The 72,089-nt window shown below is 39.4% G+C and overlaps 2 protein-coding genes across 2 annotated transcripts; one reads left to right on the top strand and one right to left on the bottom strand.

Annotated features, from left to right (window-relative positions):
* Positions 1–28,556: 28,556 nt before the first annotated feature.
* Positions 28,557–51,560, bottom strand: TMEM182 (transmembrane protein 182). Its single transcript, XM_009666455.2, has 5 exons — positions 51,122–51,560; positions 50,650–50,749; positions 49,124–49,222; positions 41,119–41,256; positions 28,557–29,764 (listed from the first exon to the last, which is right to left on the bottom strand). Exons 1-5 carry the CDS (start codon positions 51,260–51,262, stop codon positions 29,541–29,543), a joined length of 702 nt encoding a protein of 233 aa, XP_009664750.2. The 5' UTR covers positions 51,263–51,560; the 3' UTR covers positions 28,557–29,540.
* A 9,047-nt stretch (positions 51,561–60,607) lies between these two features.
* MFSD9 (major facilitator superfamily domain containing 9) lies at positions 60,608–71,675 on the top strand. The gene is made up of 6 exons (XM_068925176.1): positions 60,608–60,805; positions 63,672–63,759; positions 65,057–65,100; positions 66,397–66,526; positions 67,849–68,058; positions 68,602–71,675. The coding sequence occupies exons 1-6, from the start codon at positions 60,623–60,625 to the stop codon at positions 69,393–69,395; spliced, it is 1,449 nt and encodes a 482-aa protein (XP_068781277.1). The 5' UTR covers positions 60,608–60,622; the 3' UTR covers positions 69,396–71,675.
* Positions 71,676–72,089: the final 414 nt, after the last annotated feature.

The raw sequence follows: 72,089 nt of genomic DNA, 5'->3' as shown, positions 1-72,089 counted from the left end.
AAATCCACGACTGGCCAATAGGAAGAAGGATATGGAAATTTTCAAGGAGATTCTCAGAATTATGTCTTGCAAAATGATATTCATGACAGCAGGAAAAAAAAAAAAGAGGTAGTGGGATATGTCCTCAAGGGATATATCTACAACTCCAGATTTAGGAGAAAGGAAGAAAATCAAGTACACAAAAATGACTTAAAGGACACTGTGATTTTCATTGTATTTCAGTGTAAAAAAACCGAAATCCTAGAGCAGCTTTTTAACACTTGTTTCATTCCAGACCAAGAAAAATCAAAAGGAGATGCCTAACTTCTAACCAAGGACATATATATTGCACACATCCACTATAGCCTATTTTGGTGCAAGAAAGTAAAAAGATTGTGACACTTTATGGTGGGAGCATATGCTACATTTAGCATTAGTGTTTCAGGGCCCTCTTCACAGACAGGTAAGAATGAGGTGGCAGTAGCACAAGTGAGACTCAAACTCTACCTGTCCGAATAAATCTCTTGCACTAACCGATTGAATTACAGGAGATGATCTTGTTAGCATATGTGCGTTTTGCTGCCTTTAAACATATGGTTTTATTGCTAAGCAAAATATTTCTAGATTCCTATTTTTTTCATTCTCAAGCTGGCAGAAATGTCAGCATTTTGAAATTTTTCCCACACTAAAAAATCAGGGGGAGAAAATTGCCTAAAGTCAATTAAAATATTCCCTTTACGTTTCAGCCTTTTAAAAAATTTTATTGTATAATTAGTCTAGTTTATAATGCAATGAGTTAATTTGAGCTGGAAATAGGAATTTTTACAGAGAGAAGGTCAGAACAGAACATTTCAGAATATTTTATCAGGGTTTTGAGAAATTAAGTTTAAATGAATCAGCATTTTTAAGAAATACTATTTAAGTTGAATTTTTATCCAGTTGTCTCCAAATAAACATAATGAACACCTCGTCATTTCTATTTTAATGTGTGAATTTTCCTATGCGTAGGGATTCATATATACATCTTTCCCAAGTTCATAACCTGAAGGAGGAATACTGAGTGAGATGATGGGAAATAAGTGACTTAGGGAAATATGAAAGTGAGAAAGGCAAGAAAGACAGACAGAAGTCGGCTTGGTAGAGGATTAGCACAAGACGTTTCAAATCATCTATAAAACGGGACACAGGAAGAAGTGAAGTAAACATGAACAAAGAAATGGGAAATGACAAAGCACAAAAGACAAGAAATAATGAGTAAAGAGTCTGCAGAGCTTTTGTAAGAACTCTTACCTGGGGCAAAAAGAGGAAACAGTAAGTCTTCGCTTTGTCATTGACCTAGGTATGATTTAAAAAATCACTACACTAATTTTGGACTTGAGTCAAGATGAAACTTTATGGTTGTGACAGAACACTAGGCTACTTTGTCATAACGGTCCCTCCTTTCCTTTAAATCTGTGGAGATGAAGATGTGGAAGATTGAAAGTCCCTCATGAATGCTGTGGAAATGCGATTACAGCTAAAGAAGCCGTATGTATGTGATGCATGCTAATGATGCCACGTGTACAACGTGAGCGCCAAGTCATTAAAGAAAGCATTTAAAACAAAAACAGAACCCCAAAAGGTATTGTGAGCAGTTTGATAATATTAGTGTGCGATAGTAATGTCAGCTCACAACACTATCTAGGAGTCACAGCTCCACTTATTTAAGGGCCAGTGGGTGACAGTCAATGGCAGTCAACAGTGATCACAGCTGAGGTAGACACAAATCCTCAGGAAGTCTCCCGGACAGAGGTCACTACAGTAAGCTCCTTGGCAGAACAATGATCTGTGGAGCCTATGTTAGTAGGTAAAGCAGATCTGTAACACAAAGCACACTGACATCCACAACATACACAGTATATACATATCAGAGGGGTTGCTTCAGGCTTGCTCTTGCCTGGGCCTGTGGTCTGAGCACCCATTAGAGTATGTTAGGGGCAGTCCTGGAGTATACCTTCTGGTTTAGTTTCATCAGAAAGAACCAGTTCACACTCCATGTTGTAAACCAAACTGTGGTAAGCGCAGCCAAGTGGCAGATTTGCTTAAAAGTACACTCTTGAGCTGAACAAAACTGTCAGTGTGCCGCATCCTAGACTGGCCGTGAACAGCAAGACAGAGTCAGTCAGAGCATCCTCTCTTTGAAATGGTTTCTAACTGGAGGGTGAAACGGTGGGGAACTATATGGATGAATCACAGCCTTGTTTTCACATTTTCCCATGAGTGGTCAGATCACACTACAAGAAAAAAATACAGGTGATCCTTCATCATTCTGTTGGTCAGTCACGAAAGAAAAATCGGGACCACTGATAACCTTGAGGGGGGAAGGAAAACAGTGGGGAAATGATCTGCACGACACAGCAAGGCAGAAATGCTGGTCCTCTGTCACTTTTGGGAGTGGGATACAGAAGGCAGTTCTGCCCTTCTGTGTGCATGTTAATGCACATTTAATGTGTATTTTCCCTGATATTTTAAAGATCATCTATCCTTTACTTTTTAAGACCGAAAGCCAGTTCATGCTATGTCATACTATGGCATGAACTGATGCCATAGTAAGTGGCCAAGCCTGCAAAGTATCTCTTCTTTGTGAGATGACTTAGGCTCTTTGCCCTTTTCTTGTTATTTTTCTGCCCATCTCCCTCCAGTAAGGTGCAGGCACTATAACCTTTAAGTTTGGATTGTATTTGTACCTAGTATCTGAGCAGGTTCAAAATGGAACAAAAGTAGTCTTTTCCATTTGTAGTTACTAGGAATCAGGGGAGCCCGCCACTCCTTAGACTGTCAGCACTGAAGAAGATGTCCATGATCATTTATCTTTAAATTAAAGAACAGCTTCTCTATAGCTTCTGCTAGATCTAAGTTTTAGCCAGTTTATCCATGAAGCTGCCCTCACAGAAAGCTACTGAGATTTACATCTGATAAAGATCAGGGCTACTAGTTCTGTCAGTATGCTTATGGGAAGAGAAATATTAGATAAGTCCTTCATGGCAAGCTGGAATCAATACCTTTTTCTGCCTAGCGTGGTAGGAAATGTGCTCAGGAAACACCTTTGAAAGACCTTTGTCCTCCAAAACCAAAAGGTAAGAATTTAGGGGAAAATTTGGAAGACACTTATGGGAGGTAGGTGCTCTTGTAATTTGGCCGTTGGTACCTGTGATGGATTTTAAAGCATAGCTATCTCTAGTGATGCTCTGGTGTTTCAGTCAGTCACCACTTGCAGTGGCGATGTTCACTAAATGGACATCTGTTCTGTACTCCCAAACCAGCTATTTGTCTCACATAGGCCATTAGCTCACTGGAGACCTACACCATGATTCACTAAAGCCGGAGGCTCTCACAGCGCATCACCTCAGCTCAGTGAGAAGTGAGAAGATGGTGAAATATAAACAAAGGGGATTAGGCAAGATCTTTACCCTAGGGCTATAAGATCCCAGCTCCCATGGATATGGGGGTTTATGAGGCAGTGCACTGTCATTTCCAAATCAGAGTTTACAGTGACTGGACAAAAAGCCTTAATATTAGATTTTTTTTTCCCCAGAAAATTGTTTTCTCCTGTGGAGGGGGACTAAAGCCCTTTTCTGACCTTGCCTGGACAAGAATACTGCTGAATGGTGACAACCAGAACATTAACATGATCACAGCTGATGCCAGTGAATATACTAAAGTATGCTATGTTTCATACATACATACCACCACTTCCTTCATGAATATAGAGGTATGACTTCACTTATGGTTCTGTGTAAAGACAGTGACTCATTATCCAAGTTTTTGTTTATTGTAGGTGACGAAGATTAAGAATCACATCTCATCCTTTACTATAATGTGTACAGATTTAGTTATCTAAGATCAAAATAACAGGCCAGTAACAACCAGCTGGTTAGGAGATTGGAGTGAGTGATAAATCTATCCGATAAAGTTAGCTTCCTTTTTCACAAATCTACCCATTATTAAAAAGCCTTTTAAACCCTATTAATTGATTTGAAGCAAAGCGCTGAGGATATCTGATAGCTGATAAACTCTCTCCAGGGGAATCTGGAGACTGCAACATATTATGAAAGAGCAATGTACTTGGTACCCCTTTGCATATTGACAAAATATGCTGTCCTCAAGGACTGCATCTCAGTAAGAAAAAAGGTTGAGAGCCGCTGTTCCGGTCTGAGATGGTAAATCTGACTGTCTGATCCAGTCATCTTTTGGTAGGGATGGGTTCTGCTTCTAGCCAAATTTTGCAGGCTAATGTGAAAATCAATGTTTTATTTTTTATATATATGTTTCAATATTTCAAATTCATTTTCCATTAAAATTTAAACGTGCAATGTCAGAGAAAAGAGACACCTCAGACTGCAAGAAATGAATTTCTTGAAATGTAATCATGTCTGTATGCAGGAAGTGATTTTGGCATGCTTGCTTTTGCTTTTTGTTTTGTTCAACCTGTTATATTTTGGATTGTAATATTTATCCATCTCTGATTTAAAAAATAATAATTTTTAATAGGTTACCCAGCCAAACACACTGGCCTATACAGAATTTGCCAAGAAACAATCAGAAGGGATTGATAGCCACAAAATATTTTTCTGACCCTGCAATACCATGAAATAAATAGCAGTCCTCTTCTTGTTCAGGCAGCCAAAGCACTGCACTAAAGCTAAAATCTTACTTGAGGTTCGGTTTTCAGAAAGGAGAAAATTTTGATTCTCTAAGTCAGGAGTAAATGAATGCACATCATAGCAACATTATGACCATTTAATCGTTTTTCCATAAGAAAAGATTAAAATGCCTTAGTTATGCTAGATTAAATGCTCATTCGATAATTGCAATGGACAGTATGCTTTCAGAGTAGGAGAATTAAATTAAAAGAAAGACAACTACAGAAAATGTACTAGTGGTAGAATTAGACAATGTTTCATCAGTCCCCGATGTCTCTACAGTAATGAACCTGTCAAAAGATAATAATATTTTAGTGAAAGGTGTGATTGGATAAGTCACGTTATTTATTAACTGTTACCCTAAAATATCACTTTTGTCTTATTATTAAAGAATGGTTAGAGGGCAGCAGGGATGCCTGACATAAAGCATTAAAATATGGATTATGGCTATAACAGGCCCTGGAGTGTATATGCTATGTTGTAAACTCTGTAGCATAACTTGCTAATACCCAATGACTAGGAGCATTCAAGAAACCATAAACCAGCAGAGACTTTATGCAAGTTCCTTGGATTGATACGGTAATTCAGTAGTGTATTTAGATAGCTCCCTGGAGCTATGTTTGTCAAAGCATCTTAACCATCTACTGTCTACATCCTTAGTTTCTAAGCTTGACTTTCAAAGCATTGCAATTAAATCCTTTCTTTTTTTTTTAATGGTGGTGGTAATGGTGGTAGGCAGGGGTGTATTATGGAAAAGGGAACTATACAGTGTCAAATGTAGATGAAACATTGGTCACGTATGACAACAAGCTCTCTGGTACTCTCATAGCATGTGTTTTTTATTGTGAGTCCAGACTGGGTCAGCTAGATGTATGATAAAGAATGGATCAATTGTCCAATATACAATAAAGAAGAGGGAGGAAATAAGCCTATAATGAGGAGACTATACCAATACCATAGATAATATGTATACTGAAATGGCCATTCAAAACATTATTTCCTTTGTTTTTGAAAAAACAGCAGAAATGAAAAATCATGAATCCAGACTTTTCAATCACTGCCTGACATTTTTACAAAATAAAGCAAGGCACTTTTTTTTTTTAATCAGTATTTCCTCAGCCCAAGGCTGGCACTTACTAGTAGGGTTTTGCCATCTCATACTGCCCTGTAGCAATTACTGGTTACTCAGGATATTTTGTCTTTCCTGTGGTTCACATCACTGACAAAATGCAAGATATGGAACTATATTTATAGAAGCTTTTAAACAGCAAACTGTACCAGCTCTAGCTAACCTTATGAGTTTACCTAAAACTATTCCTCGGCTTCTTTCTCAAATGAAATTCAGCTTTCATTTCCATAAATTGTTTTGATTAAGAGAAGATGAAAAGTTACCAGTTATACGAAGAAAAAGCTAACCTTGTGGAAGGAGGAATAGCTATTTAAAGTGACCCCATCCACTGGTAAAAACACAAATACTCATGTTAGCTGAAACTTGATCTGAAGCGCTAAGTATGGGTCATAGTCTCTCGTATTTCTTGTAATACAAGACCTCCAGTAAGTCAGGGCACCTGCAAGTTGCTGCCTTTCTCCATCCTTGCCAGGAGAACTTCTGTTAAACACATAATTTCAGGGAATAGCAGTGTAACACTGGAGAACATCCACTGTCAAAGCACCAGAAATAGACCCAAACTTTTAAGGCTGCTATGAGAGACTGCTCACAGGCAAATCAAGCATCCTATAGTAGGATACATACAGGATACACAACACCGATAGTGGGAGTGCACGCATCACCTCAGCTTCATCAGTGCATTGCATCCTCAGCCCACATTCTTATAGACCAGCAGATCAGATGTTTAAGGTTGCTTATGATACACACAGCACTTGTGCATGCACATGCACATCCATGTGGAAAAACAAAAGCATATAATATCATATATATAATTCTAGTGCTTTACGCTTAATATTGAGAGTCACATTCCATTATTGTTTTCTACATGAACTGACGTTATCAAAAACAAAGCAGACACTGAGTGTGTGAGAAAACCTGTCCCTAAAGATGAGGCTACATTCATGTTTAGTCAAGTATACAGATTTCTTTCATTTTTCCTTTCTGTGAGAAACCCGAAAACCTGCAAAGCTTCCTAACTTAGACTGCGATTATAAAATAACAGCTTAATTTCTGCACCAGATTTCTGCCATAATCAGATATTCACAAAGACTTCTTTTCATGGCAAATCAAGGGTCATCTCCACTGTAGAAATGCTGGCCAATATTTTTTACTGTTTGATTATTTTAAGGATAATTAATGTCAACTTAATATGTGGGTGGAAACATCAGAAATATGCAGATTAGACAGATTTAAGCCTTATCACAGGGCTATATGAGAGCCCCTATCATCACAGCTTTTGCCACTGACATGACAATAGTGTGATAATGCGAGTGCAGTAACCAAGGACAATGCACCTGCCATGATACACAGCTTCCTAGGAAGGGAGAACGGGCCACAGTCAAAGCACATTTGTGATTTAATGCAACCTTTGAACCTTTGCCTTGAGCGTGCACACAAAAAATTACATGCCTTCCTAATGTGGATATCTGCAAAATACAGTGCACACCACCCAAAACCTGAACTGAAGACGAGGTTTCTGAGGCAGGTTGTAGAAGTGATTTTAAGCTGGATAGCTGCATGTTCTTGGCTAGCAGTTCAAAACTGGAAATGACACATACTTGCACACATTGTTCTACACACTTACAGACATATCCTTGCCCTGAGGAAGTTTCGGACAATGCAGCACCAGTTGGAAGCAACCACCTTAATGGACAGAATACAAACAGCTCGGATGTCTAGAAAAGAGTCCACCCTAAAAAAATGACAGAGGACAGATTTGTTTTCAGCTCCATATTAGATGGATACTATTTGCACAGCGGCAAATAAAGAGTTAATCTAATTCCCTAAAGCTTCTTATAACATGACAGCTCTTAACAGGGCTGTACCTATAGTCATAGCTAGCTATGCAAGATACAAGGAATTGGAGAATCAGGCCCATCTGACTCTAATCCTACTGAGTAAAATATATATTTGTACATTAATCGCAGTATGCACTGAAATACCTGCATAACAATACGTAAGGAGAAGAATGGATTAAAGCACAGAACACTCCAGATATTGAAAAAGATTTTGCATCCTTATTTTTTGCAAGACTATCTTTCACAGGAGAGAGGGAAACTGACTCCACAAAGACATTTGCATTTCAGGTCAGCGGCACTTAGTGAGTATTTCTGTTCTCAGCCGGCTTCCAGAGTATATTTATAAGCTGCAAAAGAAAAAAGAAAAAAGAAAAAAGAAAAAGAAAAGAGAAAAAAGAAAAAAGGACCTGTGAGTACAGAAGTACTCACTGTATTTGAATCTGGACATGTGATTAAAAGGAGGTACTTGTGTAACGGTCACTAACCAGGCTCACGTACCAATACATGTCTAAACAATTTCAGTGCCGAAAGGCCAGAACACTCTTGGCACCTGAAGCACTAAGAGAAGAGCCACAGAAAACCAAAGGATGAACACATACATCAGCACCAAGAATCAGATGCAAGTTATTGCCAGTCTCTATTATTTACTCCTGAAATTCTTAGCACAAGCAACAACAATGTACAATGATCTGATAAACAGTACCTTATTTTTTTTCTTTCAAGGTCAGTTCCAAGAAACCCTTGCTAGAATCAGCTAATTAATTTTTGGCCTCTTTAACTATGGGGTATTTGAAGCCACATGTTATGAATCATTTGCAGTTGAGATATTAAAATCAGATTACAAGAGAAAAGCCTTGTAAATATTTGCCTTCAAATGAGGCTAGGAATAAATATATATTCAGTAATTCATCCATATTTAGCAGATATTAAAGAGACAAAGCATAGCTTTAAATTCACTTATCATTTTATACAAAGAAGGGAAATATGAAACTTGGCTTGATTAGCTTGTTTCTTCCTATGCTTTGTAATGCCTTATTAAAATTTGAACTTTGAAATTGATATTATCAGTCAAATAATGTCAGCAGAAATATTTAATCTGTGGTTAGAGCTTTATTAATAGAACTTTTATTTGAAGTATTTTATGTCCAAAGAGAAAAAATAATAAAAATGAAAGCCTGAAATGGACTTAGAAGGTTGATTTTTCTTCATTGATTCCATTTTAAAACTCTATACAACTTACTGCTAAAGAAATCTCCTTGAATCTAGCTTCTCCATATACACACTTTAGATTTATAAGACTATTGTGCTTTCATTTAGGAAACTGCTCCTTTTTGGCTGGGAGATATTCAGGTCTTAATGTGCTGCAAGGTTCAAATGCCCTACTGCATTAAGCAACCAAAGACTAGACTATTGTTTTCACAGGGAGAGACTCACATAAAAAGTTTCGTCTTTTCCTGCTACTGATAACTTTTTAACAATTAAAGAATACCTGTATGGTATAGCAGTGAAACAGGAAAATCACTGATTCTTACCTGTTTTTTGACAAATTAGTGGTGTTCATTGATGAAATGACAAGTATTTGGTCTCTGAGAGACCAAATTCAAAAATTGAACATATTTATTTTTAAGAAAATGAGCATGACATTACAGAGCCTCCAAGAGGACATTAAAAATGAAAATCACTTCAGAATTTTGGCTGTAGAGGAGCTGCATTTATGGAAACCTGAGTGACTGTCACTCATCATACTCTATTTTGTGCTATAGGAATGTCATTTGAAATAGATTTCAGTTTCTCTGCGAAGTATCTTTTCATCTCCACTGACACATGCACCAAATACTGCAGAGTGCACCTTATAAAGAGATACATATGAGAGAGAGAATCATGAAGTCTTGCTGTGCATTGTTGTTTTTCCAGTAAATATTCCAGTTATCAGTTCTGTCAGTTATGAATTTGCAAGGTTAGGTTTTCTCTTGAAAAGAAGGGAAAAAAAAGAGAGAGAAAAATGAGAAAGAAAAGAGAGAAAGCAAGAAAGAGAGAGAGAAAGAAAGAGCTAGATAGTGAGAAAGAGTGAGAGTAAAAAAGAGAAAAAGAAAGGAAGGAAGGAAAAAAGTAAAGAGAAGAAAAAGAAAGGGAAAGAAAGAAAGAGTAAGAAAGCAAGCAAGAGAGAAAGTAAGGAAAGAAAAAAGGAAAAAAAAGAAATCAAGAAAGAGAGAAAGCAAGCAAGCGTGGAAGCTGTAGGAGAAATATATCCTACTGGGCAAATTTTAATGAGAACCTCGGTTTCTCAGTGTGAGTCTGTGAAGGAAGAAAGATATGAATGCTGATTTCACAGAGAATCTGATTTCAAAAGTGTTCAATAATTTTTAACTCTTTAAAAAAAATAACCTTACTGCTTTACTGCCAAAGTATTCCTGATGTGAGAACAAAACAGAAGAATGCTGCATATACCAGACTTTCCTCTCTTTTTTCCACACACATTGGTCTTGCGTATTTGATTCATAAAAAGCTACAGGTCACAACTGGAGACGAAGAGGGAAAAGATAATGCCTGCCACTTCTGCATGATTTTAGTCAAATTTTCAAGAATGAAACAATGATGTGATTCACCATGCTACTATACAGTGATTTCTAATACATTTCAAAAATTCCATTCTGAAAGAAAATGTCAAGTAGAGATTTCAAAGTCCTCTTTTTAGTGGCTATCTTTGTGAAGCTGCTCGCACTGGATAATGCTTTAATGTCTATCTGCAACACGGAGCGTGGCCAAAGCCAGTCATTTACAAATCAGGAGTGAGGAATAGATCTAAACTGTTTTTTTTTTGTTTTGTTTTTGGTTTTAAATAAGAATGGTTAGATCTTTGCAGCTCTCTCCTGTTTTTTAGGCTCTAAGAGCCACAGATCAAGCTTCCAGAGCGTATAAAAGGGGCTTTAAAAGCATGAAATATTACAAGATGTGTGATAAAATCACCCAAGGTTGCAAGAGGGAAGGCTTTACGCTGCTGCCGTTTCACAGCTGGTTCGTTTGCAGGAATGGAAAACGTCTGAGCGCGGTGCTCTGCTCTGGTACTGCTCCTTTCGCAAATCCCCACAGCCACGTCTCCAGGTGCCTGCTGGGTGCCGGCCAAGGTGGGAGGACCCACATGCCCGCTGTGGCACACCTCCCTCGGGAGCCTGGAGAATATCCTCACAGAAGTGCACTTGCATTTTTATTTCAAGCAGCATTAACTCTCATTCCCCTTCCTAACCTTTCCAGTTAATGACAAAGTCTTTATTCAGCTCTGGACAAAAAATAATAATAATAATAACAGCCAAAACCAAGGAGAATACAGTTTCTGCCAACCGAACACTATTCAGGGGAAGAAGCTTTGGATACATTTGTCCTTGCATTTACAGAGATAGCTTTTTATGCCAAGCAAGAAAAAATTTTTGCTGCTCCAGCCACAGTTTTATTTCCTTTTGTTTCTTGTTTAGTTGTAACACATGCATTGCTGTGTGCATACAGGACTATCTGTAGCACCCAGCCTGCAGGGCAGTGGAGTTTACTTTGCTGTGACAATATTAACACTTGCACTTTCTTAGTGGCTTTAAGCATGTGATGTTATCGGTGTACTAAAGCAGGCTTTTAAATTTTAGTACGTTTATAAATAAGGTAGAGGAAGGCTAGCAACTGTGCAGGTTGGTTAAAACAATGAAGAAAAGGGCAGACAGCTGTGACATTAAATCAACTTTTTTAAAAGCATCCATTACTAATGAACGTACTCCAAATATTTAGACACTCTTTAGTTTAATTCATTTCCAAATGCCAAACCAATTCCAAATGCCAAAGAGTGACTACAAAAGGCATTTCTATTTACCTTAATAGACACAATTTCATCTTTATTGCCGGCAAATTTAAAAACAACAGTGACATTAAGTGGGAGAGTGCCAGAAGGAACCACGGGGTCAGGAGCACAAGTCTCACTGCTGTGCATAGGGAGCGCTGCCCCAGAAGGGCAGCAGGAGCTCTGCAGAATCCCGCCTCAAACCAGCAGTGATTTTGAGGCAACCAGGGCATGATTACAACAGCACTTTTCCTGTTTCCTTCCCAGCACTACCGTATCCTGCGTTAATCAATCTCTTCCTTGGAAGAGAGGCATAAAAGAACATGACGAGACGCAAAATAACACTGTCTTCTTGTTAATAGAAGAGCTTATTTGTGGTATGTGATGTTTCTATAGCACTGTAGTCTCCTCAAGAACCAGAGGGCACAGCTAGTTTACCAGGTTTTGTATATGAAGAGTTCTCTAGTATGCCTCCTTTTGGGCAAGTCCACTGGACATAGCAACTGATTGGGATTTTCAAACTAAAGTATGCATAGGTATATTCAGACACCTGAAAATTAGCCGAGCCAGAATACCCCTGGTTTGTCGGGCACACAGGGGAAAATCACATCCTGCTGGCGGAGGAAAAGTAGCCTGACTGCGAAGGAGGAAAGACCTGACCTGAAAGTTACTTTCCTTCCCGCAGGAGCAGGCCCCTAGAGGATGCGCCAGGAGCTGGAGATTTGGAAAGGTGTGAGGAGGAATCGGGGGGAACTGAGGTATAATGGGGAGAGGAGGTTGTTCAGGAGGGAGGGCGAAAGGCATCGGCTCACCGGGCTGAGCCTTCTGCGTTTCCGAGGGGGAGCAGAGGCGGCCACGTGGTTATTCTTCCAGTAGGTGTACCAAGCGCATGATTGCTGCTGATGGCCAAAATAGTTTCAGCGAACAAGCACACTCTTTCTAATGCAAAAGAGATTCTTCATTAACAACGAGTTGAGGAGCATTACTCAGGCTCTGCAGATGCATGAAACGGAAAGGGGGCATCCTGACCTGTATGGCGTAATCCAGCTGTCAAGGCACCACAGCTGCAGAGGCCAGAAAGCTGGTTTTCTGAAAACAGCACACAGAATCAGCTTCTAGGCTTTTAAATTTAAAACCTTGAATTCAAGTGTGTGGCAACTCCCCGAAGGAAAATATCCTGCAGTTGCTCAATGTGCAAACACAGCAACAAACTGAGCGCTTAAAAGAACATCTGAAATATTTTTAAAGCAGGAAAGGAGCAAAGCCACTCACCTTAGTGTACAGCTTAGACAAAAAGTACAGACTAGCCGGTATCTTTTTGGCTTACAATAACCACCTAGACAGGTACAGTGTGACTCTTGTTCCAACAAAACTCTGCAATGCTTGGGTTGCAAACGTCGATCTTTTTTTCTAAGTTAAAAAAAATGTATCCGATATCAATTCTACAGTTTTTCCTTTAATGCATGAGGCCAAAGTGTGGAGCCTAATATTTCTGCCAGTCTCCCTACTATAGAAAAACGATATTGGCTTGTGTTTCTCACTGCCTCCCCCAGTCACCCAACGGGTGAATTTTGTAGCCTGCCTTGTTAGTGGCACAGCAGGAAGCAAAAATGAAACTGAGTTGTTTGTATAAAAGATGAGATGTTGGGCTGCCAACTGTTATAAATCTTGTGCTACTTACAGCTTCAGCTTTTCCTCAAGACTACTCCACCCCCTACTGTGGTTTCAACTGTTGGAGCGGCACTAGGAGACACAACTGAAAGCAGTTAATATTGGCATTTGGAGGTGGGGGAGAAAAAGGGATAATGTGAGGCAGTGGCTAGATACAAATGTTTTACTGAAAGAACTGTATGTTCAAGTCCCGTAGCTACAGAGTCAGTCACACAGCGCTGTGACTGCAGAAACGGGATTCATCCCCTGCAATATTTACCTGTAGCCCTACCGATTACTACCAGCTTATTTTGTAAGTGCAACTGCTTGTAACCTCACAGGAGCATTCCCACTGTCATATCATATTAAATGAGCTATAATTGTAGCCTGATAGAGTGCAATAACCTAAAAGTGATAGTGCATGACAGCACCTGTCAACACGTCACAAAGGATTGTATGGAATGCTGAATTCTATCCATTTTATACCACATTAATGAGGCAGCTCGTTCTTAGCCAGTCATAAACAAACAGGTTTCAATTTCTGTATACACCATGAGAAGCATTGTTTTGCACAGAGACCCACTGAAGTCAGGATAAGGTAATCTCTCATCTGAATAAGAGCATCATAGTGGGGCCATTAATGACAATGATGATGTTGTTTATTTCGTTATTAAATGTTCAGTGAATATTTCTTGGTGTTACTCCTTCTTTCCATTTTCTGGAGAAGAAAATAGAGAAAAACATAAAGAAAAACAAGACTGGTTGTCCCTAACAAAGTTTTAATATAAAATAGATCTATTGTCTGATTGCTTCTGCGGCACCCAAAGGATGGACAGATATGAGCAAAAACCTACTTTCCTGAAGCTCAGTGGCTGTGCTGGGGCCTGGCCTTCCTCAATAAATTCTGTAAGTCAGACTTGAAATTTGCATGGAAAGAGACAAAAAGCAAAATGACAGCAGGGAGAGGAAAGAGAGAGAGAGAGAGACTTTCGGCCACATCCAAAGAAAAGCAAAGGTATCAAAGTACATGTATAGTGCCCATTGTTTTCCATAACCTAGCTGGATCAAGGTGCCTTCATTTGGAATGGCTGCTCAGGCCTCAGGAAAGAGAGCCATAAATAACTGTCTGTCCTCCTGTGCTGGGTCCACGTGAGGAGAGGTTGATACAGCCCTCCGCAAGCATCGATCTGTGAGCCCCAACCCAGACAGAGGCCAAGTATACCAAGTATCCCCTCTTGTCTTATGCAGGGTCCAGGCATGACCCTACTCAACAGCATTACTTCTTCTTAGTTTAAGGTGAGAGATGGATGTGGGAACAGCAGTCATGCTAGACAGTTTCATTCTTTCCCTTACTCTTACTGTAAATTACTCAGATAACTTGAGAAGAAGTAACTCGTTCAGTAACTTGTAAGTACACGCCAAGTCTGACATGCAAAAATAAAATATGTTTCTTGAGGGAGAGAGGGACTAATGAAGAGTGTACTGTATTTAGAAGAAAGAAAATATTTTTGCTATAAGGTAAATAAAGGGGTTAAGAGGAAGGAAGCTGATACAGACCAAACCAATCCTGAACTAAGTCTATTCACTTAAGTCACCTCCCACAGGGTCTACGAAATGGGTATCCTTTGGGATCCTGGGAAAATATCCTGTGTTCCTTCTTTCCATTCTTACAGAAGGAAGAGAGAGCTTGAAACCAGAGCCTACAAAAGATGCAGCAGCTCTTCCCTAATGATTAAAAATCAGTGATTTAGCCTTTGTATCTACCTGCTCCATGTAAACACCTGAGCAGCTGGGGAAATCAGACACTTGATTTTGGTTTTGTTCAGCTCCACAAACTAGCCAGGAGTCACCCGTTGCAGCAAAGTTCATTACCAGTTTGCTGCAGACATGATGTCTTTATAATTCCAGTGCAAATCCATGACACTTACCTGAATACTGACACCATACACTATCTTATTACATTTGGCTTCTCAGGATTGGTAATTTATCAGTAGTGTTTTGATGGACTGCTTAAGAATAACTACTTCTTTTTTTGTCAAGCGTTTTTTACAGGTTATTACTTATTTATATATTACCCTGTAAAACTACAGAATAACTTCACTTGAATATTCTCTCCATTCTTTTAACTTTGTAACAGAGGAATGGGTTTACAATTATGTCCTTCATCTCAAATAGAAGTGAGTTAAAAATCCTCATTTAAAAATTATACCGTCATTTTCCTTATAAGTTATTTTAAATCATTCTTCCAAGAATGAACTATGTCATGAAAGCGAAGATGAAGGATAGATGGAATTAGTGTCCTTATTTACTAGATAAACAGAACAGATCAAAATTGTTCATGACTTTGGTTTCATTTGGCTAACAGTTTTGACTGAAAAAAAGGTTATTTCACAATATGGAAACAAATTATTTTCACATTTTCAACATATTTCAACCTTTCTCTTCAAATGTTATTATTTTTAAACTTCTCAAAATTAAAAATGCACTTAATGAGCATTTAAACTCCCCCAACCAAAGGAAACATTCATTTTCTTCGAGCCCAAATCATTTTTTCCCTTTTTTTTTCATTTTGCCAAGAAATCCAATAAAATTTTATGTTTTAGATAGACCCAAAATGAAGGGGTTTTTTTCTTCAATTTGTCCAGTGAAGTGAAAAATCAATTATTCACACAGCTCTACTTTAAAATGACTTGGAACTATCTAATTGTGCATGTAGGCAGTCACTTACTGTGTGATCTTATTACTACTTTCCTAACTCTTGCTCTGTCCCCTCCTAATTGTTGTTATGTTTTGTTCTCGGTCAAACTGTAAACTGTTATGGGCAGAAACTTTGTCTCCCAGTATGTCTGAAATGCAAGTGTACAATTATCCCTACAGCAGTGGTAGAGAAGTGGAACAGGGCCATGCCCACTGCATGTCCATCAGCCATCCCGAACCCGTAGACACCTTCCTTGTCACTACAAGTGACGTTCCCAGCCTTTAGGATTCATGGCCCTCGATTTTCTCTGAAAGTAATAATTCAATGTTCCAGACTAATCATTTAACCTTTTGTGTTAGGTCCATCTACTGCATGTGAATTGGAAGCCAACTCAAGTAAGGAAATATAACAGAAACCTGTAACATCTCCATAGAAGAGGGAGAGCTAAATGTTTGATCTCAAAACTGGAAAGCAGATGAAAGAAGTGGCAAATGACAGAGAAGGTTGGAAGAGTCTAGTTTCTGCCTGCTCGCCAGTGTTGGCAAAGGAAGAATAGACAGACGAATGAATGGCTCTTGGTGTACATATAATTACCAGATCATTCAAATACATCTTTATCTTTCACTGTCTCTTCCAGCTTTTTTGTTGTTTGGTTTGTTTGTTTTTTTCTTTTTAAAAGAAACATGTGGTACCATTTTCTGGTCTCTGCTCAGACTGGTGCGAGTTTATTTCAGTGGACTTACATCTCGTTTACAGTGCAGTAACAGAGACATCTTTGCATCCAAAGAATTACACTTTAAATAATTGAGGATTCGCTGTAAAAATGTTTTATTCCCCCTCCTGCGTTGTTCTGGGTTTTGATGTCCTATAAAGTTTTACTGCACCCCTCTTCATCCTATAACAAACAACACAGTTGTCACAAATCTACCTTCAAACAGCATGATACACAGTCTAAAAAGCATGATTTTTCTCTATGAACGGGGAGTCATTGGCAGCTGCTAAAACAAATCCCTTTCCATATGTAAAGCCTTTCCCATACATCCTCTGTACACTTAACTCATAGTTCTCTGCCTCTGTGCGTGACCAAAGCTGAGGCAGAATCTCTGCATTAGGCTACTGCGCAATGTTTCAGGGCACTGAATGACCACTGGTTGGGTAGAGCATGAATAATTGCCATGAACTTCCATGGAAGTCCACATACCAGCCTAGAAAACTGAAATTCCTACCTTGTCCTCCACCACTGTATATCTTCTTTGGGATCCTTATTAAGAAGGTAAGCGTTGGCAAAAATACCCCACAAAAGATCGTATAAAGCTCAGACCCAGAGACTAGCAAGACACTAGCCCAAAAGACAATTTAACGTTTTTGGTGCCAGTCATGACATCCACTAGCCCCTGACCCAGGCCAAGGTCCTGCACACAGCATTTGGGAAGGAATGGCACCTCAGACCAGGGCCGTGAGCAGCAACCCTCAGAGCAGCGTCCCACATCACCGGCAGAAAACTACATGCCATTTTGTATGTAGGGAACATACTATGGAATTAATTGTAGCTACTTAATTAACTGTACTTTGCAGTTCTATATTATTAGCTGCTGAGGGCAACTGGCTGCTTGGCACTGTAGGTAGTGTCGATTACATACACAGCCTGAACTTGCTAATTGAGTAAGAGCAAGTGTACGCAGCTCGGCTGGCTGATGTCCCAGACCCTCCTGCACCCACAGCATAAGTGTCTCAGGTTTTTCTGCTGGACATGGGGTGCAATTATGTAAATTAAAGTAGAATCACCTCTCCAACCTACATATCGGGAACAACTTGTGGACCGTTTGCTCACCCCATGATACCAAATTCAGGCCCTAATTTGAAAGGGCTGTTCTGGGAATGGAAGGAGGCTTTCTTCTCCTCAGCTGAATCTCTAAAGGAATCTTTCTCTGAAGCCCAAGTACCACCCACATTCACCAGCTGACACCCTGCGTCAGACTGTGCTCCTGGTTTTGTAAATTCCATGAAGACCCCAGGAAGAGCTGAAGTGCAACAGTAAACAGATATTGGGTATCTTTTTTTTTTTTTTTTTGCAATTCCTTTTGTATGCCAGTGGAATTCAGAAAGATCAGTGGAAATGATACAGACTTGTGTAGTGCTTGACATCGATTTCAGCAACATCTGAGCTCTCTACAAAAGAACTTTGCAGTTTAATTAGAATGGCTTATATCCAGCAACTGTGTTCAGAATAAACAAAAATTAGAGCACAGGGATGATTTTTTTTTTTCCAAATAGTAGATCAAATAGGAAGAGGGGAGAATTTAATTGCACTCATACATTCACAGTTTGATTTAGAAGCACTCTGCCAGGGCAGTCGCTCTGGACTGGAGGCTATGAGGAGGCCCAACAGGCTAAGTCAGCATGCATTCTGTCCAGTGCGTTAGTGGATGCAGGGAGGGACCGATATCTGCCCAGGACCTTCTTTTTGTCATTCCAGCTCTGCAAAAAGTATGGGAAATGATATGTGAAGCCTGATTTTCTTCATATATGATTTCTTATTTTTGAACTCTTCGTCTTGCTGAAAGTAACGTGGACAAAATATAGCAGGTTAGCTTTGATCTGAGCCTTTCCCAGCACCCTACAAAACACAACTTTGTGCATCAGCACACGAACAACATCAGTAAAAGGGGTGCACTTAAGGGCAGGATTTTATGGATCCATCTGCCAAGCATTTCTTTGCAAGAGGAGAACACGTCACAAGTCTAAGCAGATGCCGGGACTCACCAAATCATTTATTGCCAGCAAAACATCAAGCCAATTTGGTGCTCTCTGCAAGTTGTTTCCAGAAGAATTGTGTTGCCCTTGACACATTTTTTGTTCCTACTTTGTGAACAATGGGTAAGGATATTTGAGTTCTCCTAGTGGATGCATCCTATTGTATTCATGCTTCAGCTGTATGACTAGGTGGGACACGGTGAGCTGGGCATTATAGCTTCCCTGTAATTGCCCAAACTGGTTTCTACACTTCAGAGCAAAGTTTGAAATTACTGAGGCACTGACTCTGAGGGAGCTCTTCTGGGAAAGGAGCATGGCAGCAAATGATGTCAAGGGCGCTAAAACACTCTCCCTGTTCCTCCTTGACCAAGTAGGTTCCTAATTTGTAGAATTATCCGAGTTCCTCCCAGGCTGAGGGAGAGGATTCAGAGGACTCTAGATTCATAATCAGTTAAGGAGATGTCACATTCAGCCTTCCTACGTGGAGGTCCTGAGCTTTGAGAATGGCAGAGGGGAAGAGCAGGCATTGTCACTGCATTAAACTGGTCAATGATATGCAGAAAATAGAAGTGCACTCACTGCTCAAGGACATGCGTAAGTAAATGGGACACTACCGCCGTAGCGCATAGCCATGGAATTACAGAATAATTTTGGTTGGAAGGGATGTTTGGAGGTCATCTGGTCCCACTACCTGCTCAATCTGAGCTAGCTTTGAAGTTTTGAATCAGACCTACCATAGCAAAGTGGTTAAATTAGTCCTGAAGGAGAACATGATTTTTAGAGCCCCGGCAACACCTTTTGACTCCCTCAGTCCCCTGGAATAGCCAGAAGCTGCCTGAGTCCCTGACGAAAAATTGGGGAGGGACAAGCAGCACAGGCAGAGGACAAACTGCCAAGTAGCACTCAGGAAGCCTTAGGCTGGGGCAAATATCTTAGGAAAGGACTTTCTCCAGTTTTCCCAGCAAGCAAGGCAATCCAAGCCAGGGCCAGTGTTTCTGTTGCTGATCTGTCCAGAGCATGCCTAACAGGAGTTTGCTACAAGGTGCTAAATTCCCTTCTGCCTCTTCCATGTAGGCTGTGCTTACTGTCACAGATGATGTTGTACAAGAGCACTCTGGGGCCAGAACACATGTGGAAAGCCTCCAGATGACTGTCCTTCCCATTCTTTCGTATTCCCAGTTTTCCTCTCTTTGCCCTTTCCTCACGGCTCTTGCTGAAGTGGAGACACCACAGTACTGCTTAGGAGAGGCAACTGCTCAACCTCCTCTCCCTCAGCCTTCAAATACCTTCCCAGCTGCAAACACAAGGGCAGAGGCGAGCGCTCACCCAGAAGGGCCCACTCCCCGGGAGAGATGCACTATTTGCCCAGACCAAAGCGCCTCCTGCACACCTAGGTGCCAACAAAACCTGACCACCCAAATGTTTGTGCAAAGGGAATAAAAGGAGCAGAAACGTGATCAGATGGAATCGCTAGCCAGCTTTAGCAAACACGGGCTCTAATTAATTTTTTCCTCCCATTGTTTACCCAGCTTTGTATGTAACTGAGAGCTGCACTGGGCTTATCAGTAATTACCAACAGTTCTGGAAACTGTACGCGTCATTGTGCTGCGTTGTGCTGCGTTACTACACAAGGTAGTGATCCATGAAGCAGGGTGTCTCTAATTCATTTCTAAGAAATATTTCAAAAAACCATAAAACCCCTCACATCCGTTACTAGTGTTGCTGTGGCGGGGGAAAGAAAAAAAGGCGGGGGGAAGGGCGGGGGGGGAAAGCAGAGAGCGGACTCGCATCTGTTTCAGATCTAATTATGAAAGTTTCCTGGACGGAGGGGCGTGCTACCTTCCCAGCTCTGGCAGCGGATGCTCTCCCTGCAGTCAGGCTCCCGCGCGGGGCTCCGGCAGCTGCTTTCCCAGCCCGCAGATTGCATTTCCCCATTCCATAGTGACACCTGCTGGGAGCAACTGAGCCGATCAAGCGGAGACTCCCCCGCTGCTCCGCTTGGCAAGGGGCTGTGGAGTGCAAAATGAAGGGTCTCCGGCAATCAGGCAGATTGATTCTCCTCCTTTCCTTCCAGATTTAGCCGGTCTCTTATCAGAGGGAAAGCGGATCTCTGTAGCGTGATTAACGCTCAGAAAGGGCTTCGTGCAGCTCCGCAGCCTGCTGCGGAGCAGCGCTGGCATATCAGCCGGAGGCCTGCGGGAGAAGAGGAGCTAAAGGGATGGGAGGGTCGTTCGGATGCAGAGGGCCAAATTCAGCCCATGTGGCAAGGAGGTGGGAGCAGGGATGAATTTGTCCCCTCTGCAGAAGCTGAAAGGTTGCTCCAGAGAGAGAGTCATGTTACACTTGCTCTTTTCTTATAGTCTTTCTGTAACTATACCTGCCACTGTAGGAAGACAAGATGTGGGGCTAGTATCTTTGGTCTGACCCGCTGTGGCTGTTCCTGTGGAAGCCTGAACTGTGCCTTTTCTGTGTTTTCCATTCTCCTTTCCTCATGAGGACTTCACTGCTCCTATTCAGCATTTAGATCCCATCATGCCTGGCATGTGGGCTGTGATCCTGCAACATGTGCGTGCAATAACCAGGGAAACTGAAAAATCTTGCCCTAAGCCTGCACTTTGCCTTCCGCCTTCCCCCCACACCAAGCTGAAGGGAAAAGACAACCTGGCAGGAAAAGTGCCAAAATGTTTTAGAAATAAATGACAGACACCAAAGTCATCACACATTTTCCGAGGCAGGATAGTAATTTCTGTGATGTATTTTTAACAGTGAGGAGCGATGGGAGGGAAGCCACTTAAATCTAATGCAAACGGAGGATTTGTCAGTTACGCAGTTTGTATAATGTCATACCTAGAAAATGTTATAAAAATTGAGGGATTATGGAGAGGAGAGACATTTCTAAAATTGGAGACCTCCTTTTAAAGCTTTAACCCCCCACTCCTCTTCCAAAATCACTGGGAATGCTCTTCTTCAAGGAAGGGCAGGAGCCTACCTCAAAAATGTTGACAGATCTTTAAGCTGCATGTTAAGAAACTCTCCTCTCCCTCTCACTGCTACCTCTTCCAGTTTTTGCCAGCTGCTGCATCTCTTCATTTCAGCTCTTCAGTGATCCCAAAACATTTTAATCACAACAGGGCAGTTTCCAAATGCTTCCAGGCTACTTTCTTCCTCTCTTCCAGGCAGCGGCAGCTTCTGTGACCAGCAACCTTATCTAAAATGGAGGCTTCCTGCTGTTTTGTTTTTGGTTCTGGCCCTAGCTTAAAGGTGTTAGCAGTGGGACCATTTGACCAGCTGATGCACAGTGAAGGCAGATACGAACACATCTGGAAATTCTTCGCAGCAGTGGTTTGAGAGGGTTAATTGTGCTGACCTCATTTAAAAAAACACTTTGAGCTCTATGGATGCATGTAACTGTATAAAAACATTTATTAATATTATTAATGTGTATATTATGTGTTAATATTTATATTATTCTCAGGGCTAATTATTTAAGGAAGAAATTGTTGGAGCACTCATTTATAGCAAAGAGCAGAGCAGAACCCCAGAAGCAGGAGTCTGGTAGGCTGTAAAGAGGTTCTAGCACAACATTTGGGGCTGTCTTGCCCCAGAAACGGCCTTCATTGTTATTAAGGTAACTTAAGACTTGTATTAGGGGTAAATTGTGTTTAGGCATATTAGCCTTAGCTGATACAATCTAAGCTCTGAAAAGAAATACGGAGGACCAGATATGTTTAAATGGATGATATCTGAGCTAAAAGCAAATGCTCCATGAAGGCAAGAGAAAAGCTATGCTATTACTAACAACAATAAAACCCACAGCCGTCTTCTCTTTGTAAGCAGCTCCGGCTGAGCTTCACCACAGCCCTATGCGTGCTTCCAGTTCCCCTTGGAGAGGTGCGATGAAGCCCTCCTGTGGCCGGCAGCACCCATGTTTTCTCCTTGCTGCTCCCTTTGGCCCTCACTCCCCATGCGCCTGCAATGAACACAGAGCTTTTGCTGTCCGCTCATTCCCAGGAAGCCTTGCCGTGCAAATACCCAGCTCTGAACCTTCCCCTCTCCAACACATTGCCAGCTTTCTTCTTCCCCCCTCCTCTGGTCTGCTTTTATGAGTCACTGAGTGAGAATAAATAGTGCTGGGCTGACAGATACAGGCATCAGCTGACAGGATTTCCATCCTGCTTACAATATACAGGCTATGGCTTACATGGGACGACGCGGATATTACCTGTCTCTCCTTTTATGCTAAGCAGTAAACACAAATCTCTATAAATGTGATTGATACATGTTGCAGTTCCTTTTTCACAGAGAAAGCAGTTGGCAGGCATCTCTGTCCCACAAGGTTCAGTTTAGCTAGCCTTTTGCAAAGTCTTACATTGGAAGAATGGGTAGTTCAGAATTTCGCGCAGTAAAAGTGTCTTTTTTCCACTTAAAACTATATCTTTGGCACTCTTCTCCAGCAAAATACGAGTATGTTGAAAAGCTGGCATGGGCCAAACCCTTTTTGTTAAATTGTTCCCTCACAGCTCCATCTTTTTCCACCACTGAGCTTTTTTAGATACTCTTGTGAACAGACATTTAGGTGATAACCAAATGGGCAGTTCTATCAGAAATCTTCCAGTGAAGTATGAGACTCTGCATGGCTTCTACATGTTATTATATAAAGCTAATTGAAGAGTTGCAACCTACACATACCAAGTTATATTCTAAACCCCACCAGGCTCATATCCTCAAAACCAGGGACCCCCAAATTGTGTATTTTGCAAGTTTAAAAACAAAACAATCATTTCCTACAGGCAAAGGCCGAGCTGCAGCAGTGGGCATATAATATTGACACAGCTGGCCTTCTCTCTGCAGCTGAGGCAGAGAGCGTAATCCAAGCTACAGTTCTCTCTCTTGCCAGCTCTTTTGTTGCCCGCTACAGTATGGTCACTATCAGCTCATAGAGTCCAGTACCTGAGCTAACTTTTTAGAGCTAAATATTTGTCTAAGCTACATCACAATGTGGACACCTCCAGAGAGTCAATGCAGAGTGTATAGCCCACGTGTTAAGCTATGTCCATATCTTCCTGAGTCCGGACCGCTCAGTGGGTCCTGAAGTAGCTCACAGAGTTCTGTGGACTTGTCTTGACAACTAACCCGGGGCTGTTGTGTGTGTGGCAGACGCACACCCGTGCTCTGAGGCACAGAGGCTCTCAGAGGGAAACTTAACACTTCTTTCCATGAAGTCTGCTCTTCGGAGAAGGCTGAAAGTGATGCTCTTTGCATTGGATTATGTGATATACGTGCCAAAGAAACAAGCTATGGTATAACCTTAGCACTAGTCCCAGGAACATACTGGAAAACAGAAGTTGCTATTCAAAGTTCAGGGCAAAGCTTTAAAGCCTGAAAAAAAAGGTTTTGACTTAACTGCTGGGAAAAGAAAAAAGAAAAAAGGAATGGAAGAAGGATTACATCCAAAATTTCACTTTCCTAATCAATGCCTGCTGTTCCACTGGTGCTTCTGGGTACAGCACTGTCCCACATTTCCTGAGAGAAGTCAAATGCAATCTGATCACCCCAGCTCTTCAGTTCAATACGTCTATCAGAGTTAACAATGACCTGGCTTTGAGATCAGTCACGTCACTTCAGATGGAAAATTCTCCTATTCTCCATCAATAAAATAATTAAATTCCCTGCAGTGTAAAGCATTTATTGGTTAATTCTTCTTGAGAGTTGCTTGTGCTTGACTTTGTTCAATGTTTTGCAAAATTCAAAATCAGACTTACTCTACTAAGAGTAGGATTCAAATCTGTTTCCCATCTCAGAATTGCTACCTCTCCTGCTACAAAATCGAGACCTGAGCTTAATTTGGGAAGACAAAATTAGTCCTTTTCAAGAAGTGATCATCAAAGATCAATGACCATCAGAGCACTTTACTTGAGGGAAAAAAGAAAGAGGCCAAATTTCAAGATAGCACAGAGAGTCTGTGAGACTAGAGTGCTTGAAGCTAGTAGAATTTTTTAAAGTCATTCACAAACACTATATCTACCCTTGACAGGTCATTTCATTCTATTTAGCACTTTTTATTCTCTGTGGTTTATAAGCTCTTAAGCAAATGTAAGAGGGAGGAAAAGCTAACGCGTCTGATAATACACTATATCAGGCTGACAACCTAACTGAATTTCCCCTGTGGTGCTAGCAAAACACTGTTCCAAAAAGTAATAATGCACAGGGAAAAAAAAAAGGGAGAAGAAAAGGGGGGAAAAGGGATCATAGAGATCATGCCGTCACATTTAATTTCAGAGAACAAAACCTGAAGCTGATTTCTCTTTAGATCAGTTGTATACCAGTTGGAACATGGGTGCCTAGCACTGCGACAGTGTAATATGATCTGAGCTTTAAATAGCTGCCAAATAACCATGTGGTGGCTGGCAGCATTAAACGTGTTGCAATGAGAGTGATCTGTTTCAAAGTAAAGCCACATAAGAGAGGATAAGTCAATCTGATGTGGGATAGAAGTGTAGGGGGGGAACTTTTTTCATTATCTTTTGTTTTGTTTTGTTTTGTTTTAAATGCGTCCATTTTGTTTAAATGTGTCCACTTAAATCTTAAAGAGGAATTAATTTAAGGCCTTTTTCTAAACCAGTTTAATACTTGAATCATATGCAGGTCATTTCAGAGAACGTCTCCTTGGGGACCCAGAGCACAGGGTAGGGAGGAATGATGTGCCAAATGTGGAGCACTATGGCTGAGACCATCCCCTTCCTACAAGCCAGGTCAAAGTGGCTGCCTCCCAATGTGATGGGCACCTTCTGTATGTACAGGCTCTCCCAGGTTTGTACAAAAGGCATCCTTGACAATTTTTAGGAACAGATAAGCTACAGATAGGCTCCAGAGTTTCACCTACAGCAAATAACCTGGGGTGGCTTTCCTACAGTGCCATTGCTCTGCTCTAGGCACCCCTTATCCTCACAGAGAAATGTGAAGCCTGGTGGCACTCTGTGAGACACATTTGGGCTCTTTCTTACAGATGTAGAGAAAAATCAGACGCAGAATTTGAAGGTGTTTAACACAGGAGATCCTACCAGCCCTCCATTTCTTCCTACCTTCATGTCAAATGGCTCTGCTGATCACTATTGTCAACATGTCTCCCGGGAGGAACAGCAATATTTTGGATTGGCTAGACAGACCAGTTGAAACTGGGAACATGAGTAAGATATAAGAAGGAAAAAGTGGTACTGTAAATACTTGTGATTCTTCATCCCTTCTGACATTTCTGATTACGAAAGACTGACTTCTGTTTTCAATTTCAGGATCGCCACTGTCTACAACAATGTCAATCCAGGTTTACTCTAAGTTAACACAGCAAAATTTCATGTGAACACATTTTATCTAGTCTTCACTGCTTGGAAACCACACTGCCTCAAGTACAAATAGGAACAGGAGAGCCAGAGGAAAACCCAGCTGCTCTATCAGAAGGTAAATAGCTCCTGTAAGAGGTTCATATAACTTCTTAAAGACAATAAATGCAAGGTACTTTGCAGCCAGTTAGGATTTTGCAAGAATGTGGACAGCAGTACAGATATTACTTACTATTCTCCTATTAGCAGTTTACTAGCACACTATAGAGTATAGATTCAGTCACAGCTGCACCCTGCAGAGAAATAGAGCAGGCTTTATTTTGCATTTCCTCAAAGGAGAACATTGCTTTACCTTACTTATGTAAATGTTAATAAGCAACCACATTTTTCATGAAGATCAAACCCAGTGAGAGTGCCAGTAGACGTCCCAATGAGTACCGAGGATTAACTAGGGGCAAATCCTTTTCTGCCTGTTTTTGCCTGCAGCTGCCTTTGCCACGTTGTGTCAGTGTATCCCCCTGGAATCCACAACAGCTGCACAAAGGGGAACGCTCGCCCTCCTTTCTTTTCCCACCACCTATTTTTCTCACTGCCTCCTTCATAGGCAGTCACAGTCCTCACCGTATCTGCAATGGACAAGCTCGTCATTGTGCAGGTGGTGGAACTGGTCAGAAAATGTTTGTTACCTATTCACTCCTTTCACTGTCACTTTTCCAGACATGTTCCTCAAAACAATCTCTTTTCTTCTGATTTGACCACAGGCTTTTGAGCCAACTGGCCAATTAAAAAATAAAACCAAAAACCCTATGTTTCTGGGGAACACAGTTCTATGACTGATTTCACATAATATTTTGATTACAGTATTTAATCCCCTTTACTGTCTTTTACTCAGCTCTAATCATGAAAATACCTGCATCACTACCAAGGCTTTTCTCGACAAAAGCATATGTGGAAGAAAGCCACAGAGAGAGTCTCTTTAGCTGGTCTGTCTTCCTGGAGATCTTACAAAGCCGTTCCTTTGTTTTTAAACGATGTCAGAGGACCAAGAGTCAGACTATGCTTTTAGTTAATAATTATATGGAAATGCTTCCTCACCACCATCAACCCAATATCCTGGTCTGCAACAGCTACATCATTTGCTTGACTATATATGTGCATTGGAGTGTGCAAGCAACCTGTCCACCCTCCTTTCGGAAGGAACCTGACTCTTAGCTCTGCTGTTAGGAGAAGAAGGTGGTGTCCAATTAAAGTAAATTGATAGAGCTACAGAATATTGCCAAAAGTGTGAATCTGAGTGAAAACTTTACGAGTACTTAAGCAATTTCTACTGACGCCAGAAAGGCTTCCTGAAGTTTCTAAGGAAACCCTCAGAAACACCTTGGATCATCAATGGCCATTATGCCTGCCGCCTGACCAAACGGTTCCCTAAGAAAGAGAGTGCATTGCACATAAGAGTGTAGCTAATTTAGCTGCATAATGGAAAGAGCTCTGAAGATGCACATGGGCTGAATTAAGGGCTCCACGGGAGCCTTTGGCTCATTCTTTGCAGAGTTTATTAGTTGCCGCTGCACACATGGTTAGGTTTGCTGGAAGAAGTCCAGATCTGAGGCACCTCTCAACTCCTACAGCTTCTAAAAGTTGCAAGAAAGTGGCTAAGTTCTTACGCAGAAGGACTCTCCCCTGCAGAGAACCAGACAGGGTTCGGGAGGGGTACCTAGTCAAATAACTCTTGATTATTGAACTTACCTCCGCAATTGCCAGTGAGTATCCTAGACCGTAAACGGGGTAAATACCAACAGATTGTATTATTTGAGAAACAGTATGCGATTGTGTAATTAAGGGCAGGAATATAATACTATGTGCACAAGGGGCAGGGTTAATTTCAGCATTTCCTGACTAACCAAGCACATTATAGTGTAACCTTAATGTTCTCCGGATGACTATCATTTATATGGAGTTCATATATATGTTTATGAATATTTGATTAATATTCACCCATCATACTCTCTGACACAGTAATTAAAAACACCATGTTAGCTGCCAATAAAAATATTTTTGTGATTTGGTAATTTTTCCAAACCTCATAGTCCCGACTCCTGTACCCCCTGCCCTTGTGGTCTTCCTGTTCTATAATGTATAAAGCTAATCTTGATGATGGAAAAATAAATAAGTAGCAGGGAATGCTGGAAATTTTCCAATCACAAAAGCTTCCAAAATGGAAGCAACAGCCAATCTAGCCCACCACATCTTCTAGGTGGGCACTCCTTTTCTGCCTTTTAGTGATGCTTTTAATATTCATAACAGCTGTGGAACCAAGCATTATGCACAAGAAGAAACCAACATGCAGTCTTTGTTTTTCTCCATCCATCGCAAACTACTCTGCACTGAGTTAAAAAGTGAAAAACTACACACTTTCAAATGGATTTAATTTCAACTGGGGCACAATGCCAAATGAACAAAGTTTCCCCACTGTTAATATATCACCCCAACTTTTCCATTCCATGCATATAGTCGCATCTTCACCCCATCTTCCATACGTACGCGCGCACACACACACACACACACCACAAACTAGCCACTTCTACAATACAGAACCCAATCTTTCTTCCCTTACTCTTTTAGTTATTTTCATTATTTTCACTAGGATAACCAGTAGGCAAGCAGGACTTGGTCTATAATGCAGATTTTTAATATTTAGGAAAATGAAGGCTACATAAAACATACATTTTCATGGTGTGGATATTGTTTTCACAATAACCTTTTTTAAATAAAAACAACATTTTACAATTTGTCCCCTTCTATTTAAATCTACACAACCAAGAAAATATGTATGGGAGAAGCCAATTATTCCATCCAAAAATATAAGTGTTAAAACTTGAATAAAATATGAACGCTATAATTCAAAGAACAATTCTGGCATAACTTTAGTTAGGGGCTTAACTATGGCATTTTGGCTTACAGAATCATGCAACAAACAAACATGGATTTCAGATTATAAAAGTATACATCTTTCACATGCGTACAGAAAAGAGAAACATGTAACAGAAGCAGTTATGCTTTTACATGTACAGGCTAGCACCAAATCGCTGTTCGCTGAAATTGTCTTCCCTCTTGCCTTCTTCACATGGATGCCGCATGAACAACTGCATTCTATTTTTAAGTGCAGATATGTTTGCTTGCATTAAAGCTAAGGCAAGTAGTGGAAAACAGGAGAGGAGGTGGATTGAATTACTGTGTTTGGATGTTTCTTTTCCTCTCCATCTTCCACTATTCCCCACAAGCAGAAGTACACAACAAATGCTAAAAAACCAAATGTGTAAAATCTTTATTTGGCCCATTTTATGTTGGGCTTTCGGTTGCAGAACATTTTTTCCTTCTTCTGTTCGCAAAATGATCTAATGCTGCTAACAGTACAATAGGGAGAACTATGTGTGTAGTTTCTAAAGAATACTAAAAGCAATGAGCTGGGGCTGAAGGCTGTTTCTCCCTGTATTGAGCTTTTGTGTCCTTTGCCCTTAAACAAGTAACAGAAGAAATTCCAGAAGTGTGCCTGCATACTTAGGATTGCCATAATGGTAATAAGGTATAAAATTCCAGTTTTAATTACTATGAAGTCTCACTAAGATTTCAGTATTCTCTTTAGCTATGCACAACTAGTCTGAGTGCAAATAAATAGTACGCCCTATCAATAAGAAAAGCATTCCTGCCAATAACGCAAAAAATACTCCTATAGGAGCCAGCATGAAAGACCATCCATAGCGTACATGAACAGCAAAGTCCAGGCACTCCATTTTTTTCATATTTGTGTAGTTTTCCAGATCAGCCATTGCCTGGACCCAGATGACGTACATCACGACTACCAGTGAAAACAAGATACCTGAAAAAGAAACACACTAGGTTTTAACAACAGAGAGTGTGAGACAAATGCAGGGTGCATTTACTGGTTACAGTAACACCTAGAAACCTATCAATGTTTGAAGCCCTGTCTGCAAGCAGTCAGTTGCCGCTGCCGCTGGATGCTTTTTACCTTTGGCTTCCCGGTAATAAGCTCTATCTCTGCCTTGTTTCTGATTTGCACTGAAAGGCATAAGCCCATACCCTCTAAGGAGCCCACAGCAAAGGATATATCTGGTTTTGGTGGGCAGACCAAAACACAGCTGTGTTTAGGGCCAAAATTCAGGTAGGGGCAGGGTGGAGGAAGAGGGACCACCTAAAGGAGGAAAAAAAGCCCACCTTTGCTTCCCAAACTCTGGAACTGTTTCTGTCACAGTCTTTTGGATGAGATATGAGATGGGGAAAAGGAATGGGAAATCTTTCTATCATCTTCACCTCCCTTCCTTATGCTTCTTTTATTTTAATGAAATAGGCTTTGTTTAGAACATACTACATTCAGATTCTACTCGAATATTTTAAAGACAAATTCAGATGTATTTCATTCAAAATCCTCCACATTCATTATGAAAGAAGACCAGACATAGCAACAAAACCCATCAATAATGAAATAATAGCTATGAAGCAGGCTTTTAGTATTAACTGCAGATTGGGTACAACCGCTTCCTGGAATTAATCCACCACATAATTCACAATGTTTTCCTAACCACTCCTCTGAAAGGCCTTTAGATTGTTTACGCACGATAGTAACAGGAGCCTATGTCCTTACCAAATCTGTTAATCTCTTTGTCACTATGCACCAGAAGCAAATATAAGGAGAACGCGCCTTCCAAAGTATCAGTTGCATGCCTAATATTTCATTTTACTTCAGAGGAATGCAGACGCTTAAGGAACCCAGGCCGCAGCACAGATGCTCTAGCAAAAGATCCGTTGAAGAACCGGGGACACAAGTCTGAATTTTCTGCATGCTCTACCCTGAACTCACTTGTTCCCTGAGCTCCAGCTGTCATAGTACGGTTACAACAGCAGGGCTAACTATTTAGATATTAAAATATTAGGGAGATACCACCTCATCATGTTTTTATCCCACAATGCTTATTTATCTCATAAAACAACAAGCCAGTGCATACTTCTGGAAACACTGTCAAAGCTGAGTTGACTGGCGGCAGAGCAGTAGAGTACAAGCCAGAGGTTTTTGCTTTCTCTCCCTAGTCCTGCTAAAAACTTACCACGTGACCTTGCAAAAATGTAAAACTTTGGCAAAACTCACAACTGCACTTTATAAGCACCTTCGGTAGATATTTGCCTACAGACCTACCTGTGCCGGCAAATGTGGTTACCTTGCCCCATCCCCACCCTGAGATGCTCCCTCACCTCGTCCCGCGTGCCATTCCTACCAGCTTTCCAGGGAGCAACTCTTGTCTTCACTCCCTCATCAATTTCAGGCAAAATGAAGCAGATGAGCTGCAGCAGTTTAAACTGGTGATCGGCTGACATTCTTGTTGGTCCTTTATTGTCAAAATATAATAGCTTTACACTGTGGGTATCATGAACATCTAACAGGCAAGAGCTCACAACTCCTAATGTTTGTGAACACCACCTTTTAAAGCCTTTTAAAAAAAGCTGAAGTAGTTAACCTGAGGCATAATCAAAACGTACCTGAAAATCTCAAAGGATCTCCAATTTTTATGAGCTTGAAAGGGAGAAGAGTAAGTAAAGAATGAGGCAAGCGCATCACCTGTCTATGAAATACACTTCCAGGATTAAATTTTTTGCAAAATTCATAACATTTTGCTCAAATTCACGACAAAGTTAAAAAAAACCCCAACCCTCAACTCTTAAGTGGCATAAATTCAGTTGTGAAAATGTTTTATCTAAGCAAAACTCAATTTTGATGGAATTTCTTTCTGAGGTTATTTTAAACATACAACTGGTGAAACAATCAGAGAGACGGATCAACCCAGGGCCAGACATAAAAAATGAGAAATTAAATTGAATATTCTCCAAATATAAGTCAAATTGAGCAGAAAAATCCTACAACAGAACATCTAATGATAACAGATAGGGTAGACAACTTTGGAAAAATAGAACCAAACTAAGCTAGTAACTTATCACAGAAAAAAAGTAAAAAGATTCAGGGCCAAATTCATAAATGGAATTACCGGAGCCATGAAATTAGTTCAAGGTTTCAAAACTTCAGCCAAAACTATTTAAGCTCAAGTCACATCAAGATTTGGAAAGATGCACTGATAAGAAGGCAAAATCCATATGCACTTTGGAATTTATCTCTCTTCAGTTGGCTGTGTCTGTATATTTTCAGATGTTCCGTGGTCTTATATTTATTCTCTACAAAGAAGGGCAAACTTAATCTAAAATAATACTAAATTTAAAAAGTAGTGATGTACATTTCTTTACTGTTGTTACAGATAAGCATAACCAGGCCTTGCATATCTGGAATGCTTTTAACCTCTGGCACCCTGGGCAGACACAAGCTAAGTCACCTGGTTAGTAGGAAGCTTCTGTCATTAAAATAACACTCTTTGAGGGGGGCTTTAAACTCAAAATGGCCACCCCTGGCTCCTCAAGTACTCTGGAGCAACACTTTCTAGGTAGTTAAACTAGAGCCAACTCCATGTACGTGCAAAATAGCAAGCCAGTGCTGTGAGTGGTAGAACAACTTCAGCTAAGCTAGGGTCCATCAGGTGATTTCACAGCAAGCTGCTAATACCTGTGTGTGGTAAATTGTTTGGTATGGAAATTTGCTGAAAAAATGTATGTCAAGCAGAGATAAATGTCCTTCTTTAAGAGAAAAGAAAAAGAAAGGGAGAATTTGCAAACCATCGTAGTTAATTAAGGCACTAGAAAAGTATTCAAGGATTCTCACAGCTCCAATCTGGTAATGGAGGCTAATTAGTTACTATATTGTTTAGTGTGTTCAAGGAATGTCTTGAAACAGTAGAATCAGGCTAAGTAAAAACTGGCCAAGTCCCACGGCCTTCAACAAGATTTCAATGGTTAGTGTTTTGTAACTCATAATTAAGTGTCTAACTTCCAAAGGGTTATGATTTCATAGAAGTTAAGCACCTACAGAGGAGCTTACTGACGCTGCTGCATGTCACAAACGGTAACATATAGGAAAAGTAAAGCATTAGCACTTCTTAACAGATAGACTCTCTGCTTTGTCCATTCGGTACGGTTTCCTAAGATGTCAGAATACATTAGAAGCAGTGGTGGGAGTAGAGAAGCAGACTATGTACTTGCATTATCACTAAGGCATCTGTTTAAAATGTTTGATGTTTAGAGCTAGAGGCTCTGGTTCCTTCCTCTTCATTAAGCACTTCAGGTTGTGCTTAAATTTAAGCACATGTGTAAGTCTCTTTCACTTGAGGGATTTTTCCTTCTGGCAGCCACACTGATTGCATCAAATATTTGATTCAAAGGCAAGTTGTGAGCTTAATGAATGATTACTAGAGCTTGAACATTTATCTGGTTGTTAGATTCTAAAAGAAGAATGTTTTGTTTTCAGATGAGATAATTTCATGTTTGTTTGCAATGCCTCGTTTTAGCAAAACAGAAGGATGTTTAGGGTTCAAGAAAGACTTGAGAGAAAACCAGTAACAAGAATAGAGTACAATTTGTCCAGAGGACTGAGTAGCATACAAGATTCAGCTACATATAACATGTGAAATATTTTTTGTAGACCATAAGGCAGCAGTTGGGATTATACATTATGAATTGTAATAATCATGCCAAGTAACACTTAGCACTTTATATGGTGTTTAGAAAAAACATAGATCAAAAGCTGGATTTATCTCCATTTTGTAGGAAGAAAAATGAGGCACTGAAAAAACTAATCTGATATTCAGAGGTTCTGAGCATCCAACCTTTGCTTTTTTGACTCTTGTTTTCAAAGGAGCTTTGCTCCTCAGACCCTAGGCAGATTTGCTTAAGTCACGTAACACATTAGTAGCAGAGTTGCTAAAAAACAGAAGTCTTCTGCCTCTCCACCCTGTTGCCTTGTGCATACAGCTACACTGTTTCTGCCACATTCAACTTTTGGTTTTTGTACGACTTGGTGAAGTACACTGGAACGTACATAAATAAAAGGAAGACTGAAGACAATGCAAAGTCTTACTAAGCAACTGTCTATCTTTGGCTGCTTAGGTGCTTCAAACTACCTCCTATCACTGCAAAATCTGACTGTTTCAATTTATATGTAGGGAATACAATATTTTTGAAGGAAAATCACGTATTTCAGAATGTTCAAAATTAGTTTGTTTCTTCATATTTCCTCAGTCATAAGCTTTGGACTTGATTCTGAAGATGGAACTCAGAATCAATGGCAAAGCCCATGTGAAACTGAAGCGAGATCAGAATCAGACCTTTTACTGCTGAAGAATGTTTTGTTAGATAAAATTTATGCTGCTTGTGGAAGATGGCAGGGAGAAGTCTTCTAATTCTATAACTGCATTACTGCTATTCTGTCTTATTTCTGTACCCACAAATTTTCCTAATCAGCTTGTCTCTTTCCTACAAAATATTAGTCATGCCAATAAGAACTGAGAAAGCATCCATTACAAGTGTAATAGGAATACTTGTTCATTATGAAGGAGAATATACCAACATGTATATGTATTTATTTTGGAAAATTGTTCCTGCACTCTTAAACTATCTATTGTGAATGTCATAAACTCTTCCAGCCAAGCTCCCAGGCAAAATTACTGAGATTGAAAAAATCTCCGAAACTTTAAGAAGCAGATATTTTTAGGAACAGTTTGTACTATGACGTATTTCTACATTTTCAGAATGTAGACCTTTTGCATAGCGTGCGGGTGTTCATTTGCCCTTGCCTTTTAGCGAATATAAAATAAAACAGCAGTTGCATGAATCTGGAACGATGGGGGAAATTATTCCTAGAACATGAAATATGTCTGAGAGAGATTAAGACAAATAAATACTTTCCTCCTCCTCTTTTTCTTGTTCTTTTTTTCCAATTTTGCATTTTTTTAAGAACACACATGTTTGATACAGAGCTCTGTGCAGTGTGATAAGACACAGACTTCTCCGAGGTCACTCTTTTCTGTCTTTTGCATTTATTCTTCTGAATTTCTTTCACATACTTTTGCATATTGAAGAGGAAAAAGAATACAGAACCTTTAGAAATGTCTATGAATTCAAGAGGCAGTTTGCTGGCCTTTAGTACTTATTCTTCCCACGCAGAAATGCCTTTCACTTGTCAATGGTGAATGGCTGTTTATAGCATGAATCTTTTACTACGCAGACACGAAGACAACAGGTGCTGGAAAGAATGATGTGAGCTTTTTAGTTGTGCCTAGAAGTTTAGAACTCTTTCTCTAATTTGAGGAAACTTGTATGTGTATATATATATATATATATAATGTCTTTTTCAATTGCAATTTCCTGTCTTTGTCTTTATTACACATACTTCCTCCTACCTTGGCCTCTTGTGACCTCTATTTAAAAAGTATGGCTGACATTTCACTCTGGAGTATGTGCAGAGGATCCCATTTAGAGTTATGGAAGTTGGCACATATCTCTAAGGACAGATTTCGTCCTCATCTAGGAGCTAGAATTAAGATATCAGCTTTTTTTTCACTCTTTTGGCAGCAAATAGAAGTCATACACATATTTCTAATCTTGTCTGTTCACAAGGGGCGTGATACTGCAATGTTCTGTGCATATCCTGGGAGCTTGCTTGTTTGACATCAGTGCAAGTAGATAGTTTTTTAACCACCACCCAGACACCTTGCAGGAACAGGTCCAGGGTCAAGTACAGATTTTACTGAAGACTGCTCTAAGTGATTAGGTTACGGTAGCTGTCTGCTTTTTTCCTATGACATCTGAAGCAACTATAAAGCTTCTTACAGTTTGCACTACCGAACCTGCTCTTGCTCCGTCCTCTCAAGGTGCAGGCATGCAGGTGAGGCTACAAAGACAGTGATTGTGATATCTTGGAACTGATAGGAACTTCTTCCCCACAGGTCTAGCATCTGTAGTTTCATCTGCAAGCTCAGGCAGGTAATGTGGTTTCAAAAGTTTAACACGGAGAGCTGCTAGTCAGTAAGTTTTCACAGAAACTGATAATTGTGTGTGCCTTCCCATTTGCAAGTAGTGCAGCAGTACCTGTTCAATGGGAGAAGCTTGCAGCTTTTCTTAAAGACTGAGATAAACAAAAGGAAGATGTGTGACTGCCACAGATCAGACATGAGACCTGCTGCCTGGGTAGGTTTGCTGCTTCCCTGTGGCCCAGAACTGGGAGACAGTGGAGAGACTCCTGAGGCTCCGTTGGTCCTCAGGGTACAACCCTTTGCTGTTCATTCACACTGGCATTAGTGCTGCTGCAAAGACCACCTTGGGTGCATGATTACAGGGCTCTGAGAGTGAGGGATAAGGGCAGGTGACGATAGTTGCAAATCTGCTGCTCTATGGATAAGGTTTAGCTGAAAGTGGGCAGGCTCTGGGCATCAACTCCTGGCTTTGCAATCAGTGTTACAAGCAGGCTTTGACTTCTGTGACCACAGGACCCTCTTTGAGGTACGAGGGCTGCTAAGGAGAGATGAGATCCATCAGACAAACTGGGGCAAGCGCAACAGGCTCAGTAACCTTGTGAGGAAGGCTATAAAAAAAGGACCATCAAGAGACGGAGACCAAAGCTCCCAGGTAATTGGAGGCCAGGGAGTGGAGGGCATATACATAGGAGACAGCAGTGAGGGAGGCACTTACACTTCCCTTGAGAAGCAGTGCACCTCAAAGCCCATCTCAAATGCCTGTACACAAAGGAACATGGCCTCGAATGATGGTGCCATTGCAGCTGTAGACACGGTGGGATGGCTTGCATGACTGGAATGCTGCAATGAATGGATACAGACTTTTAACAAGAACAGGCAGGTAAGATGGTGTGGAGAGGCTGCAATCCACCCAAAGAAATAATTTCAACGCACAGAGTTCCCCTGAGGAACAGGGGCTTATAGGTTAAGATCAAAAAGGTGGCCAACAAAGGGGATGTCATGGTAAGCTACAGGCATCTGCACCCAATCAAGAAGAGGAAGTGGACTGGAAGAAGAGTTATGATTGCAAGTCTGGGTTCTCATTAGGAACTTCATTCACCCCAACATCTGCTAGAAGGGCAATATTGCAGAACACAAGCAATCTGGGAGTTAGTAGGACTGCATAAAGGACAACTTTTCAAGACAGGCGTTGGACAAGCCATCTAGGGGAAATGCTTTACTGAACCTGCTACTCACAAATAAGGAAACCCAGGTCAGGGATATGACAGATTATACTGGCTGTGGCTATAACAGCTATGAAATGGTAGAGTTCAGCATCTTAGAAGAAGTATAGAAGTGAGTTGGACATTAAAGATCCAGAGCTTCAGGAGAAGAGACTTCAGCCCGTTCAGAGAACTGGTAGGCAGGATCCCAAGGGAGGCTGCCTTGAAAGGCAAAGGGCCCAGAAGAGTTGATTGTTCCTCAAGGGCAACTTCCTTAAAGCACAAGAGTGGTCCTTCTCAGTGTGCAAGAAATGAAGCAGGTGTAGCAGAAATGAAGGTTAAACACATACAGAGGTGTATTAGCAAGAGCATAGCAAACAGGTCAAAAATGATCATTTCTCTCTACTCAGCATTTGTGAGACCATATCTGGAATACTGCGTCCAGTTTGAGATGCCCTGAAAAAAAGATAAATACTGACAAACTGGGTCACCACCAAAATGGCTAGGGAGATGAAGCACAAAGACAGGCTGAGGGAACTGGAGTTATTTAGCTTGGCGAAGAAAACAGAAACTCCATCTTTCTAAATGGAGTACTAGAGAAAATAGGGACAGACTCTTTGGAGAGCTGCACAATGAAAGCATGAGACACAATGGTCACAAGCTGTAGCAAGAAAAATTTAAGGTGGATATAAGGAAAAAACATTTTTCACAGTAAGGGTGGTCAAACACTGGGTCAGGTATCCAAAGGTGTTGTGGAACAGCGTTTATTGGAGATTTTCAAAACTTGACTGGATAAGGCCCTGAGCAGCCTGATCTAACTTTGAAGTCAGCCCTGCTTTGAATGGGAGGTTGGACTTGATTGCCACAAGAAGTCCCTTCCAAACTAAATTTATTCTATGACATTCAGGATCAGTTTAGGCTCCTTGTTCCTCCAGAACATAAGCCCATCTGCCCTAACACAGATGGGGTGAGTTGTCCATTGAGAGTGTGTTTCTGATCACCGACAACAGAAATCTAACCAGTTAGTTCAGACAAACTACTTAGCTTTTGGATGGCTAAATGGGTGACATGAATCCCATTCCCAATAATTTCTTCAGCTGCCATTGAACCCAAAGATGGGACAGCAGATCATGCTACAATTTGTTTCAGCTGAGGCAGGGCTTTCAGTTTACTTAATTCATCAGTTAAGGTACAAAAAAGATACAGATATAGGTACTTCTTCAGTTCAATAACAGGAATTAAAATTGCCTCATCTAGCATTTCCCTTTAAAGACAAATATAAGGAAGAAAATGACTGGTTCTTCCTATCTTCTGCTTTCAACCTTCCATAGAACAAGCATGGTGACTAACTTATTTCTCAGAAGTCTACTCTTCTCCCCAGTATAACTCCTACATGAACTTTGTAGCAAGACAGCATCTAGGCCCTTTCAAAATAGTTTCTTTGATTTTTTTTTCCTTCAAATCAATACGCTGTTTTCTGTCTTATGAGAGCACAGACTTCACCAATGATCTAAGTCACATTACATCTTTTCATTTTCCCATTAAATCTGTGCTTAGAGGCACACCCTGGTTGTATCTATTACACGCGGAATACCAAATATGCACCATCTCTCTTCACTCTCCTCCTCCATGCCCTGTTTTTCTTTGGAAAAGAAAAACAGCACAGGCTCCTGAAGGAGCTAAATAAAGCAAGGTTTCAGGACAGCAGGCAACAGTGCAGACCACGCTGCTGTTCTGTTTGGAGGCCTGCTAAAACATTCCTGTTTTGCATCAGGCTCTGCCTTATCTTACTCTTCCTCCAAGCTATTGCAGAATTAAGATACTACCCATTGTGAGTAATTCTTATTGGAAGAGAAACAGAGATAGCAATTTCACGCTGTCATATCTTTGGGTCTGAGAATTCCTCCTACTCTCCATTTAGCATAACGTGCCATTGATTAAGTAATACCACAGGAAACTGAGTTGTTGTCCAGGGCATCCCACTGGACATAGCTTTAACTATTGACAATGTAAAGTATTTGCAAGCTCCTCTCATGTCTGCATGTTCCCTCCCTCCAATATGATTTTAATCTACTCACTGCAGTCAAAGCTATAAGATAAGAAAATTTATCCTAATACAATTAAACCCTCAGCTTGGCTATGCGAGTACTCTGACCTGTGAGCAGAGGTGGGAGGAAAAAACTCTTTTTTTTCCTTAATGTTTTTATGAGTCATCTGATGTGGTGGATAGGACAAGGATATTTACATGAAGTGCCTTCCCCAGTCACCCCAGTATGAATAGGGGTAGATGCAGAAGCACTCATTTGGGAACCATGTCCCCCTACCTAAGCCAAAATATCTTATACCGGCTGAATGGTTCCACGGTCCTGCTGCCAATACTTCTTTTTGGCAAATCAAAGCAGGATTTTGCTAAATATCCTCGCTTTTCAATTACAACAATGGTAATGCTAATAGTAATAATAACACAGCCCTGCTCTGAAGCTCAGATTGAGAATAGTGCTACAGTTGAAAGATACTAGACAAATATATAGGTGAAAAATCAGGATTTCCCTTGAAAACCATCTGCTCTAAAGGCACAACGGGCGAGAGGAGCAAAGAGACCAGGCCCAAGCTCACACGTGGATGATAACAGCTCACCTAACTTCAGATACATAAAAAATAGTCTCTCTAGACTCTCTCAGTAAAGGAAAGAGAGATATAGGGCTTCTTCATAGGGTATTCATATGACCTGTCTTAGGCACGTATTTTAGGATGAAATAAACTTCCAGCTGGAGGAACTTCTTGCATACCATTTTGGCTGTTACCAACGTTACTGCCTCCTGCAGGCCTCATACAGAAGCCAAAGATGACTAGCTCAGATTTAGGAGTTTAACTTTCACATGTCTAAATTAGGGCAGATGAATTGACTGGAGAATATACGCTCTCACTTCAGACCTCTACTCATTGGCTCATAGTGCCTTCCAAGGGCCTCCAGGGAAACATGCTCTTGTTTCCTCTCTAACAGTCTCTGCTACTGCCTAGTGATAGGTGAGGTTTCTTACAAACACAGGAAAAGAGCAGGACTCACAAGGGCTTTTAATCTGCAAATCAGTGACAAAAAGCATTTATATACCTTAGGATTTCTAATAGACTATGAATATTTTTGCATTTCTTTTAAAACTGTGGAAGAGTAACTCTCAAGGGACTAAATGCAAGTATACAGGCCCACTCAAGGTCCTTTAAAAGGAAATCATCATCATCAGCCCATGTAGGCAGAGCTGCAAGGTGAGGTGGGTAAGCAAGGTCAGCAGGTCAGTAATACAAGCAGAAAAAGAGCCCAGGCTTTTTGACCCTGACATGAGCACTATACCTCAAAACATAACATCACTCTCACAGAACTGACTCCTACCAGGCTTTATACACAGTACAATAGTGATTGAACACATATTATCATTTACATCCTACACAACTGTATTTTATACACCAGCATAACATCATCTCACACTTTTCAAGATTAAAATAATAGCGCCACAGACAGCTGGCCATATCAACTGAGTGCTGCATGGGTACCTCCATGGCACATGCGGGTAAAGAGGAAGGAGGGAACTCATTTCTTTGTTGTCGCTCACAGGGGTTTAGAGCTCCCACTTACTCATATTTGAGCACTATCTTGTGCATTCCATTCCTATTCAAAACATTCTTCCTACGTTGGTCACGTGAATGTGCTGTGTCTTTCAACTTCTTCAGAGTTCACTGTAATCATCTTCATTGGTTTTGTTTCACTGATAAAAGACCCTCCTTAACTAAAGCCCTTGGGAATCCTACTTCTATAAGACAGTATTACTAAATACGCATTTTTTTTTCCTGCTAAAAACGTGGATTGAAATTGCAGTGTAATTCCATGATTCAGCTCAGATTTTCCATCTTACTCCAAAAGTAGCTTATAGAGTAACTTCATGACTAAATAAGTGTGGAAAGAATCATCTCCAAAGTAGGTGCTCCACAAGCCAAATGATAGAAACATTTTTTTAATCATGATTAATGCAATTTTTAATCAAGGAAAATGGGCAGAAATAGCTCATCCTTTGTATTCTAACAACTTTGACTAACTGAGCAAACAGCATACCCACCAGCAATGATGAAAAGGCCTCCTCCTGCTTTGTACAGAACATGGCTGGCAAAAGGAGCTGCACAGATGATGAAGAAACTAGCCGTCACAATAGTGACCACCCCCAGGAGCATAAGAACTGTCCAGAAACCTCGATAAACTGGAGAAAAGGAAGAAGGAAAAGAGGAAAAAAAAAGAATACAGTATTTTTTTAGAACTTAAACAAGTCACATATTTGGCTAACAAACATTCTTCTTTTCCCATTCTCTTTTTACTTCCCTTATTAACGAATCAAATATTCATTCCATTGTGCATATATGTTATACACCATGTGGACCAAATTAGGTTTGAACCCCAGTTCTTATCTTATGATCATGGAAAATATGATGTAAGTTATCAAGAATGAAATCTGGCTGCTTAATAGTTAGACAGTGTGGGCATGCTTAATACAATCATTAGCTTGACCAAATTTGTGCTCTTTGGAAAATGGTACACCAAAGCTGTGGCAATAATACTCCAGGATGAGTGACTGGACTGAATGGATACAATTGTTTCACCAAAACTGACTGGGATAAGCAGGAAGCTGGAACATCTTGAAATTCTTAGTGCTCAGACCATATCACCAATAACAATCTGTAAGTTCTCTGTAATTTAAAAATGGATAATTCTCCTTACTTATAGTCATATTCAACAGACGGAGATCTAAAGCAGGAGAGAAGAGAAACTAAGGAAAATGTAACCGGAATTCCTGAAGTGAAGTATTTTAAAGCAGCCTATTCCTGCTGTAAAGCTCCTTGTATTTTATTAAATCTAAAACGTGATGTTTCAGAAGTCCCTGCTAGACAGTGCCAAGCAGTGTTGAATTAATGGATGCAGCTGGTGATAAATGAGCTGAGAGTTTTGTGACATACTCTGGCCAAAAAAGTCTTTCTAACAATTATTTTTTAGCTAGTTAATTGCACATCCATTTAACAAAGTCATCATTTTACAAATGCTACAAGAGTGACATAAATTTCCCCCATGAATTTAAAAATTGGTACATTAACACATCCCATTAGTAAAATTACGAGTTGCAAAGCCCTCCATCACCAGATCTGAAAATCTTGAAGCACTGACAATTCAGTCAGTGAAAAACATTTCCACCGAACTGAGGGAAAGCATATAAGCCAGCTGGCAAGTCAGAAAAAGTGAGTCACAAAAGAAACTGCCACTTATCATTTGACAGCACCTACTTACTGCTATGGCAAAACACAGCTAAGCAACTATTATATTGGGTTCATATCCTGAAAGTTTCAAATCCTTACAGTTTGTTAGAGCCAGCTACTAGGTTTGCTTTCATCTGGAATCGGAAGGTGCACTAGACATCACTGGTTAGTGTTTCCCACTAACCTGTTCCATAAATCTACAGTTTTTAACTTGACCAGCTCAACTCATGGTAAAGTACACACTGTCTGGCTTGTATCAGTCTTGTAAACGTATTAGCTAGATCACATTCACCACATCACATTAGCTGCACTTCTTAAATAACATCCTTTATAATCTGGGCAAAGATTCAGACACATAATTTTCTGCCACACTGATCAGCAGACTTAGGATAGGAAAGATGAATGTGCTATCATCTGGGTGGCAAAGGCTGGCAAAAGGGTTAAACCTGTTTGGTTCCTATCTAATACAAGATTTCTTTCCATATAAATAAATAGTAATGGAAATAGTAGGTAAGAAACAGGGCTCTGGTTCAGCAAAGCAATTAAGTGTGTGTTCTGCTTTAAGCACTGTAAGCCTTATGGGAGTTAGGCACCTGTTTAAAGTTAAACACATAGTTAAATGATTCACTTAATGGAAACAGACAGTGAATGGAGACCTAGAAAGGTAAATCTCTCAAGTTCTTCAGTCTTGGGTCTTTGAAACAATTTCATATTATTTTCCCCATGAGGCTACTTCGCTAAGCCTGATCGCAGTCCTCAAGTCCATGGGACATTACTTCCTCATTTAAAACCTAATGCTGCTAAATCAGTCTATAACCACCCAACTCTTTTACATGGATCATCCAAGGTACTTCAAAGTCATGCTACGTAACAGGACACATTGGCCAAAATGGACCTTGAAAAAGCTTTCTTCAATGTCATTACGGTCAGTTACCGAAGTCATATGGCAGTGTTTCCATTTTCTGAACGGGTGAGGACACAAGCTTCTCCAAAATGCAAAACTAGTACACAGTTTCATTATCTACTTTTCATAGAGGAAGCTTTGAAGTCTGCTCTTCCAGAAGTGTCACCAGAAAAGTCTGATTTGCTCAAACATTTCTGAAAACTAATTGCAACAGAATATGCTACTTTGAATTACACTTCCTTGTATCTTGCGGAAAGGAAAGACACTGTCAGCCATGGGGCCTGTTTCAAGCAATAATGGTTCAGTGTACCTGTACAAAGTGTAAGACAAATTTGCACTGTTTCAAGTCTTGCTGAGTTACTTTACAAGGCAGCCCTCATTCTGGTCTAGATGACAAGGAATATCCTTGCCTCTGCAAAGGTGGCAGGCAACTAACTACATTAGATTCACACACATGTTTGAGTTAGCTACCTCAAGTACTTGAACTATTCCAAGCGTTTCCTACAGCGAAAGAAAGTACAAGGCACCACCGCAGAGTTTGAGGTAACCCTATCTGCATTGTCTATCTTAGATACCATGGCTGTATGTTGCAAGAGTGCTAAATAGCAGGTTCTGTAACTTGTCTCAGTATGCTAGCCCTTCATCGGGGCACATTTGCCTTGGCAGTGTCAGGTAGGCTTAAAAATAAAATGGTGCTTTAGAGAAAAACAGAAGTGCACGTGGTACGCTTGTCTTTGAGCTCTGCACCATTCCATATAGCATGTCAACATTACAGCTGCAGCGCACTCTTTCAAAATTGCATGACTTGTAATTTTGCCTTGCTACTTGCTTTTCTCCCAAAAGAGCCTAACTTAGATTCCTCTAGAGACTTCTGCATCATTTGAAAACTAGCAGAAATATCTGGTTTTGAGTAATGGACTGAATTTTGGAGAAAAGACTGAACAATAGCAAAAGCTCCCTTTACTAGTATAGTAGATCCCAGCCCTGATTATAAACTGAAGCCACAGTTTCATGTTTGAAGATGTTACCAGTGCACAATATGAAAGAGAAGCAGTAGTATATTTGTCACAAAAGTTACACCGTTGTGCCACCTACAATGCATAGTTTTTATACAGTATTGGTGCACACCTCAGAAGCTCCATAATGAATTATTCAGGAACAAGTCAGCTAACAACACAGTGCAACACCCATCTTCAACCGGCGATGTTAACACCAAGTTCATGAAAATATACCGAATATTTCATGGCGCTCGCTGGCTGCAAGTGTTTTAAAATCTCAACCACTCAAAAGACTTGGCCCATCCATTTCCTATGGCCTACAAAACACAACCATTTAATACCAAAGATGAATTATTAAGCACTGCAAAGCTGAAAACCTTTCTGAAACATATGTGAGTACAGTGCAGTGTAACCATTACCACAGATAAGCAAAATAACTTGGAAAAGCTGCCTTCAATTTTCACCCACAAAGTTAAGTCCTGCAGTGAACCGTTCCTGCTTAGAATCCATCTTTTTTATCTCTCTCTGTAATATAAGAGACATCAAAATGCCACCTACAGTATAAAACACAATGTAAGGTAAAGTGCCTGAACTGCTCTAAATCAGGAGTATCTTCTCTGCAGATAAACAACCGTAAATGAGATCACAGAGGTCAGCAGCAGCACATGAAGTGCAACTGGAAACACAGTAAACCTCGCAAAACTTTTCTTATTGTTTCTCAGTGCCCTTCACTATCCCTTAGTAGTAATAAACTCTTCTTTAAAATAATCTTAACACTAAAACAAATATAATATTCACAGTATGAATACATTTCTTTGTTAAATACTTCTTGCTTTATCACGCCTTGGTGGCTGGGGAGTTTTCCCATAGTAAATGTACTGTATTACAATCTCTCATGGGCATTTATGTGACTATATTACATAACAGCATTTTTTGCCCTAAAAATAGGTTACTTCTAACATTTCGTTATACAGTTGTTATTTTCAGATGTCATTATCGGTATTTCCTAGATTACTTTACGTTAATTAACAAACCTCCCAATAAATTTGATCGCACCATTTCAGATGCAGTAGTTGCTGAACCAAAATTTCTCTCCAGTCCCAGAAACATTCTGTATTCAACATTATATTAAGCACTACTTTAAATGCTGGCAATGTGCCCTGTAGTGGACAAAATAAGATACCAATGGTCAGGAAAAATAGTACTAGCAGCTACAAATCAGAGTATTAAACTAATGGGTCAGTGTAGCCCCATTAAATAGCTTCCAAATTAGCTTCAGAAGGCACTAGAGTACTTTACAACAGTTAAGGAACTACTGTTTATTTCCAAATAAAGTTGAAAAAGTCAAGTGCTAGATCCTCTGTTTCTTTTTCTTAGGAATAATTTCACTAAAACCAATGAGACGACTCGTGTTAGTGAGGACCTTGTACATTTTTCAAAAATAGGCCTAGCATTGTCCTATTGTAAAAGACAAAGTAGTTTTATAAGAAATTGTGATACTCCTTGAATGTCAGCATTAAGTAATCTAATGACATAATACAATTAATCCATCTAGCTAGCAATGAATTATTATTTCAAAATAGCCTGATAGGACAGCCCCAGCTGATCATGATTATACAACATGTATATAAGCATGTTTATTTTACAATGCAAATGTCACTTCTCTGGTGCTTTTTTTGTATGGGCTAATTTCTTTTTTTCATTCCTACCTTGTAATCTGTGGTGCATATGTTTGTGAATCATCATACAAATGAGAATTTGCTGGTAACACAATGATGTGCTGTTTGTGTCTGCTTAATAGTTGCGTAATACAGTAGCTGTCCATACCAAACCATTGTACTGTCACGGAAAGTCACCACAGCCAGGCTTGATTTAGATGCTTATTTCAGGTTAAGATAAATGACAGAGCCTGAAAATTCTTTTAAGTGCATTAACTATAAAATATGGTCAGTACAGCCATGGACTTCTACCCTGCAGGTAAGGTGTAGTCCTTCCTCCCACTCCCAAGATACTTAACAAAACCAGTGAATAAACCAACTCATAATAATTGTGATTAAAAAAAAAAAAAACCAGCAAGCCACAAGTTCAATGCAGTTCCTTCTAACCCTTCCAAGCTGATCGTGCATCTGACAGTAATGATGGAAGGAAATCTTGGACATTAAAACATGTATTCAAATCCCCAATATAAGCATCACCGCAGGCCGCTTCTGTCTTTATATTTCCACCTAAGGTTATAATTCTTGAAACGCAGAGCACACAGGCTAGGTTTTCACAGTAGGAAGAACCAAGCCTTTGGTCTAAAGTTTTGTAAAGTGTACTAAAACTCTAAACTTCAAAGTCTTCAGTGTCTGAGTGTTTTCAGAACTATCACAAAAGCACATAGGAATTATAGCTTAAAATCAACATATGAAAAAGATCTAAATAAACTAAGAGAACATGGACTGAGTCTCTTTTAATTATGGCCCAGAAAAGCTTTGAGCCAAATTCTTACTGATACTAAAACCAAAGGAGTTATGTCAACAGAGAATAGCCACACCACTCAAAAATTATCAGAGATTATATGTTCCTCAGCAAATTTAGTTTTGCCTGAGCTGTTCTAACTGGATGAACTGAAGTAACACAGGACTCCACCAAAAAACCTCACTTGTGTTTCCACTAGGGGCTGCAGTTAAACCAGAATGACTCTGATATGATCCTAAAGCCTCTTATGCCAAAGATCCTGTAAAAGAACAAGTCCCGTGCCTTTAGTTAGTTGGAAAGTAACAGTTCTGTTAAAAGAAAGCCAGAGATTTTTTAAAAATCTCATATTGTACATGCGTATTTGATTTTTCTAATGAAGTTTAAAGCTTTTATGTCAGCTGTTTATTCTTTTTAGGAGGAAGTAGTCTGACTATTTTTCAAAGGACAGAATCTTTCTTCTTATTCACCCTTAACAACATCAGAACCTGAGGGACTCACCAAAATCACCATAATAAATCTTTGCGAGGAGATCAAGTGTGGGAGATATTTTTTTATCCCCCACAGTGAGTGTTGAGAAAGCTATGCGACATGAAAAGGGAAATATTTTATCATCAAACAGTAGAAAAAATGGCAAAAGGAACAATAACCTCAATCTTTTGTAGTGCATTGTTCTATATATAGTTGACATAGGTATTAGATACAGTCAAGTGGAAATATAAATTGTTGATAAAATCCTGTTCTGCATGAAATCAAGTGCAGCGTTTTCACCACTGGCTTTCACAGAGACAGGATTTCCTTCCCTGGGAATCAAGAAGAGGATTCACTTCTATTATTTCTTAATTTAGTGACTGCAGTTGCAGCAAGGTTTAAAAAGCTTGTTTGCTAAATATCCTGGGGAGGATGGTCAAACTAGACTAAAGCAGAAATAAGTTTTGAACTAACAGAAGAGATGATGACATAACCTTCTTCACAAAAAGTTGTGAAAGATGCTTGAACAAACATACCTGCTATATATATAGTAAATAACTCCACTTGGATGCTGAAAAATGAACTGGATGCATAAAAAACCCTCAGCAGTTTTAATGAGCTCCAAAGCAATCCAATTGTATCTATTTATATAGAAGGAATGGATCTGAGCCATCATGTATAGTACAGTTCAGTCTATTTTAATCTCCTAAAATGAAATATAGATAGGTAAATTTTATTTGAGCAGTGCTTCTTTTAGCAAACATTAACTAAAATTAATTAAACTTTTGATGATATTCCTTCTCCCTTCCTTATTCTTTGTTTGTCCACTTCTGTGCAATCATGCGATATAGTTTGAGGATCCTTTGTGAATGTATGAATTGGACACAAACTCTGCCTAGATAAATTAGGTGCTTATGATTCTGTCACTTTTAACTGGAAAGATAAACTTTTATAGATGTGCTGTGAAGTTACAGATTAGATATCTGAGTCTGAATAGTGAGGTTTGAATTCTTTCTGGACAAACATTTCACAATTTCTAAAGATTAACAGAACTGTTATCAGTCTATTTTTTTTTTCATGTCTGCAGCATAAAGATTGCATTCTGAAGACACTTCCAATTTAGCAAAGGTATAATTACAACTTCAGGACAGGAAGGGATCACTTAAGCCATTGAGCCAGCAGGATCAAAGACATACAGCATCCACGTATCACAGGTTATTTTAGAAGTCATATGAAATAGCTATCAGAAGTGATTTCTTTTAAATACATTTGCATAAAGCCCTTGATTTGATGAAATGTGACCAATTTTTAAAGTGGAGTTCTAAAAACAGCTTTCCATGCATTATTGAAACATAAAGTTTTCAACTACTGTGATACATTTACTAATTTATGTATGCATTTATATGTATATCTACATGCACATGTATATATCTCTGTTACTCCACTATAGTTTCTTGGTGTTTAACATAATACATGTTTCAGCGCCTCCGGTCCCTTCTCTCCGGTCAATGGAGAGAAGCTGGCACCTCCACCAGTCAGTGCAGTATATCTGCGTTAGCTGACTGAATTGAGACAGTTTCAAGGCCCCATTCCCTCCTTCCTCATAAAGTACAAAAGCAATAGGATTCTACATCTGCTTATTAATTTAACAAAAAAACGCTTAAATTGAATATATAGGAAGAAATATGTGTACAGTGCATCCAGCCCAGAAAACATATTTTTTATGTTGGAGAAAAACTACTTAAAAGGAAATTTCTCTTTTTTTTAAGAAGTGACTTCCATTCTGCCCCCACACCTAAAGCGTTGCATTCATTTAAGTGCTTTGCTAAACAGTGACTTAAATACGTATGCTGTAAATATGAGAAGTCTGAAACACCAAAATTCTATTAATTAAACTGCGTGGAGTGATAATGCTGTTTTATACCAAAGCATCCAAATTGTTTTCATGAGATTATAGGCCCTGTATCCATTTGCAGCCAAAAAAATACCTACTGATTGCAGAGTCATAGGAGGTTGAGTTGTGTTCATCTCGGATGAGAGGAAATGGTGAGAGGTAAGCATGTGTGCAGTTCTTAGAAGGTGACTGGTTGGCTAAAAAAAAGAAAAAGAAAGTTAAAGATTAATGTTTTATTGCCTTAACAATAAAATATTTTAAAAGTCTTCTTCAAATGGATAAACTGTGTTTCAGAGGTCAAGATTCCAGGTTCTTTCCCAGGCAGTAGCTTTACAGTATATTTTGCTTTAGTAAGAGATACCAGCCTTGATATCCAGCCAAGGATATTCCTTAAAGGGCAACTCAGACACGGTTTGTATTATAGGAACAGTAAAGCACGCTTGCTGGAGGCAAGGTTCTGGTACACTGCAATTTATATGCAATGCATATGTATGCTTTTATATGCATATGCTTTTTTCTCTTGTGAAGGATAATTATGTCCCTCTCATTATCGCATGTTCCACAAAAAAAAATTCCAGGAAATTAATTTTTCTTTTGTGAAAGAATAATGAAAAATATCAAGCATCTACAGAAAGTTTATAGCCTCAACAAATTCAGACTGAGTCAGTCTATGGAATCAATATCCCCAAAGGAGGGTTATTTCACCCTTTATATTAAATGTTTATAAAAAGCATCACCTTCTCCTCCGTGAACGATAAAGGCTGACTATAGTTTAAACAGCATTTAAATTTCCGATTTCTGACTGCAGAATTCTCCAGATAAAGAACAAGCGGAAATTAACAACAGTGAATATTACCTTTGTCACCTAAGACTGAGCAACATATTTAGCAAAATATGGGCCACTGAAGTCAAACTTGTATGATGGCACTTGCTTTCCATAAGCACTGCGGAAAACCTGCAGCAAGGAGAGGGAGCTCTGTGCCTCAGAAGCAAGGTCAAAGATCGGAAAAGAAGTTTTGCTTGACCTCTTCTTCACAGGAGACTTTGGTGGCAAAGTCCTCACTATTTTATCTTCTAGAATACAGCCATGTAGTGAAAGAAAACAAATAGTACTTTGTAGAGGTACAACATCCTCTCCTGTTCTGAGTTCAAATACATGTCTAAAGTTCAAATACGTGTCCAGCCATCTATGAATTCAAGTAGGATTCTTCTGGACATGAAATGTTCTACACCATTCTTACAGAAGAATTCCCCATGCCCTCCTTAACTCACTGCTAGAACCAGGTGAAGGAACTTTGCAAGCAGAAATTCATAGAATTTCCCATTTCCCTACATTACGGAAATAAGTAGTCTGTTAACAATAAATTGTAAGAGACCGTCCTCATAAGAATGGACTCAAGGTTAACATTACAGGCACAACTTTTAAGGCATGACTTGATAGTTGAAAATTTATGATTTTGTTTGGTTAGTGCAGATTAAAGAAGTGTTTGTCAAGAATTTATTTTAGGAGGGCTAAAGAAGCTTATCACCAAAGAAGCCATATGAACTCAGGTGATCCACAAGAAAAAAAAATCAGCTTTGAGATCAAACCAGATAGATAATGCAAAAGAAAAAAGTTACTTACTGTACCAGAACTTCCACATGCTAACATTATTCTCTCCTACATCTCCACTAAACCAACACCTCCAGAAGAAACCTTCATGATGGAAAGTGGCCTTCTCTTCCTATGAAAAAAAATCCATTACCATATCATTTTTCAATAGGCTGAAAGAATCAAGTTCAACTGAAATTAGATGCTCAAGCAAAAAAACATCACTACCACAAAGAAACGCATCTTGTCTGAACATAGGTTAGGAATAGCACATCTCTACAGTTACAGTTCCTTTGAAAGTATGTCATACTGAAAAGCACAAAAGATAAATTAATTTTAGAGTTGATTACAATTGGTTACAAGAGGCTTTGGATCACCTTTGTAAGCACCCAGAAGGTCAGGATGATCCTGTTCAAAAGTTTATGAAGAAAGCTCTTACAAAATAAATACATCCAAGAAACCTACACACATAATCCTTGTTATGAATCAAAATACCCATACTAACCCCAGCATCCTCAGGTCCTTTTGAACATCTTCCCATTTCTGTAGCAAGAAGCCAATAATCAGTTCCAAATGCCACCAAAAAAAGTAAAACCCCCAAAGCTGCAAAGAAGCCTCCAAAAAATATCCCTACACTCAATTTCATTATCAAGGTTATTTTCAAACAAACACAAACACTTTTCTTAATTTCTTAAGAAAAAAAAAACACAGAAAGAAAATTTTTGAGCAAGTGATTAAAAAGCAGTTTGGAGAGTACAGCTCATATCTAAAGAAGTTTCTCTTTGCTTGCTTTTCTGCCTGTGTTTCCCCGTGCCCCGCGAGTTGATTTGTGTCTCCTAATTTGTGTTCCATGCGGCTGACTCAAGCCTGACCGATGAAAAGGGCCTTCTATTTTAGGACATGGATGGCAGAGCTTCATTCTGTTTCTCTATCTGGGCGCGGCCAGTCAGAAATAGCTGACCTTCCCCTAACTCATCAGGGATTGACTTGAAATATTATCACAGCTGCTGTATCAACATCCGTGAAGATGGAGATGAAGCTGCAACGGCTCTGTCATTCCATGTAAACTGCGTTACAGAGCACACAGTAGTAGCAAGGACTTCCAAAGTTCAAGCCCGGTGGTGAATGCTTCCCTGGCTGCTAGCAGGGAAGAAAACACACACGATACTTCGAAGTTACTATAAGCCACAATACTAAATGAAGGCTAGGATTTTTTAATGGAACTTTGAAAGCATGGCAGTCAAATTTCACAGATCTCTCTGAAGAGTCCTAAACCTTATTGAAAATACAGTTAGCTTTAAAAATATCAAGAGTATTAGCTTAGCATAGCAGCTTCAGCAACACCAGATCAAGCATTCAAGTGCTTTATTTGTTCAGATTCAGCTTATTTGCATATATCACAAATGCATGCAACTAAAAGAAAAAAAGAGTGCCTTAAAACTGAAAAAGTGAAACCAACTGCTGCACCACACCCATAGCACCTTATATATAAACATCAGTCTTTCCAAGAAGATACTTTCCCATAAGTGTGCTCTGGCCATTTTGGACTGTGACAAGGCCACGCTGCAGCCCCTCTTCCCAAGAAAAAGGCTGTTCCAACAACTTCTTTTCATGCCAGGCAGGTCTTCCCTAACATATCTAGTGGATTACAGGGCATGCTCCTGTAGAGATTTATTGAGCTGATATTATGTACCAGATCCTGTAGTCCTTACCCAGCAAGATTCCACTAGTATTATCACTGGAGCAAATAATAACTCCACTGATTTCCCATGCTGGGAAGCGCTGAAGCCAAGACAAAGATGAAGCCAGTTTACTCCAGAAGAGATCTGTTACAAATTGTTATTGTTACAGACTTTGCTCTTCAGATATGGGAATTTCTACTGTCAGTGTCTTGGTTTGGACAGTGGTGCGCTCAGGGAATGTGACAGAAAAGACTGTTTCTACCACCTCTCCTCATTTCCAGAGATCAACCAGAGCTGTGTCCTAAGTGTTTTTATAATACTGCATGATCTGGCTAATGCCATATTTGCTGTTGTTATAAAAGAAAATATACCCTATTTTAGAAAGGGAATACCTTCCAGTTAGAATAACGTGTTGGACTAAAATAGCGGGGGTGGGAGGGGTAGAATTCAGTTCAGCACCAACATGCCTAAATTTACACAACTTCATATGAGCTAGATGTCTCCGTGTCTTTCCGTTATCATCAATAGAGATTTAGTCAATACAGTCAGCAGAGCCTGAAGAGATGTTCAGCACAACCTAAATAAAGACACACAGGGCTCAGTTCAGTTCCTCACACCCAGAACCATAGCTCCATCTAGTTACCAGGGCATCCCACCAGTTTTCAGCTGCCACTCCAGAAGAGCCTGTTTCTCGCACAGGTATAACCATATTTGCCAGCCCCACACAGGGATCTCAGGCACCCTTTACCACCTGAAGTGGCACTAGAAGCCTGTGTGAGATTGACTGAATCAAGCCTGGTCCGAGGGATTCAGTTGCCTTACAGTCATCTCCTGCAGCTGAAGATTTCTTCTCATTCACATGCTTTCATCTACAAATCTCAAAGACCTTTTCGAAGATTGTTATGCCTTGTTATTCGTACCTTTAACTAAGGAAACTGCGGCACACAAAGAACACTACACCAGAACTGAAAAGAGAACTGAAGCCTCCTGGCTCAGCTGTTGAACTACAAATAATAGATGAAATATAATGGTTAGTTCTTCTTATTGCACCTGCCTGCCTACAGGTGGCTCCAGAAGCAGACAAAAGGAAATACATCTATGACTCCTTGAACCCATTTCCGCATGAGAGTAACTTGCTCTCATTAAGTACTTCCACAGAAATCAGTTTGTATGGAGAGTTTCACTGAATTCAAATGACAGCTAAATCACTGACTAGGCAGTACGAGCATTTATTTTTAATAGACTGTACACGCAGCCTTCTGGTCTCAGTTTAGAAAGTTCATCCTGAGAGGATCTAATTTAATTATTCTTTTATATTAATGGTACATTCTCTGGCAGCACTATCTTCCAAATGCTCTAACATCTCCAGTATTATGCCTGACTATGTCAGGAATGAATCAGAAGCCATATTAAGACTTGTTATGTTATCATAAAAATTCACATTATCCACTACTTGAATACTCATGGAAAGTCTCAGGGCACTTTTTCTTCAATTAAATTAAATTCTGAAGGTCTCTCAATAGAAGAGAGAATTTTTCAAAGCAACAAAAATAAGGCGGGGCTTATCAAACCAAAACAATCATGATACCGGATCTTAAACAAGGTCAGCTGCTGAATCCTATCCAAAACTCATAAGTTTCTATAGAAAGACTAGCATTTTAAAATCAAAGCTACTGAGCCAAATTTATCCCTACCATAATGACAACACTGAATTGAATGAGTTTTAACATACAATCAATTTGGCCAATTATGCTCAGCATTCATTAATTGATTTTGTTGATTCACAGTGTGAAAATTGAAGGCCCTCATAAAATGGATGGATTCCAATCTCATTTAACAAAGCTGCCAAAAGTTTTACAATTTTATTTGCATTTATTTTTCGTTTCCAGATAGGGCTAAACTAACTCCTAAATCTGCATATTTCTGTTTATTTATATACTTAAATGGCTTCAGCATCAATATAGTATCTGAGCCCCTCTTTGTATTTAAAATCAGAAAGAAAAAAAAAACAATAGCAGACTGTTTCTTTCTTCCTTTTCCATCTGAAGAAAAAATAGCTTGATTAGTTTATGGGAGGGGAAAGCTGTTTATTTGCTTGTTTATGTTCGTGTGTGATTGAGTAAATGTCGTGTGTGTATGTTTTGAATTGGCAGGCAACTCCTTATCTGTGCTGGCAGATACGTCCATGATCTAAAAACAGCCTTTTAGAACTGGCTGTATGTCCCAAGAAGTATATATACCAAGAAGCAATTTCAGCAGCTGCCTCAGAGCTGAGTTCTTCTGAGACCTCATTACTCATTTCTGAAAAAAAAAAAAAAAAAATATATATATATATATATATATATGTATATATATATATATACACTTTTTTTTTTGAATAGTTATGGAATATCTCACCCAGTGATTCAGATCCTCATCCTGTCCATCCTCCCCAGCCGGGCAGTACGTTATCCATTACACCTACAAGATCAATTGTCTGCAGTGAGCTGGGCAGACATACAAAGTACACCTTATCCACTAAATCTTTGGCTGGAAATCATCTTACTTAACTGTAGACAGCTGCACTGTAGCTGTCCCCAATGAAGCTGGTCACCTCAGGTTTCCTTTACAATCATATAGGCACTTTTAGGACACAGTCCATTTGACCTATTTTTGGATGACTACTTCAACATGAATCATGCCCTAAAAGTATAATTCTTTTTTTTTTTTTCTTTCCATTGACCACAACGGGGGCCTAGGATAACTAGTCTGTCTGATTCCTGTAGAGATATGACCACTTCAAGCTTAAGAAATACTATAGTAAATCAGGTCACAAAAGAAAGTACAAATCCTCTACACACGGATGAAATCACACCACTCTGAATACAGTATCACTGAGTCATTCATTCCTCAGCACTGCTATGCTTGTGTTTAGTATAGCTCACGAAGAGATGATAATTACACTACTTATCCAAGGACAGAAGAAGTCTATACCCAGCTACAGCTTCAGCAGGGACTCTAATACATGAACAAGAACAATCTCCTTCATGAACGATTACATTTGCAGATTTATATGTACCCAGAGATTGTATCATACACACTGATTCTTTACTGTGTGGGAGCTAAAAGAAAGCTACAGCCTCTCCCTCCCATTTCTATTAGCACTATCTGTTGCAAGATGCACCTGCAGAAATATGGCATAGACTCACAGCGACCCACATGAACACAACCATAGGGAGTATATCCTGTTTGGACCCTGTGACATCCCCTTTCCATGCTCAGGACAGTCACACCCTGTACAAAGAATCACAGATATATTCAGCCAGGGGAAGGAAAAGAAAATGTTAGTATGACTATGAGCAGGTCAGGTTTTCCTGTATTCCATTTTGCAATATATTTCACATTAAATCAACATTGGATAAAACAGGTAAACAACAGTGTAAAGCAGGACATTTCTAATTGAGTATTACTACAGATTCTCACTGTGGTGAATCCATGTCCCTGCAAGATTGGTGATATAGCTGGAACTGTCCACATGTGCAAGAATGTGACCTTGGCTTCCCCATATGCTTGGGGAGTACTCTAAACTTTTACTACAGTTGAAGAAAAGCAGGGCCAATACCATTGCTATTTCCTGTGGTATTTTAAAGGAATGACTCACCCTTGCCTACATTTTTCATAGAAATAAATAACTTGCCTAATTTTAGGAGGTGTTCTGGGCAGTTTCCCATGGAAACAGAACTACGCACCTCCACTCCAGAAAAGGTCAGATATAAAGATTTGTGCCTTACTTCAGCATTTCCTACCTATCTTTCCTAGCTGTCTTACGTGGCTCCCTACACAGCAGAAAGCTGTCATGAACCTTACTCTCAAGCAGTTAACTCCTCCCACCTATTGCAGAGACATTTTTGGCACATATTTTAGGATTTTATTCAGGAAGCCATCTTTCTGGGGACCTAGGCTTCAGTCCCATCTGTGCACTTCCAACTTCTGCAGAATTCCTGAGATTAAAAAAAAAAAAACAAAAAACAACAAACAAACAAAAACCCATAGGCTGGTGGATGAAATAAAGGTATTGTAGTATGATAGGAAGTTGACTGGAGTCATCTAGGCCACCCTCTGCTCCACAGCAGGATCAATAATATCCAAACCATTCCTGAAAATTTTATTTATTCTGTTAAACATTAATTGGAAGAAACACAGAAATCAATGCAGCCCTAGTTATGTTCCTACAGAAAACTCAGCAAGGGGAGAACTAGGCCAAATGCCTGAAACAGTTCCTTGCTTTATCTAGATTTTAAAAAATGCTTTCTAAGTCACTCCGTCATGCCCACCAGCATTTACAGCTTTGAGGGCGGAGTCAATTAAAAGGCTACTTTCCACATTCCTTAAATCTGCAGATCTTTTCACAGAGATTACACTTTAAACGTCCTTATTATTATCAGCAGTTTCCAAACTCGAGTTCATTTACAGTACCTCTTAAAATGTTCTGGACCAGTGGATTGTAACTTCCTCTATTGGGCTCAATTTGTATATGAAAAGTTGAAATGACTGTTAAATGTTACCCTAATGATCTGAAGCTGTAAACCAGAATGAAATAAGTCATTGTTAGATTTGTTAAATTTGATGACAAATGGTACATTTGGGGGTCTTGACCTTGACTATTTGTAATGCAGAAATCTAAAAATATATTCCATTTACTGCAATAAATTGCTGTAGTTGTCTTAGATCTGTCTTAAAAAATGACTGTAGGAACTTTATTTGAGGATTTATAAGGTTGAAAATTTTCTCCCTTGTTGAAGAAATGAAAGGATCTTTTCTCAAAACTTTGTTACACTTCAGAAGACGCCTTCTATCTGGGCTTTCATTTTGTCATGGCTTAGAGCACACACAGCTACAGTAAAGGCAGGATGCTTCCCACCCTTCCTTGGCAGGTGACATCAAGCATTTCCCACAGGACGTGTTTTTAGTAAAGGGTGGCAGATCCTCACCCCTTCTCTTCATTAGCAAACTGAACCTCAAACAGAGTCTCCTTGGACTACTTCTCCTCTCGTTCATAGTTTAAGACAAGAACAGTATACTAGGCAAGCCAGAGGACTCTCCCATCTTTGGCAATCTGACACTGTGAGAAACGTTCTTCCTGTCTGTAAAGGCTCTTTTCTGAACCCTCTCCATGTATTCAATATTGTCCTGAAATTATGACACCAGAACTAAACATAATGTTGCACATCAAATAATTGATACAGAAATAATAAATAGAGAAACCTCAAGTAGAAAAGTAGAAAACTTTATTAGTGAAAGACAAGAGTTAGGCTTTTTGGCCACAAAGTAGCAGAAACTGATGCTCAGCTGATTATCTACTATTATCATGAAGAGTTCATGTCATAGTCACTGACTGCCACGACAGAGATATGCGTCCCCTAAGTATGGCCTTCATGCTTTGCTTCTGTGTTTTTACATTCAGAACACTAAAATATCACGCAAGCTGAGTGCTCCGGTGATGCAGATTGCTGTGTATCAGTGGTCTGTACAATTTTCCTGGCCCATGTGTTATCCACAATATTAATAATTTGGATTCTCTCTCTTATTCCAGGTCATGGAAGAGGGTAAGAAATGACCCCTAGAGGACCACCCCCTCTTCAAAGGCATGCCCCCCTTCAAAGATTCTCCATTCACCATTATAGTCTGCAGACCTGCCAATTAAACAGTTCTGATGTTTGCCATTGCTGAGTTTGCATTGGTCTACTGTTTTAAGCAAATAATCACCCAGTAACAAGTCAAATATCTTACAGTAATGCAAAAATATCATATTGACAGTATCATTGTAATCAACCACGTAAAAAGATACCAAATTAGTCCAGTTCTATCTTCCTTAAGGCTGTGATAAATGGCCTTAATTATATTTCATACCTTTAATTCTTTGTTAGTTAAGTGCCTTATCAGTCATTCCATTACTTTATTTGGGAACCTCAATCTTAAATTTTGTAATTGCAATTGGAAAGCATGACTGGGATCCTCTGAGGAAGCCTTCAGTTCAAAACCGACAGATATTTGCCATGTCACTATATACTAATGCCTTTTTCTTAAACATTATGCAGAAGTAAAAATGTAGTATGTGCAAATTTTTAACAAGCTATTCAAATTTACCAGTACAAAAACACTTAAACAAACTGTTAAATAAACAGAAATGTATATATTTTCTAACTATTTTTTCTTCCATGAACAACTTGCATTGAAAGTGTTATTGGAACACTGAAACGTTTTGTTACCATCTACTTTACAAGCTATTCCGCACGGGGATAGCTGGAAATAATAGAAGTAAGAAACAGTTCTCATTGTCACAGAATTCAACGCTGCCTACAGTATTTTTGTCTCCATTAGATTTGATCGTTTGGATCTTCAAAATCTGAGGAGAATGGAGAATTGCAAAGTCTGGTTTCAGAGACTTATAGTGGAGACTTCAACATTTGCATAGAGTCTCAAAAGTTTCAATTGGGCTAGCACAAGAGTCAATCTGTGTTCAGCTCCAAGAACAGAAGCTAAACCGTTGCATCATCTTTTAATCCTCCACTTCCTTAATAGTTTTCCCTGGTAAGTCTGTTTCTTCTCTCAGAAATAAAATGACCTGGGTTAAAATTAGTACAGTATAGGCAGATGGACAAGGTAGTGTCAATTCACATGAGAGTCTAACATTTTGGTGTCTTCTATTTTTGTTCCATTTTGGAGCTACTGTATGTAATTGTGGTCCCCGTTAGCGTTATTCCCAAAATCTCAAAAATAGCTTTATTTCAAGAGGACTTGTTAAAACTAAACGGATAGCCTCAGAGAATTAAATTAAGGCGATATATTGGTTAAGCCAACTATAAAATATTGCATCTATCAAGATATTAAAAAACTGAATTATTTTGGAGACTAAAATAACATCTTTTTCCCAATGCATATTCAGGTTATCCTTTGCCTTAGTGTCTCATAAAGAAACTATGTATCCAGGAATCTGTCCTGTTCTCCAGTGCCTTCTTTTTTTTTTTTTTTTTTTTTTTTTTTTTTTTAGGAGCTTAACTCTTCTTGACCAAGAGGAAAACCACATCCCCTTCTGTTTTGTGACCTAATTCTGCTGAAGACTCTCAACCCTGCAATATTATTTCTTCTGAAAACATGAAGACAGAGCTGAAGATACTCTATTAACCAATCAATAACTTACCTTGTTAAACTTTATCAACTGGTGTTAACTGGGATACAAGTATAAATTTACCAGTCAAGCAAGGGGAGATCAGAAAAGCCCTTCTGCCATTAGCATATACGCTAATGTCACTAGAGAAGATTTAGGTGAGCAAAGTCTCAGTAGCTTGTTTTGAGTGAATTCTGGAAGCTATCAATGGGTCAAAGGAGTTCACTGAGTATAGCCGCAGCTCGAAGTACAATTCTTTTAAGGTATCCTGGCTCATTTTCAGCTGAGCAGTGGCCAGTTTTAAATTTAAAAATCAATTTTGTTTTTAAAAAGCTTCTTCTTACTAGTATTTTTTAAAAAAGCATCTCTTATTCTGTAGATCAGTTCTCTTCTTGCCTTTTTTTTTTTTAATGCCTTTAAAACATTTTAAAATGTCTTTTAGTTCATCTCTGGCCAAGCAGCTATATAAACAGATCTCCTCTGGTTACAATATAACAGTATTTTGTGTGTAGTATGTCCTTTTACCTATGCATCTCTGAAATTTATAAATGTTGTTACATTTCTTTGGACACAAATACCTTATGCAGTAACAGTGATCCAGAATTCAATTCTAGGTAGCCCAAATATTAATAAAAATGCAACACAAAAAAATGCAAAGGCTCAGATGAAACCGCAACGCACTTCTTCCTTGGATCAACAACGTCACCAACCAGTTTATATGTAGCAAAAACAGAAACACACTTCAGCATCATAAACACTTGATCAAGCAAATGCACTTAGCCATATACGCCCTATGAGTCATAGGGCCAACCGGGGCGCTTTCAGAAACCAAGAACAGCAGGACATGACAGCTTCCCCATGAAGGAGGCAGATTCAGATAGTTAATAGTTTTAAAGGTCTTTTCTCTACAAGGAGCAGAGGGGCGGCACGCAGGCTCTGTCACCATGCTCCCTAGCGCATTTTTGGCTTCATATCTAAAACGTGAAGAGACTTTTTTTTTTTCTCTCCTCACCTTAAAGAGAGGAAACACACACCACACAAATATACTCCTTAACATAAATAAAACGCCAGGATTTATGAGATTTTCACCACTCCCTCTGCTTCTAGGGCCGGCGGAAGGAGGCTCAGCCTCTCCCTGCGCCACGGCCTCCACGACCCTCGGCCCGCCGCCGCCGCCATGTCCCCGCCGCGCCGGCGGCACTGCGCATGCTCAGCTCGGCTGCCGCCCTGCCCGCGGGAGCCGGGCCGGGCCGGGCCTGCCCCTCGCCGGCGCCGCATGGAGGATGAGGGCCGCGCAGCTGCGGGGAGCCCGGCGGCGTCTGGCCGCTTCGTGCGGTGCCTTTACGCCGTGGGCTTCTTGGTGAGCGCCGCGCGGGGAGGGCGGGCGGGCTGCCGCAGCCCCGGCCGGGCCTCGGGCGGCGGGGCGGGCGCGCGCGGCGGCCGTTGGGGGGGGCCGTTGGAGGGGCCGTGCCTGAGGCGGCGGCGGCGGCGGCGGCGGCGTAACGGCCCCGCCGCCTGCCCCTCGGCGGTGCGGGACGGGCGGAAGCCGTATAGGTTCCCTCAGAGTCATCAGGAGCCAGGAAGTGCCCCAAAGCCTGAGATGAGGCAGAAAAACCACTCTGTTCTGTCCTTCTTCTTCCGTTACTGCCAGCTGTCCCAAACGACCAGCCCTGGAGTCGGGCCTGAGGATGTAGCGGGTTTCCCCATTGCTCTCCAAATGAACTACTGTGTTTTAAGATATATCATTTTAAATATTTTTGCTGTTTGGATGTGTGTTGACATAGTGTTTCATAGTGGTTGTATATATGTCTTTTTTTTTTCTTTTTAAATGCAAACAGGCAGTTATGCAGTCTGTTACAAAGGTATAACTTTTATCCTGTGAATAAGGTAGGGTAGCATAGGGCCTTAAACTTAAAAATAAGCTTGATCTTATATTTTTCAGAGAGCTGTTCTCTGTTTCCTTGAAATTCAGGTGCTTAGCATGCACTCAGATAACATCTGTACTCTTCCTAAAAAAGTCTAATTGAAAGAACATAGTATATAATCTTTAAATAAAAATAGTTCTGCATTCTGTCCTGGCTTTATGAGCCTCAGAAAGGGTATTCTGTTCATTTAAAATTAAACTCAGAATACTTTAGAAAGTGAATATAAGTTTGCACTGTGAAGCGTAGCTTTGTTTTGCTACTTACCTTTAGGTTGGGTAGTAGGAACAATCTAGTTGGTTTCAGTCCTTAAGCTAATACGCTAGGAAAAGATGCATTAGAATACAGTTTGTTGCTTATGTCTTTTTACAACTGTAGATCTAAAATTGTGTAATATCTCCCTGACATGGCGTATAGAGTATGCACTGAAGTCAACTGAGGAGCGAGTGCTGTTTTTAAGAGCACACAGTATGGTGAAAGATCATAATAAAGAGCTGTTGCCTGTTATGCAAGCTTGCTGTGACTAAGCAAATGTAGCACAGTTATCATTTGACATCAGAAATAAGTGAAATGAGAAATGACTGAGAATAGTGGCTGACAGGTGGCATGTCTGTGACAAGTGGAGTACTACTGAGGTGTATGCTGGGACCTGTCCTCTTTATTGTCTTTATCAAGACATGGAGGAGGTGGCAGACTACACTGTCTTCAGGTTTGCAGGTCACAAAGTGTGGGATGCAGCTGGTGTGCTCAAGGGCAGGGTTGCCATCCAGGGGGATCCAGAGAGACTGTAGGAATGGATTGTTGAAAGCCTTATGAAGTTCAGCAAGGACAAATGCAAAGTCCTGTGCTTGAGAAGGAAGAGCCCTCTACTGATGTACAAACTGGAGACTACCTGGCTGGAGAGCAGCTCTACTGAAAGTCCCTGGGGATCTTGATGGACAGCATGCTGAACATAAGCCAGGAGTGTGCCAACAGCATGCTGGGCTATATGAACGGGGAAGTGCTTGTCCTCCTTTACTCAGCACTCATGGGTCAGGGAGGTCATGCAGCCTCCATCCTTGGAGGATGTTCGAGATCCAACGGGATAAAGCCCTGAGCAGTCAGGTTTGACGTCAGAGCTGACCCTGCTTTGAGCAGGAAGTTGGAGTAGAAAACTCCTGAAATCCCTTCCAACCTGAATTATTCTCTTAGTCGTGATTTTACATGCAAATCTGGACAATAGTTTATTGAATCCAGAGATTATGTAACCTATAAACTAGATGTTTATAGGTTACGGGGGTTCTTCACTCATGGTAGTGTATTTAGTAATGGTTCTAACCTTGCAAGTCTCAGTTTCAGCCATCGTAAGATACTTAATGACAGACTGTAAGAATTTACTTAGTGATATGCATCGTTGCAGTTACTCTAGCTTTGGGCATCCTATGAACTGCTAGTCTAGTTCAGCTGCAGCAATCACTGATAAGGGTGATCTTACTTCAAGAGCCCTCTTCTAAAAATTCTGCTGTGGTGTAGGACTCATATGTCAGCAGCATTGTATAGTGAAAAAAAACTACTGGGTCAATGTGGCTAGCTCAACAAAAGATTAAAAAGTCAGAAGGACTGAACAGGAGATTGTTGTATTGTTTGGGTTGGGCAATCTCTGTTGCCGTCCTGCTATACTTCTCCAAAAGTTTTTTCACTTTACTGTAATTTTTTTCCCCTCCGTTTCTGTCTTTTCATTGCATTTCTTAAATTATAGACAAAACTGGTCTTTCGGTAGGTTTAGATACATCTTGCGCACTCATCCGCAATCGGGAAAAAAGCTTCGACTCATAAGCTGCACTTTGAAAGTGAAAGAGGTACATACTGTAGATTTTCCAGACTTTCTTTGCACAAATAAAAAAAAATATTTTTAGGTGATTGAAGTAACAGATCACTTCAAATTAAAAATACTAGCACCAAGTATTTTTCTTTTTAAAAAGGTAAACTTTAAAATATATTAAACGTGTACTTAATCTTTAAATATATAGCTTCAGGATAAATATATCTGGAGGAGGAAAGAGGACTGGTGTTTTTATAGCTTTCACTCCTATGCCAAACAACTGATTCTTTTGCTTTTTTTTTCAGCTTATGTGTTTTGTAGTTTTATACATGAGAGGTATATTGTAGAATGTACCACATCATGACCGCACACAACTTTTTTTTTTTTTTCATCCTGTATTGATATGGAAATCACTTAAAAATCTTTAAATAGTGGAAGCCTGACTGGTCTAATATCTGTGTTAATGTGATCAGTTACTGAAACTTGTTTTGTCTCCTTTTCAGGATTTATTTGGTGTGAGCATGGTTGTTCCGTTACTGAACCTTCATATCAAATCTTTAGGAGCAAGTCCTACTGTTGCTGGAATAATAGGTGAGTTGCAATACTTATTTTGATTGCCAAAGAGTAAGATAAAGCAAACTGGAACGTGCCTTACTGCAAATCAGATTATTGTAACGTAAATCTACCTTGTAAGTAGCGTAATAAAAAGTAATGACAAAGTTAAAGTAAAAACATAGGAACAACCATGCCGTTTTTAGACCCAAAACTCTGTCTTACCTTGCAGCCTGATAGCAGCCAAAATTAGATGCCTGGGAAATTTTGAAGAAAAAAAAAAAAGGCGTGTAGTGATACTGTTAGAGATGCTTTCCTGGCATCCAAGAACTCACAGCTTAGCAACTTTGGAAGCTAAAAGTGTTGCCTTTAGTTTTATTGTTATTTACTGACTTTGCAAACAGTACTTCTGCAGCTGTTTCTCCCCAGCTTTCTAATGCTCTTGATTGCTCCCAGTTTGATTAAATTTTTTGCAGCTTCACCATCTTTAAGGGGTTTTTACAAGTAAATTCTGAAGGCTTGGGATTTTGACTTACAGTGTGAAGTGGTAAAATGGAGCTCTATGATTCTAAGGTGCTCATTTATATCTCACAGTATAGTTTATGGTTCTTAGTGAAAGAAGTATGGTATTTTTATAGCTATGTGTGGTTGGCTTAGGCCCTGTTCCGTTTTTTATTACCCTGCTTTTTCATTTTGGATGAAATCTAGCACTTTTCATGAAATAGTTCTAGTTCTGCTCTGAGCTAACAGACTGTTATTTTAAGCAGCATTTCATCAAAAATACGTTTTCATTTCAACACTCTACTTTGATTTAAACTTTAAAAGGACCTGAGTTTTAAGGTATATTCTCATGAATGAAAGAGGCTGGCAGATGTTTCTCTGTGCTTCTCGTTTCTGTTTCTCTTCTGTCACTAACTGCTGTTAAACTCTTAGTCTCCAGAATGAAAGAAAAGGGCCTCTGGTTTCTTCAGGGCTTCTGTGATGCCTTGTAATAGAAAAGTAATTAGTGCCTCCCAGTAATGAAATTATCTCTTGATTCTGACAGAGTAATTGTAGATGCCAGGATCTTTTTCACTTAATATGCCATGCAAAGCAACATTCTTTTACGTTACATCTACAAGTTTGATCTGCAGTTGTTTCTCTTCTTTTTCGTGCCTGAAACTATTTCTGCAATTGTGTGCCGAATTCCACCCCTTTTTTGTCCTGCTTCTTCTTCCTATTCTTTTACTAAATTATTCCCAAAATTTATCTCGTTTCCTCATGTAAAATTGTGTGCAATTTACATAAGCAATTCATGCTTAATTCTTACTGTACGTATGTTACGTGTTTATTTTAGGCTCTCTCTATGGTGTAATGCAGCTCTTCTCAAGCACATTTGTGGTGAGTTTTAAAACTGCATTTATAATTATGTTGATGTTTCTGTAGATTGTATGGAAAAAAATAATGAGGTTGTACTGTTATCTTGAAAATTTGAAAGTGTTCTTAGTGTTTATACAAGCCTTTTTGATTGGAGGACACAGTTTTTATTCTGCCTGGAACTTTGTTTCAGTTATGGGAACAGTCAGATCATTCACATTATTACTGAATAAGCACAGTCTTTAGACAAAAAAAAACAGAATCCAGGTGTGGAATTGGCTATAGGTTACTGAGCACATCCCAGTCACACAGGATTCTCTTTAACATTGTTGCTATTAAAGCAGTTCTCTTCAACACAGTAGCCTGTCCAAAAAGTAGTCTCACCAATCAGTTCTTCATAAGCCTGTTATCTGGAGTTTACTTTCCCTGCTTCATGACTTGTAAGTTGCTGTATGGCCTTACTTCGTGCAACATGTTTTCCAAATTTGTTTGGTTTTATTTTCTATTAGCTTTTTTACCTCCTAATCTAAGCAAGAGTGCAAAGACAGAACATCAAGGTCAAATTCCTGAATTTTTACTGATGAATATCTTAAATGTCTGTATTTTAGCCAGGAGCACCTTTAAGTTAACCCGGGTACATCTTAGCTCTCAATAAAACAGATTTTGAGCATCTCCCCAAAAGAATGAGGGTTTGTTGTGCAGATCACCTGAGATAATTTGCTTTTATAAGCCTTGTGACATTTTCTTTGAACTGCAAAACCGTTGCCTACTTTCTTAAGAAACCTACTTCCTCTGTATTTCCTACAGTAAATTCAGCTGATTTATAAATATGTTGCATGCAAATTTACTATTGGCACTTCTTATAACTACTTCCTACTTGTCTGCTCTCAGACGACAAACTTCTTATAGCTAAGACTCTTCCTTTTGGGATGCTTAACAAGTGTCTTGTACGCAGCAGCCATTGTTGCAAAGAAATAATATTTGTGTATGGTTGTGATAACGCTTTCATTGGGCCACTACTAATAATATTTCATGGTGTTTATCACAGCATTATATTTTTAAAAGGGAGAAATTAAATAAAGTTTTGCCTGTGCATGACGTTAAATAGAATCATAGTTTCAGCAGGTGTACTGCCTGCAGGACAGAACTCCACTCTTCATTTCCAGACTGTGAGCCCTTAGGAAAGGTACCTGATAAACTCATAAAGTTTTAATTGACAGCCCTTTGATGATCTTTTTTCTCAATCTAGTTTAGATGTACAGATTGTTCACAGTAGATAGTTAAATGTTATAAAAAGCTCTAATCTCCTGCTTTGTCAAGGGCTGCTGGAGTGATGTAGTAGGAAGACGGTACTCCTTGCTTGCTTGCATTCTTCTCAGTGCACTGGGTTACTTTCTTCTTGGAACATCCACGACTGTGTTCCTGTTTGCTTTTTCTAGAGTCCCTGTAGGTGAGTAAGACTTGGTATTTTGGGGCTTAAATTCCCTGTAGCCTCAGCGTGAGAATTACTATTGGAGAAATTTGTGGCATGTGGATAGGTAAACAGATCATTCAGTGGTACCAGCTGAACCCCAATAATGGAAAAGTGTCTGCAAATTAAACCTTCTTATGTTTTTTCTGAAAATAGTTTGAAATGTATACTCAAATTGTCATAACTTTTATGCTACCTTAAATAGTTGAATTACATAAAAATGTGAATACAGCAGTTGCTTGAAAGAGGCTATTGTAAGGTTAGTCATAAGAGCTATCCAATATACCTGGTCACGGCTGAAAATCTTGGCCTATATTTGCAATACAACATGGAACGTCTGCATTATTGCTTTTCTCATACTGAGAACGCACTTAAAAGTGATAATATAAAATTTGGTTGAACCTTTAGGTCACTACTGCAATATATTATTTACGTTGTGCAAAAGCATATATGTTTTTATGACTGAAGCTAAGTTTGTGTTGATGTTCATACCCGAATTTTATAATAGTTGAATAGTTATTATATGTATTCTGATATAATAAGAATTACTGTTACTGTGAACCCTTCTGTTGAAGGGCACTAAAATGGCCGATGGTCTTGATTTCGGAACTATTCTTTCTTTTGGGGTTTTATTTATTGTTTCTTAATTTAAAGAAAATTTGCTAATGAATGATTTGATTGATTAGTTAGTAGGAGTAATGTTTTTTAATTTTAATGGCAGCAGACCGTGACAGCATTGCCTTGGTCAGGAAGGAACATAAATGATTGCATAATTAGTATCCTGCAGAACGCTTACATTTCTGCCACCCACCAGTCTCTCATATGAACTTGTTATGTTGCAATTCTGAAAATGTCGCTATACGCAGCAAAGCTGGCACAGGGATGTGTTTGTAATCAGAGAAGCCATTCCTACTCTACCACTACCCACTCACAGGACCCCATTTTTTGGAGACTACTTTATTCCTAGCGAGACCCAGCACTCAGAATAGTTACTTATTCCTTTAGCAGAGCTGCAGGAGCGCTCCTTTGACAAAAGATGCCTGGTCAGTTTTAATGCCGAGGTCCAAGTCTTTGAATAGCCAGAGAAGTCATGGCCCGATATACAGCTTATTCAGCGTTTCTCATCCATCGCATACTCGTGCATAACTCCAATATTGAATGATTTGTGTTTTATGGAATAGTCTAAAATACTAATCATACAGAGTTTGAACACTGATATCCCAGGCAGCTGCTGTCATTTGCAATTCTCCTGGATTGAGCAAAGCATGTTTTTTTTTTTTTTTAAATATATTACTTTGCAGGTATTTTCAAGCATACTCTCTCCATTTCTAAAGCCCTGCTTTCTGACTTGGTTTCTGAGAGAGACCGTCCTCTAGTCATAGGACGCTTCAATGCAGCCTCTAGTGTGGGCTTCATACTGGGTCCTGTGGTTGGTGGCTACTTTACAGAGCTGGAAGGTGGCTTTTATCAAGCAGCTTTCATCTGTGCTTCTATCTTCATTCTGAATGCTGGTAAGTTGCATGTTACATTTTTTTATCCCTGGTCCCTTTCCTTTGCACTTTTGGGTATTTATACCATCTGTAGTACCTTGAATTCACTGGTGTCTTTTATGATCTGTGACATATGTGTTTTATAAAGTGATACTACACTTTGAATTTGAACCTATGTGGAAGGGTGGGAATTTTGAAGCTGTTAACTTCCAGATGCTCCTTCTTTATGTTGCATATACCACTTTTTACATTCAGACACAGATTTTTTTTGTGTATGAGTCCAAATACGAAAACTAGAAATCAGAATTTTTGCTATGGTTCTTAGATCTGTTTTTATGTTGTGAGTATGTTGCCTCAGTGTTCTCCTTCCTTGCTTTTGCCACATTTAAAATTGAACTAATACTGTGAAGAACACTAGACTTTGTTTGGTTTTTTTGGTAAAATGAATGTTAAAATCCTTTTATTTTTGTGTCTATGCTAAGATTGCTGTAACAAAAAACTAATGTTGAAATGTGTAAAATTAATGCAATTGAATGAAATTAAATAATTCCCTTATCCATATAGGTCTTGTCTGGATGTTACCATGGACTGAAGAAAACAAACGCAGTAGTGAATGTGGCAGCATTAGCAACAAAGTTACGGACAATTTCTCAGCAAAAGCAAATCATGATGTGCAGTTCAAATGGGTAACTGTTGGATCTATGACAAGTGGTAGTCCTCTCCAGTCTTCATGGATCCAAACCGCAACGGTGCTGAAGAGGATTAAAGGCGTTGCATGCTCTGATTTATGGGATATACTTCTAGTGCGGTTACTGATGTCTGTTGCTGTACTGCTGTACTACAGTAATTTTGGTCTGGCCTTGGAGGAGAGATTTGGGGTGAAACCCAAGTTCACTGGATATCTCTTAAGCTATAGTAATACTGTTGGAGCCCTGGCTGGTTGTCTGCTTGAGCCAATAACAAGACTGTACCGGCACAACACTTACATGATTTTGTTGCATTCCAGCATTCTTACCTGCACACTGATTCTTCTCTATTCATCAGCACTTAACATATGGACAGTCATTTTGTCTTCCACTTTCTTAGCTTTTTCGACTACTGTAGGCCGTACTTGTATCATTGATCTTGAATTGACCTTTGGTGGGAATCAGGCCAGTGGTACACTCCTAGGTGTTGGACAGTCTGTGACATCAGTGGGACGTGTAGTTGCCCCGCTCCTTTCAGGAATTGCTCAGGAGTTCAGTCCCTGTGGCCCTCCAAGTCTGGGGGCTGGACTAGCTCTGGTAGCTATTCTGATAATGAACATGAACAAACCAAAATACTGTGGCAATGGAAGTGTTAAGTTAAAAAATCAGTAGCTGCAAATTCGGATGGAATGGAATATCTTAAAGGAGAGAGAAAGTGAATTCAAGAACCTGGAGTGATGCTTACACCTGCCAGACCCATACAGTAGTAACAGAACACTTTAAGAGGGCACATCATATGTTCACATGGAAGCAAGTACATAAAAATGTTTTCTGCAGGGTTGTTACTCTGTACAGTTCTTTCTGAACTGGTGCCACTGGAACCCTTGTGAAAGAGACATTAATATATTGTGTTGAGGGTTTTGGCTTTTTAAGGATTTTTAACCTTTTGGAGGAAAAAAATGATACGAAATAGAAAAAGTCCTGCTTGAGCTCACATTTGAAGCAATGTTTACATTGATAAGTTCAGACATGAATAAGTTGATTCTTATTATTTAATTAGAGGTGTATTTTTTTTTTATTTAAACAGAAAGATTTTGCAATATAACTCATTAGCCTTTGTTTCTTATGCTGTTATGAATAAGCCATTGGTCTGCTGTGAAAGTGGCATAATTAACAGGATATTTCCGTATATGATGACATGAAGCATGCTTTGCCTGTAATACTTACTGTGCAGCATGATTAGGTGCTTTAGAGCAGCCATCTGACCCTTACTGATTCTTTCCCAGATAACAGAAGTTGAGTATGTGCTAACTTCATGTATTAGCAGGCCTAAAAAAGTTTTAAAGTAATATGGGATCTTCAGACTGAAACTGAGAACGTAAACTTTATTGAAAGTTGCACTAGTGGTTTCTGTATTAATTATGACTTCCTGACAACTTTACCATAAATATTTTTTGTATTTCCTGAGCAATTTTTCTACTTTCATTTTAAAAATGAATTTCCTTCTTAATTTTTCTGGATGACTGTTAAAGGTACGCTGGCGCAAATAGCAGTAGTTTAAAGGGGGCTTTGGATTAATGTGTTCTCTTTCGTCTTTGGAAGCATAAATGACGTCTTAGTGACAAGAGAATACTTGTTTATTTGTTGGTGTTCCAGTCATCACTTGTCCGGATGGCTTCACCAAAGAAAGATTACTCACAGAACTACAGTGAGAGTTGTAGCATTGGCTGGTTGCTATTTGTTGTTCAAACTCATATTACGCAGCAGTCATCACCGTCATTTAATTTGAAACACACAGAAAGTATATTTTGCACTAGTAACGTCAGTCCCACACGCTTTTCCTAGCGTTACTTGATGAAGGTAGAAAGTCAACTATGGAGAATGTTATTTTTTGGTAAAAGCAATGTAGTTATCTCCCTGAAGACATATGTGCAAATAATGTTGCTCTTTCAGGAGAGTCATAGATGTTTTGCAGTTTTTATTTTTGTTTTCTTCCTTTCCCTTTCAAGAGCACCTGATATAATTTAAGGTCCTTGCTGAAACTCAGTGATTCCAATGGAAGCATCATGAGAATAGATGTAACAGTTCCAGTTGTTTTAATTTTGTATATTGAGCTGATGAGTGTGTGTCTTATTACTGCTGTCATTTCAGTAGATAGCCTCATTTTGTGTGTGCTGGGTAAAGCTCTCACAGAAAAAGAGTTACCTGTTCTTATAGTGTATGTTTCATTTATCCCTATGAATTTGTGGAATTTTCGAGTATTTTATGTGCCCTTGCTTTGCTTGGTAGTTGCCTCAAAGCATTCTCCATAAATTTCCTATCCTGTTCCTTTCCATGAGTTAAAATAAATATTTTTTTCCTAAAACTGCTTTCCCCCGAAACAGTGACTTCTGTTTTGCAACTACAGCAAGGAGTAAAGGAAAAATGGGGGGGGCGAAGACTGAAGATTAATTCAATATATATGAAAGATTGAGCAAATTTTACTATCCTTGTTGGTTATATTAGGTAACAGATGCCATTTACCCTTGTAGAGTCAATGCACTGATTAAAGCTAAATTCTGTAAACACCATAAAATTCAATCTAAGCTAAACTATACAGCAGCCTGAATATTGCTTTTCTGCATATAAAACATCACTGGTTTTGTTTATGCATAATTGAAAAATATGCTATCCACAGTCAGCAAATATTTTTGTTTTATTATGTTATTTTGAAAAAGTTCTCCATATACTCTTAAATAAAAATGGAATTAAATATTTGAATTCATAAACCTGTGGAAGCCTGTGGTCTCAGGAACACATTTTAACTGATGTTACGGAAGAAAAGTTTTTACTTGTTAGCCAAAATGATTTCTGAAGTGCTGTAAAAATATTTCTTCTTGTAAAGCTACAGTTACAAAAAAGTTGCACTAAAATTGTTTTTAAAGAATAGCAATAAAATGAAATGACATTCCACTTCTGCCATTTTGTCACTGTGATTTTACCGTTTTCTCTGCTGAAACTATAGTTTCATAAAAAATAAAGTTTCCACCTGCAAGTGTGCACAAATTAAGACTTTCCCTTGCTTGCTGTTACTTTATTTTGGGGGTTGTTTTGTAGGAGGGTTTTTTACCTTTTGAAAGTTTCCTTTTTTTAAGAGTGACTACTTTTCTGACCTTTATGGTCAGCTCATGTTTAAGGGGCTGCACATACAATGCAGTAACTTCTTTCTGTAAAACAGCTGGTAGTGTATGATATGTACTCGTTTTGTGGAATAACTACTTTAAATGTTGCTTTTAAATGATTAAACAAATACAAGACTTGTGTTCCATGTTGGTGTATATTGCAAATATTCCAAGAGTTACTTTCTAAATGTGCAATTTTTGCATA

Source organism: Struthio camelus, chromosome 1, assembly GCF_040807025.1.
Source record: "Struthio camelus isolate bStrCam1 chromosome 1, bStrCam1.hap1, whole genome shotgun sequence".
Lineage (NCBI taxonomy): Eukaryota > Metazoa > Chordata > Aves > Struthioniformes > Struthionidae > Struthio > Struthio camelus.
Note: the sequence above shows the minus strand (reverse complement) of the source record. Positions and strands in the feature narration are given on the sequence as shown.

Excerpts from the sequence above, each read along its gene's own strand:
- MFSD9 (XM_068925176.1), top strand. The coding sequence starts at position 60,623 with ATGTCCCCGCCGCGCCGGCGGCACTGCGCATGCTCAGCTCGGCTGCCG. Across the intron at positions 65,101-66,396 it reads TCTTCTCAAGCACATTTGTG|GGCTGCTGGAGTGATGTAGT; the intron begins GTGAGTTTTAAA and ends TGCTTTGTCAAG. Across the intron at positions 68,059-68,601 it reads TATCTTCATTCTGAATGCTG|GTCTTGTCTGGATGTTACCA; the intron begins GTAAGTTGCATG and ends TTATCCATATAG.
- TMEM182 (XM_009666455.2), bottom strand. The coding sequence starts at position 51,262 with ATGAAATTGAGTGTAGGGATATTTTTTGGAGGCTTCTTTGCAGCTTTG. Across the intron at positions 49,223-50,649 it reads CATGTGGAAGTTCTGGTACA|CCAACCAGTCACCTTCTAAG; the intron begins GTAAGTAACTTT and ends TCTTTTTTTTAG. Across the intron at positions 41,257-49,123 it reads CTCCTATGACTCTGCAATCA|TTTATCGAGGTTTCTGGACA; the intron begins GTAGGTATTTTT and ends CCTTTTCTCCAG.